We start from the raw sequence: 72089 nt of genomic DNA, 5'->3' as shown, positions 1-72089 counted from the left end.
CACACAAGGCTCATCGTCGCCATTTAGTGTAAGGTGCACTCACAAAGAACCCGGACGGGAAGTAGTAAGAGCAGGGAAACGGTGCAATTAAGTTGCAGCAAACATCGGCACCATTTTTTAAAATGCTGACAAACACTTTACGGTAGGCCTATGCATAAATACGGAGTGTAAGAAAGAGAAGGAAATAGTGCAATGACAAAACAAAAAATCCCTATAGTTTAGGAATAAATATGGGGATGGTTACTGAAAGTAATACGCTGCACATATTAAAACGTTCTGTTTCTTTTTGTTTTGAGTCATGTTGCTGAGCTTCGCCATGATGTCCATCTCGGTATAATTACATCTTAAATCACAAATACTTTCTTGTGGGTGTTTACAAAAAAATACCTCAACTTAAAATAAACTTTGCAGTAATTATGTTGAGATTATGCTGTGTACTTGTCCAAGTCTTCCTAGAGGCGACCTTTTGTAAATTGGGCCATTTTTGCCAGAATACACCTTCTGTGAAAAACTCCAATTTCAATTTAGTAATACTTATAGGCCCGATCACACACACCACTAAGACCTTACTAATAATTAAAATGTACCACTTTTTTGCCCACGCCCCAGTACGTCTTAATATGAAAATAAAATACAGATGAAAATGAATTTATTTATGTGAGCTGCTCATCGATCCGGTAAGGTTCAGTACCGAGTTGAAAAAAAACATGCTTTTACAGTCTGCTGTTGTGTTTGTGTAGTGTACGATATAAAAATAATCATTCGTTCTTTTAATATGAAGTCCCGTCACATTAAATAAATTATTTACACGTGTAGTATTGAAATATTTGTTTCTTTCTGTAGCTGTCATAAACATATCTAAATGAGTATTTACGTTGTTCAAAGTGAATAAACGGTTTACGAGTTGACAACATAAAAAAAAAAGTTGCGTAATTAAATAACCTTATTCTCTCCCAAACAAACCAACTCCGAGGCGGTGCATGAACAATTTTACATTCATTATGTGGTTCCTGATCGGAATCTTAATCCAATTCAAGTATTTATTCGATGAGAATTTCTTTAGTAAAGTGTGGTGGCGGCGATGCGATTGTGTTCCGAGTCCAAACAGAGAAGTCCATATTATGGCGCGCAGTGTTGCCCACATGCTGCCTGTTTATTCTGCTGCACATTTGCATTTCAATTCCACAGTCTGCTGCGCGGACTCGTGTTTGTTTTGTCCCGCTTTGGGTATTGAGCCTCATGCAGCTTAACTGTTAAGCTTCTTTTTCCCTCCGTTTTGAATAGTTTATGCTAATTATTTGGTTCCTGATCGGGACACAAGACAGAAACAAGACAGAAACGCGTTCGATCTGTATAGGTGTTAAAAGCCGAGGTTGATTAAGATGTGCTCATTTTAATCTGATGACATTATTAGGCTACGGTGCGTAGTCGACAGCATCTAAAATATCTAAAATTGCATTGCATGCGATACATAGTGTTGCTCAATTCCTCTGCTATCCTCTGTCTTATTATTGTTTTTCTATTATTATTATTGACATTATATCGTCTTTTTAAAAATAGTTGTATGTGATTTGATTTCTAGGACTTGGTGAGTCATGGGGCCATGTGAGCCGGAGCTCTCTGGATGGGGTCAGCCAGGAATTAGGCTCCCACCTCTTACAGGTCATCGTCGTCATTATTATTATTATTGTCTATTTTTTCAAGCAGTGGGTGGTGTCTTACCTACCACCATTTGCCACCCAGTGCTCTCCTTACAGTGCTTGAGGATTTAAATGAGCTGAGCGCATTCATGGTCATGCGCAGGCCTCAATCTGTTTTTGAGCCTTCACACTGCGCTCATCATTTCTCACATTAGCAGCAACACAAAGGAGCAGGCTCGCCAGTGGCAAGGCCACGTATCGCAGTTTTTAAACGCCAATGTGTGGCATGCAATCGCATGAATACTTTACGAAATATATTTTAAGGGCTTACATACATACAAATATTAGCCCTTCTCAGAAAGTGTGGTACGGGAGTGTGACATGAGAAGCCAAAAGTAAACTTGTTCAAAAACTGACAACAAATGTATATGCTTTAAATCAAACCTCCCCGCAGTGTGCGCTAAATAAATAAAGATACTTAATTCACCCCTTTGTTCGCAAGAGTTTGACGAATGCCGTAGTTTACTCTATTGTTTCAAACAAGAGCAAATTACCAATTTATTTTGAAAAGCAACACTCAACGATGAACAATTGCCATCATTTATACGCAGCATTATTTTAGAGACACGGTAGACGCTGACAAATGATCGTGAAATGCGCTCGATTCGCAAAATGCGTAATGCCCACAGTTGAATTGTGCGCGGTTCACATTCTGTCGCCTCACAAGCAAAGAATACACGAACGACATCGTGCGTGCAGCAAGTGTAAAATAATCCTCACCATTTTTTTTTCTGACGACGTATTGTCATATTATGGTCTGCGTGGACCGCGATGAAATAATTAAATGATGTTGCATTGACATTCCCGACAATTTATTGTTAATAAGAGAGCCGATGCATTTCTGCGTATAAAGAGCCTCAATTACATGGGTGTGTTCTCATTTCACCAAGAGGAAGTTGTCGCGACAGCTTTTTTTCAAGACTCAAATTACATGCACACACAAACGACAGCACAAGTCCTCATTAAGTTGTTTATTTTAGCTCTGCAGAGTTTGCAATATTGTAAGCGGCAAAATTTGATGATTAAATGCAAAGGGGAAGAAAATAATGACTTTCAAAGGGAGTCAGTGTTTGACCATCCGGTTGGACCACACTTTCTGAGAACCACCCGTTCCATGTTGCACCTCTTTGGCTGTCTGCGGGATGAAACAGCCGTGCTCTGATGCACCTGATAATTTGGTGACAGAAATTAGCTTGCACTAGGCGTAGAAACGGGCGAATGATAATTTTCACACACACGGATGCTCGATCGGGAGGTGCAAGGCTCCAATTGCCCACATCACACACACGGCCGAGTACTTCATTCGAAAGGGGAGATGTTGCTGTTTATGTGCCAATGTCATGCACAGACTCGAGCGAGTCACATGTCTGGTTCTGCAATATAAGCACTATGCAAATGAGTGGTGCCATAGGATTCGCTGGGAAAACTCTGTGTTCCATTCCACATTGGTGCACAAGGAGCAAACACCATATTATAGCCAGTTCTACTGGCACAAGGTCCAGCATAATACCATCCATCCATTTTCAGAACCGCTTTATCCACACAAGGGTCGGGGGGGGGGGGGGGTGCTGGAGCCTACCCCAGCTGTCTTCAGACTGGAGGCGGGGGACACCCTGAACCGGTTGCCAGCCAATCACAGGGCACACAGAGACGAACAACCATCCGCGCTAACACTCACACCTGGAGACAATTTGGAGTGGTCAATCAGTCTGCCATGCATGTTTTTGGAATGTGGGAGGAAACCTGGTTATTCGTGATGGTAACATCTCTGTTGTTTCTTTCAGACATTGGATGGCTTTATTTTTGTGGTTGCTCCAGATGGGAAAATAATGTACATATCGGAAACGGCCTCGGTGCATTTGGGTCTGTCTCAGGTTGGTTTAACAAAGGTAATGTTAACTCCTTTGCTATGTCGCATCTGAGGTGTCACAGTCCTGACATGGTTGTGCATTTCAGGTGGAGTTGACAGGAAACAGCATCTTTGAATACATTCATCCGGCAGACCATGATGAAATGACAGCTGTCCTCACAGCACACCAGCCTTACCATTCACACTTTGTCCAAGGTAAAAAGTGAGCCAAACTCTGTGCGCGATATGAACTCATCGCGTCATGATATTGTGACTGCTGAGAGAAGAACATTCATGATGATTCTCTCAATGAGAAACCATCATTCACACCAGTGCAGAATCATTCTTTGTCCATGTCTGTATGATTATTATTCATTTTCTTTGCTCTTTTGATATCATGCTGAATATCTGCACCATATCTCAGTGGATTTAAACTTTACCAAAGAGCAAAATGTGAGGCTCTTCAACACCGGTGCTGTTACTTTTTCAGAGTTCAAGCTAGTTACCTGTAAGACGATCAAAATCAATCCAACCTCATTACCTCTCAGCATGCATGCAGCCTCTGTGAGACGTTGAATCTACTATTTATTCTTTTTTTTTCCCCCTCCATGCAGAATATGAGATGGAGCGGTCATTCTTTCTGAGAATGAAATGCGTCCTCGCAAAGCGGAATGCTGGGCTTACGTGTGGCGGTTACAAGGTCAGAAAAGAAACGGTTGTTTTGATGTGATTACCTCATCGGTTTCTTCTTGCAACATTGAATAGAGATCCACTCATTACCCAGGTCATTCACTGCAGTGGCTACTTGAAAATCCGCCAGTACAGTCTGGACATGTCTCCATTTGACGGCTGCTATCAGAACGTTGGGCTGGTGGCCGTCGGTCACTCATTGCCACCCAGTGCGGTGACAGAGATCAAACTGCATAGCAACATGTTCATGTTTAGAGCCAGCCTGGACATGAAGCTCATCTTCCTGGACTCGCGGTATTTATTTATTGACTTCCTTCCACGTTCACACCACCGATGCACTGTGAAGTTGGCATCAATGTGTGTCATTTCCACATGAGTATCTCCATGCTTTGTCAGTTGATGTGTTTCCAACCCAGCACTTTGGATTGCGTGTCAACATGAGAACACTCAATGGCAGCTGAAAATGCCGGTGTGCATGTGTGCGTTGTTTAGGGTTGCAGAGCTTACAGGCTATGAGCCACAAGATCTAATAGAGAAGACCCTCTATCATCATGTCCACAGCTGTGACTCCTTCCATCTGCGCTGTGCACATCACTTATGTGAGTAGTTGATCATGCAGCATACCTGCAATATTATCATACTTTACTGAGAGGAAGTAGCTATAATAGATATTTAATAATAATAATAATAATAAAAACTGGCGACCTGGTAGTCCAATGGTTAGCATGTCGGCTTCACAGTGCAGAGGTACCGGGTTCGATTCCAGCTCCGGCCTCCCTGTGTGGAGTTTGCATGTTCTGCCCGGGCCTGTGTGCGTTTTCTCCGGGTGCTCCGGTTTCCTCCCACATTCCAAAAAACATGCGTGGCAGGCTGATTGAACACTCTAAATTGTCCCTAAGTGTGAGTGTGAGCGTGGATGGTTGTTCGTCTCTGTGAGCCCTGTGATTGGCTGGCAACCAATTCCGGGTGTCCCCCGCCTATTGCCCGAAGACAGCTGGGATAGGCTCCAGCACACCCCGCGACCCTAAGTGAGGATCAAGCGGTTCGGAAGACAATAAAAACTTGTGAACCATTTTTGGTCACTTGAATTGAAGAACATGGTGTGAATTTGGACAATTCAGATGCCAGTTCTTCAATTCGGTTTCAGTTCCTATTCTTAACACACGCACACAAGGCAAAGGAGGGAGCTATTTTTGGACAAATTGTATGAACTTCTCTCTTCTTTAATTTTATAAACTTTGTACAGTTTGTGAACTTTCCTATGAGTAACTCATAAGGCTAATTTGGAGCAGTAAATTATTAGCTTTATTTTTGAGAACCTCAAGAAAATACATTAATGCAGTAGGTACTCAAAAGCATGCTACTGACCATTGACTGATGGGCTAGTGTCATTCTTCTTTATGAAGAAAAAAATATACAATATTTATGAAAACCACAAAGCTGCATTTAAAGGGCAAGCAAGGAAAATGCTGATTGTTATATCATGACTATTGATTTGAATTTCAGAAAATGTTTGATCATTTGATTTCATAGATGATATTTTAACCCACCCACCCCATCACCCACACCCCACCCCACTTACTCTTTATTTTGTAGTGCTCGTGAAAGGGCAAGTCACCACTCGGTACTACCGTTTCTTGGCCAAACATGGTGGCTGGGTGTGGGTTCAGAGTTATGCAACCATCGTACACAACAGTCGCTCCTCCAGACCTCACTGCATCGTCAGCGTCAATTACGTTCTCACGTAAGTACCTGCTGTTTGCCAGAATGCTGGCAAATTGCACATTGTGAGCAGATGCATTGTCATTGTTACATTGTTACAGCTGCCGCTGTTGTGAAAGCGCTATATAAATCTGAATGTATTGTATTGTATTGTATTGTATTGTATTGTGAAACAGCCACAAGTTTTCCTGCCTCAAATCTTGTCTCTTCTCTTTCATGAGTGAAGCAAATGCTGCAGGATGCATTTGCTGGCCCTGAGGGGTTTGCTGACACATGACCTCACCTGAAAGCACTGATAATTTTACAGTTTGAGCCCTGCGAGTCCCAGGGACTCCCTGATCAGAAAAATATGAGAGTGCCAAATTTCGAATTCTGAAATGGTCTACTTATTCAATTGCATGTGATAATAACACAAACAACAACAATATACATTGATAATAGGTTTATTTCTTAGAAACAACAAATTACAGGCATACAAGATTTGCTGAGATATAGGTTCTTATTTCATCCCATGGTTCAGTCTTTTGAGTTCATAAATTCTCATCTCTTTACTCTGCTTCCAATGATGCAAGGCTTTCTCAAAGTCAACTTATTATCGCAAAAAACTATCCAACTCTAGCTGCTTCCTCTGTGATATCTCTTCAATAAACTTAAACTTTCGCAACACTAGTTCGCAACACTTGTTTTAATGTTACACAACTTGGCAATCGTCTGCTTCCCGCGAGGTGAAGGCCGATCTCGCCAATCTCGTCTCGGGAACGGAAATCTCGTCACGCTAGATTACTTTAAGTGAGATCAAAACAACAACGGTGGCCATTGTCAAACTGCGATCGTTGCTGGAAAAAAAGATTTACCGTAGTTTTTTTTTTTTTTGACTGAGAAATTTCCTTGCGTCCCAAAAATGCACATTATTTGGACCTGTGCCTCTGGCGGGAAAATTATGTGTCTAGGACGCGGGACGCAGAGGTAACGAGGTGGCTGGAAAGGAGACATTTTAGACAGATACAATATATATATCTTGTGCATCTTTGCGAACTTCTCACGCAGCACACTCCACAACCATGGTGGCCATGCCTTGGACCACTAGCACGATCTTCAAAGAGTGAACAGAGTCGGGGCACTACAGTCTGCGTGTTTCAAATTGGCTTGAATAAATTTGAAAGTTAGCAGTCAAGTACTGTTGGGTTGGCCTTGAAATGCACATCACATGCTGTTGTTTCTCACTTCTTTCGGTACAAGTCCAAATGCTTTGAGCCACACTTTTCTGAGCTCCGGAATTCAGAATCCAGAATTCCGTTTGTCGTCTTTAGATTGAGGCCATCTGCTTCTTATATAACGACGGTATGTCTCGATTGGGACATGTGACTAAAATGTTTAAAACGAGACATAAAATAAACTTTGGTAGGTGAGGAGTGGTCTTTGGTTCGGAATGTTATCAGGGGCAATTGTGTTCGTTCAGTAGCCTTTGTGTACATTTTAACCACGGGGAAGAAGAATAAAGACAGTTCACCTGAATGTGAACTCTCACTGTGTGTTCAAGGTCTGGTGAGTTATGGTCTGGAGACCTGCCAATGCATAGCTTTAGTCAAGACAGTTCATCAGTGAAAGCTTATAACCACAAAGGTTTGGAAGGGGGGAAAACTACAGTTGAGTTATATGAGCACCAGAAATCATTTACAGTACCCTTATCCCCAATTACATTGCAGTTTTTGGCTCATTTTAAAGTTACAGAGCAAAAATATCATGTCCTTTTCATTATCGGTATGTCTTCTTTGGATTGGGTTAGTCAGTTGATGGTCATTCAAGAAAGCATTGATTCCCCACTTTTTAATGTGTAATATCATTGAACAAACATTAATATCAAGTCAAGTCAAGTCAAGTCAACAGTATTTATAGAGCACTTTCGAACAGCCATCGCTGCATACAAAGTGCTGTACATGGAGCGATTTAACATATACAGTACATAACATTTAATATATATCAAATAAAGATAACCCAAATAAACATAAATGCCATTGTTAAATGGTGGATTTATTTACTAAGGTAAAAAAAAGCACAGACAATGGTGGCATGAGGCAGCAGAGAGTCCATAAGGTGCTGAAAAGTCCCCGCCACTCCCTTGAGGTCAAAATGCATCTGCAGTAATTCAACGAGGTCAAATGGATGGGACAACAGTGGTCTTCGGCACATCTAGCCGGTGTACTGGTACATGATGGTAACATCGCATCAGGTCCACCTTGGAAAACATGGATATGGGTCAGGGATCGTGGCTTTGGTGACACGGTTGCCAACCATTGTCAGTAGGGGGCGACCCGCGGGCTGTTAAAGTGAGGCCTGATTCCAAGGCATTCCATGGTGATAAACCGGTGAGAGAAGTGCGCAGTCGCTCAAGCACGCACCTCAGAGGGAATATTGCTTGTCCTGGTGATGTGGTGCTCCATACCGTGCTTAGATTGAAGACTTCTTGAAGTGGCAATTTAGATTCTTGTAAATCTCAGCTTCATACGCATTGCTTTCAATTTGTCTTGTCATACAGGAGAGCAGATACCTTTGATTTTTACAATTGCCAGTGGGTTGATGAATATTACAAATAGCAAGGGGCATAGTGGACGTCCTTGTGGTGTCCTCTTTGTAAAGTAAAGCTTTGTGATCCTGGTATTGGTGACCGTAGAGATAAAACCGATGTGTATTGATGATCATGGCAATATTTTAAAAGTGCTTTTTTAAATTTAATTTTAGGGGCAGAATCAAAAAAGGGTGTTCAGTCCTATGAATTAAATCCATATGGAGGCGTAACTAAACATTGAGAGCAAGGAAGAATGGATCACTGTTTGTCTCAAATAAATCTCTGCCAAGGTGTTCTGTTGTCCCAGCCTGATTTGCCATGGCAACATCCAAGGCGCACTTCAGAGAGAAATCAATTCCTTTTTCACAGTACTAAGACGTCCGTCCACACTCAGGCCTGATTTATCCAGACATAGCCTTTAATCTCCTAATTTATTTGATTGGTCTGCTTTCCCTCTGTGTAGTGTTTGTTAAAGACCTTGCTCCAATCCCTCTGGTAAAAAAATAAAAATAAAAGCCATTCCAGCTGTCTCAGAACATCCCAACACTTTCAAGTATGAATGCTGTCACACATGGACACGCAGCGCTCGGTGTGTGTTGGTCCTTCACGAGGAGGCTCAGAATGCTAAATGAAATGCTAATGAGCTTCCCCTGGAAGAAAAAAACAAGAACTATCTGGACTGTATGTGTTTTCCAAAAAGACAGGAGACAAGAGACCTCTCTGCTCAAGTTATTATTGTGCTCAGTAATATTGTACATCTTTGAAATGCAAAATGTAGACTATCCAAAGAAGATCACAGAAAGTACACGGCATTTAATTAATACTTGTGTCTTTAGGAATACGGAGTGTAAAGGATTCCAGCTCTCTCTGGATCAGGTCATGTCCAAGGCCTCTTTCCCGTTCAGCAGCAATACAGCAAGCTGTCTTACCGATTCAGGGAGAGCCAATAAAAGCAGAGTGTCCCGACCCAAAACCAAAGCTAGACTTTCACCATATAGCCAGGTGAGTGTATTATCTTGCTATGTATTTTTCAAGTTGCAAATATGTTTTAAAAGTGTTCAAGGAAAAAAATTGGGCGCTCTATGACAGTTCAATGTTCAATATCTCAGTTGATTTTGCATAACTTGCTCTTGGACTGAAACAACCAAATTCACAACAGGTGTTTGATCCACTGACAAATACATTTCCTGGTTTTCTTTGAATTGGGGCGGCATGGTGACATAAAGTCCAGTCCCCCAGAGCCCCTATCCAGGATTGTTATCAAACTTTTGCAAAGCTTGCTGATCAGCTGATCATTTGAATCAGGTGTGTTAGGGGAGGGAGACATGTAAAACAGGCTGGAGAGGGGCTCTTGAGGAACGGACTTTGGCACCGCTGGGTAAGCACATCCGCCTCACAGTTCAGGAGGTTGTGGGTTCTTATCTCTTTGTGGAGTTAACATGGTCTCCCCATGCTTGCATTGCATTCTTTTGCATTCCACATCACTCAAAAACAGAAACACACACACACACACACACACACACATATATGAGAGAGTGAGAGAGGATACAGGATTATAATAGTTTTGGATTTTCCATTCTTGTTAGTGTTGATTTCATCCATCCATCCATTTTCAACACGGCTTATCCTGAAGAGGGTAGCGGGAGTTGCTGGAGCCTATCACAGCTGACTTCGATCGAAGGGCTGGTCCCGAGTCAGTCACAGGGCACATATAGAGACCAACAATCACACACACCTGCATTCACACCGCCACTCAGTGGGAATCAAACCCACGCGGCCCGCACACAAGTCAGGCGAGTGTATCACAACACCATCAGCGATTAGTTTTTATTTAGTTTTTACTTTTGTTTTTTAGTGGTGGGGGTTTCGTTAATGTAAATTCATTTTTAGTTTTGTATTACCGGTAGTTTTTAATTTTCAAAAATGCTTTATTTATTTTTAATATTGTTTTATTCTTAGTTATGGACTATTTGTTGAGTGGAAGATCAAAAAAAAGAAATGGGTCACTCAATATCACGTAATTAAGCTCAGATTCTCAAATAACTGACCTTCCTTCTTACTGTATGTAGCTACAGATCGACAGCAATACCAAAATTTGTGAGTTTAAAATGAACCTCAAAAGCTTATCTGTGATCTCAATCGACAAAGATGAAAAAAGCATTTTTGCTTACATTATAGTTAGTTTTAGAAAAATAGCATGTCCACTCCGTTTTCATTTTTGAAAAAGCACTTTTGTTTTTATTTTATTTAATTCAGGATAATATTTGTTTTTCAAATTTAGTTTATTTTGTCAGTTTTTGGGAACTTTAATAACCTTGCTAGGCTCCCAGATGTCTTGTTTGGTGCTTGAAATTCTTCTTCCAACATCACACAACTTTAATCAGTTTTTTTAATTTTCCATTGTAACTCTTTGACCACTATTATTGTTTTTGTTTGTTTGTTTCTCAACCCAGTATCCAAGTTTTCAGGCAGAGCGATCGGATTCAGATCAGGATAGTCCCTGGAGGGGAAGCCCTCTGAATGACACAACCTCCCCACAGTTGCAGGAGACGAATGAAGGCACGGACGCCTCCTGCGTTTACAAACGCTTTACTGATCCTGGTCCGCTGTGCTACAGTGTGTCCGAAGGGCAGCACCATAGCGGCGATGGTCACAAACACGTCCATGTGCATGCTCAAGGTCAAAGTTGTGAGCGGGGTCGATGTGAGGCAGGGCGATATTTTCTTGGAGCGCCTCCTCCCAGCAGGGACACATGGTGGAGCACAACAAGGGCAATTTTGCCCTTAAGCAAAGTCTCATTGGAAAACCGTGAAGGATGTGATGGCAGCATGCCACATATTACGGCAGTCCACAGTTATGACGGTAAGAGCTACACTCTAACTTGTATTACAGTTTAAATACAGTGAAACCTCAACAGTTGACTGTAATCTATTCCGTGATGCTGGTGGATATCAGATTTGTTCCCATTAAAAATAAATCAATAAAATAGAACCAACAGTTTAAGTAATTCACATTATAACATCCGTTATTGCCATGCAAGTTACATTGACAGCAATTCTTTGCATGGAATGAAATTTGTCTCTCCATTTGTTTAAAAAAAAAAAAAAAAGCAAATGAGATGGCATGAGTGGAAAATTAAATAAAACTCGACTGCCTAATTAGGGCGGCGCATCTCTCCAATTAAAGATGATTAGATATGCATCTTGATACATGGAGTATGATGCAATTCAAGAACGATACATTTTCAAATGGAGCGATTCCATTTGGTTCAAATCGGTGAGATTACCTTCCAATTTGATATGCGTCGACTGTAGCTTTTGTGTGGTGTACTTCTTGAGATTGGTCTTGGTCATTTTTTAAGGGTTTCAGTCTCTTCTTGGAATCAAAGGCATTTTTACTCTGTCTTGTTTCGGTCTCGGACAAGGTGGACTCATGATTTTTGAACAAGACGGGAGGGAGGGAGAGGGATAGAGATAGAGAGAGACTGTGTGTTTCACTGTCTTACTTTAAAACTAATGTCATTCTACATGCTACATAAATGTTAGCCACTACATAGCTATATACGCCTTTTTTTAAATGTATATTTAAGATTGAAATCAACATAGTAACAGCCCAGTGTATGAAAAGCTCCTCTGTACGACGCCGTATGCTGCATTTCTTGAACTTTACACTGTCCAAAAACATGTTTGTTTAAGGTCGGAATCAATGGGATGAGGACAGTGTGGTGAGCTCTCCAGATCGAGGTTCCACCAGTGACTCAGGAGATCGCCAGCGAACTGACCAGTTCAGGTTCAGCCCGCAGGAAAGCAGCAAAATGGAAACACTTATACGGGCAACACAGCATATGATTAAGGAGGAAGAAAGTCGACTTCAGCTACGAAAGGTTCATCCAGACACTCCACTGGGGCAGGCCAATGGACTATTGAACAGCACCAGTCTTTGCTGTACCTCAGAGTACACCCAAAGGCCAATACAGGCTGTGGTGTGTCGCGGTTTGAGTCACGTGATTAGCCCGGTGCACAGCCCCGCCCACTTGTCAAGGCGAAGTCCAGGGTCGGAAAGCCTGAAAAAGTCCAAAGACTATCTCCAGACAGACATGGGCCCGCGTTCTTTACAATTACATTACCCGTTTGTTCGACCAGGCCCATGTTCAGATTCTCCCACCCCGGCCCCAGCTCTGTACCCACCTCACACCCATTTTCGGCCATACTTGGAGAAGAATACGCCGTACCCCCGAACAGGCTATGCTCTTGAGCACCTCTACGACCAGGAGAGCCTCCGAGGCTACTGCACGTCTGCGAGCACGGATATGACCCCTCACCTCCGCATGCCGGCAGAACAGACACCCGGACACAAAGGCACCTCTGTCATTATCACCAATGGCAGCTAACAATCATTTTACACATGCACTGGGACTGATGTCAACAAGCCCCCGTGGCTGGCCTGTTAGCCCCCATTAAACATCACTATTTTGATTCAGGCCCCACTAAATGACTTTTGAGTCCAGTATTTGTCACATTTCAGAGTTAAGGTTTAGAACACTTAACCCGTTATTACCTAATCAAAGAGTAACTGTCATAATAATATTCAATATGCCAATAACAAGAACTCGCACGCGACTGTTAGACCACACTTTTGAATCCCGCTGCACATCGAGTGACACGACCCAATGCGAATGAGCTGTAGCACAGTGTGAGAATCTGAAAGTAATTTTCATCATTGGCAGAACATTGGCAACGAGTTTTGCCACGATTCGAAATTTAAATTGCTGATGAACAGTGTTGCAATGTCACAGATTTAATGGTCAGAAATTCCACATTGTATCACATGATCTATCACACAGCTGTATACCATTACAGTAAATGCAATATATATGTCTGAAAAGCAAAGCGTGGAGAGTATCTGTCACTTAAAATGCACAAGTGCAGCCAATACCCTCTCAAAAATCCACACCCTGTCTTCTGTTGTTTGCATTTCCTCTCTTTGTCTTATGTTCTATATGGTAGCTGGAGCGTTCAGGCAATCAGTTTCTTCCTTGACAATCGCATCATGTTGTTTGGGGTTCAGAAGAAATAATACAGTACTGTATTTTATTGTGGAGCTTCAAAAACGTTGTTTCCTGATCACACCACTAAATCGCACCGTTTTCCGTTCCAACGTGTCAGCAGATAATTAGGAAGGGCGTAAGTAGTTTGCAAATTTTCAGTTCAGTTGTGCTCGGTCACATCACTCAGTGTGCGACCCTAATAAAGATTTAATGGCCATTTTTTGCACCGAGCTTCAAACTGTCCTTCAAGTACAGTACAGCACTGACCCATAAATAGTCATACATATTATCTTTTTTTTTCTCAGATACTCTACTGCTAAATCAAAGATGTAAAACTATTTGGTTTCTCGTCGACTGGACTCGAAAGTTCACATATCTAAGTGAATTTTGCCCTTTTTTGGTTGGGGGATGAAGGCATTGGGTTGTGCAAACCATGCGAGTGAATTTACAAGTTTGCTTATGATCAACCAGCAGCTAAAATGCCGAAGTATGGAACTGAACTAACATTTTTAAACATAAAACATCCATCCATCCATTTTCTGATCCTCTTCTCCTCACAAGGGTCGTAGCCATGCTGGAGCCTATCGCAGCTTTCTATGGGCAGTAGGCAAGGGACCCCCTGAATTGGTTGCCAGCCAGTGCGCTGAAAATGCACCCGGTTCATTGGTCAGCTGTCAATCACTTGCCACTACATCGAAAATCTTTCTTTGGCCTGCACATCTCTACATGTTAACCACAAAAAAAAAACATCTGCTGGAAGCTTCTGGTACCTGGAATATATCCCACTAAGTTGTTTCATTGCTTTACTGCTCTCTGACGAGAAGCTTGCGAATGAACACGGCCCACGGAGCCGCCGCCACGGACAAGAAGCGGGCGAGTCCGCTGCGTCACCTCGCTTGGCGTTGTATTCGTGTGGAGGTGCACATAATGAAGATGCTTCAGGAAAAGTCAAACTGTCATGAACACAGGGGCACTCGTCATTCAACCTGTGGCTCACGCGATATGATATGATATGATATGATAAATTTGAGCACATAGAGTACTTCTTTACATAGAGTATCGCTTTGCATAACACAAATTATGCAAAACATTAACTTTTTAGAGAACAACACCAAACTATTTGGTCAATTGTGGTTTCCAAGGAATTTGCATTTACAAGGTGTTGACATTGTTAGCTTGCTAACTGTGCACTGTAGTGGTAGAAATTAGCCTCTAGAGTGTAACGGGGGACTCATGACGGTTTCGTAACTACGTGACTGGCCAGTTCAAATTCTTACACAGTGAGGGAGGGGTGACTCATGCCAGATTGCCAAGTGTGACATTGGGTACCATTTGAGCCATGCCACAAAATGCCAAAAACTGAAATGATGAAAAAAAATTTTAATGCTCCATTTTCCACAATTCACTCCCGGTCCTACGGCGTTCTCAGCGTTTGGACATATTTTCAGCAATTATCCTCGAACATGTTTAATGTATTTTTTTGGGGGGGGAGGGGGGAAGACTTCACATTACTGTGACGTTCAACATGTCTGAACACATATTTCCAATCGCTCTCATAGATGCACAATCAATTGTTAGAGTAAATACAGTCTAATGACAAAGATGGGACTGGGTCAATGCTTCATCCTCTTTTCCATGTGTGCAACTCTTCACTTCGGCTTTGCAAAACTGTTGAGCTGTTCTTGTATATCAAAGCTTTTGGTTGAGGTGAAATAAAACAGTTGGATGTGGTGCACTTTGGAGTGATGCACATGAAACGTCTCATGCTATATCTGTCACGGACTAATAATGAAAATCCAATATGTTTTTCGAGCAGTTTTTGCTTCTTGCAAACAGGTATTATTTAATGACCTTTAATCCCCTACATCATATGTGTCAATATCAGGTCCTGGAGGGCTGCTGTCCTGCATGTTTTCCAAGTCTCCCTGTTGCAACACACCTGATTCAAATGAACAGGTTCAATGTCAGGCTTCCGCAGAGCTTGCTGATGATCTGATCATTTGAATCAGGTGTGTTGCAACAGGGAGACTTTGGAAAACATGCAGGACAGTGGCCCTCCAGGACCCGAGTTTGACACCCCTGCACTCATGGATGACTCAAATGGATGCCAAGTAATAACCACTCGAACTCATCATTCTAATCAGACCATAAAACGTTTGTAGCTTCATAAATGTGGATGAAATTCGGAACTGACGTGACAAAAAAACTACCAAAAATGTACACAAGAAAAATAATGAATTGCTTCCATACTAGCCCTTCATTAATTCCTCTGGGGAACTCATATTGCTGGTGTCGCGCGCAGTCTTTGTACATCCAAAATCATCACTTTTCAGAAGATCCCTAAATCGGCATATTTGATTAAATATCAAATGTAGCTTCACAATAGAACACCCAGGCAGCAACCACATTGGTTTGGCATAGTCTTGTTTATATCCACACCTTTTTTTCTAAGCTAACACTATTATGAGCAAAATTATGTGATTTATATATATATATATATATATATATATATATATATATATATATATATATATATATATATATATATATATATATATATATATATATATGTGTGTGTGTGAAACTGGGTGCGTTTCTTGAAATATATATATGAAAAAAAAATTGCAGAGATTAATTATGCTTTGTTTTTGGAGAGATTCACATGCACCCCATATCAATTAATCACACATTGCAAGCCCAGTACACTGTAAATTTCATAGAGTAGATTTTATTCTAAAAAGTCTATATTTTGGTCCCTGACTAAACAGAGTAAAATTTGAGAAATATAAATGTTCACACTCTCATCTAAGCCATGCCGTTCCTCCGGAAACACCAGCAACATACTAAGTCACACTCGGAGTGGTTTTGCTCAGGTGGTAGTGGCCATCCCCCAACCTGACGGACGTTGGTCCATACCTCAGTCCCAAAGTCACTTTTTATAAGAAATTAATAGTATGCAAGTAAAATGCACTTAAAACCTCTCCTTTGAAAATATGAATAGAATATCAGATATTTTTTTTTAAAGTTGCTGTTTCCAGGTAAGTATCACTCCATTTTTTTCCTGTGTAAAATGTTACTTTGTTTACACTTGGACCAAATATATATATCTTTTTTGAGTAAAACGTACTCTATGAAACTGTTGATACATAAATATAGTAATCAGTATACATTAGTCAACCTGCTATCATACAACAAAATTAAACATTTATTATATAGGGTACATATTTTATAATCATCTAGTCAAGATAATTTTAAAGGAGATTCATGATCACATGCATCGCTCCAAATACCAGTCATATTTTAAGCAGCGCAGTATGCTCGCAACTGAATTTGATGATTTTCTTTTTTCAGACCGAAAGTGTCACTAAAATGTGCAGGGATCGCGTGAAGCAGCACTGGCAACTAAAAAGCTGATGAAAATCAATGCAGCAGAATTCTCCATTAAGCCTGATGATGTGTGCCTATGTGGAGGCAAGAGATGGAGCCTCCTCATCAGCCTGATGGATGTTTGCTGTTTGCCTTCTTCATCCCAAGCTGATCTGCTGCTCCACTTTCCCTTGGGTGCTTCCCCCTTTACTTCCACATTTAAAGCTTTACACCCAGATAGTGTCCCCTCTTCTCCGATCCAAACAAGCTTTTCACTGACTAACCCTTGAGGCTGACGCAACTGCTTCACTATTTCAAGCGTGTAACCAAGAGACCAGCAAAGTGCAGCGGATACAATTCGAACTACTAGCCGCTTATGTAAATTTAATTTACACTTGGATACACTCAAAATAAAAACATCACTAATGCTAATTTGATGGAAATACAACCTCAGTTGTGCAAAAATACGCATTTTGCAAAGATTTTCACAGTAAGGGAGAATGGGTCTGATTCTACTTGAGTGGCGGTCAGGTTCCTGCGGCAGATGGAAATCATTTGTGTTTGCTGCAACGTTTTGAATAAATCAATTCCATCTAACGGGTAAGAGTCCAGCATTTCAGCGCAGACATTCAACAACAATTTTATTCTGTTGCATTCATGGCAACAGGCGGATATAGTGGTTTATTGTAACTTTTGCCATAATGGAAGAAAATGTTTTTCCATTATGGTAAAAGTTCTACCTATTACAATACTGGCCCTGATAAATCAATAATAATAAAAAGTACTTTATGGACAAATGAAATGAAATTGTATAATTGCCTGTGGCACCCCTGATTATCTCTGTACAATGGCAATGAGTTTGGCAATCACTGTGAAGAATAATAATAAAAAGAAAAAACCTCACCATGCAACCGAAAATGTAATTAACTTTTTAAATACAATTTGATCATCATAAATAATACTGAGACACTCTTGTTAATAGGACTACAGGGAGAACAAGCAAAACAAGTAGAACAACTACATCTAATTGTGACTTGCTTTGTTGCGGTTGAATTTTTTTTTAAATGGTCCGAGTCGTTCCTGAATGTGCCCTAAGGACCATTCTCTTGGTCCTCAGCTCTTAACACATCCCCGCCCGCTTGTCAGCATCTCCCCCACAGTGCAGCACCTATCTGCAGCTATACCAGTTCTGGCCCATGTCTAATTGGGGTTCCATGAGGGTAGCGTCAGCTATCATTTGTTTTGTAAGGAATTCCACTCACTCTGGCATCAATTTCATTGACAAATAACACAAGGGTGCTTTTCTGACCTCTAAGAACAACTGAATTGCATACTCAGTTTAAACTCATCACTTTTTTATTATTTATAATTTTATCAGTGGTTTTATTCCTCTTTTTTGATTGTAAACTGTCCTTAGGTGTTTTGAAAGGCACTTATAAATAAAATGTATTACAGTATTATTAACAGGCATGCGGGTCCCAAATGGAATAAAGAAATCCTCGGATTACCGGTTCAATGGTCAATAGAACTTGAATACGTTATATGATTGGAAACGATCTGCCGTCTTGACAACTGCAACTCTCTTCTGTTTGGTGTCCACCATAAATTACAGCGTCTTCAGAAGCCCACAGCTCCCTTCCATCCACCACATCACTCTGGTCCAGCAGCAACACCACTGGCTCCCAGTCCAACACCACATCCAATGACACTAAAAAAAATATTACCGCAATTATTAGTAATGCCCTTAATAGTTTAGATATGAGAAAATAATTATTATTATCATGTACTGTACTATACAAAAGAGATAACGCTCATGAAATAGAATCAAATAAGAATATCGTGGTTCTTTTTGTCTTTGTGTAGATGAGGCTCGGCTGTGAAAGAGGAGGATGTCTTTTTGTATTGATCCCTGATAAGAAGACAACAGACTTCAATGTTAGTTTTTCGGATTATCTGCGTTCTCATTCCTTGCTCAGTATTCCTAGCCCATTTTGAGATGTTTGTCCATATGCTCAAATGTCAGAAAATGTCACCCCCGTCAGCATAGTTAGCTTGACATGCCGGCTGTGGAAAAGATCATTTTAAGCATACAGATTGCCTTCAGCACTTCACTTCAGCCGACTAGTAATGCTTTCCTCCAGTTAGATTGGGGCATGTCATACATTTTATCATCCAGAATAAATTCTCAGTGTTCAAACAACAAGGTCATATACAAGAAGCCTGTAAGTCAAAACAACATCCAACATGGTATACAGCACCGTTTTCCACTCTGGTCATGCTATTGTGTTGTTTTGATACTGGTTGGGCCAAAGATGACACAAGTATTAGTGTAATAATAAATAATATCAGATTTTTTTTTCTTGTTAACTTAATTCTATTCATCCATCTACACTATGCATTCGTTTTCAAGACCATTTGTCTTCTCCAGCTCACTCATGAGGAAGAGTAAACAAGAGAAAAGCCGCGCAAGCCCGGGGAGTACATGCAAACTCTAGCTCGGGACCTTTTGACTGTGAAGCAGATGGCCTAACCACTGACACACCGTGCTGTCTGCCTGTAGAAACACAAAATTTAAAAGATGTTACTGAAGTCCCTCAGTTCCATTTTAAAACGTGTCCTGATTACATCAGGAAAAGTTTTGATTTGATAAAAAGAGCAATCAATTGGAACCCAAATCTGTGTCAATTCAGGATTAGATTAAGAATCATACTTGAAGTAAAAACCCAAGTATTGGATTCCTTGCCGCTCTAGTGTCTGTGAGTTCTCTTCAAGTCGTAATGTGGCAAAGGACTGGACTAGCACAGAACACAAATACAAAAGTGAGATGACAACACAAACCAAGAGGAGGCCAAAAATACAAATACAGGTCATCACAGAAAAATGGACACGATAAGAAACAGAAAAACAGTTATGTCATTATTACGTATGGTATTTATGTGGATTGAAAACAGAATGGTTTTATTCATGGTATGAAGTGTATGTTGCTTAAATATTGATCAGGATTATGCTTGTTTACGATTGTCGGATCCCAGTCATTTTCCAATAAGATAGGGGAGGAAGTATCACTCTTAGTCGCCACACACCCCACACAACAGGATAATCCGTCAGGATAATATTTAAGCGATACATAACAGATTATCAAGGGTTTCCTGAATTTGATCCGAAGAGAGGAAAAGAGAGTACCGCTAATTTGTCCGCCTGTTCTCTGAAGTGAACATGAGCCATGGGAGCCATGGAAGTCATGACCATCCGTTTTTCTCTTGCCTGTTTGGAAATTAATACAAGTTGAAAAATAAGACTGCTTAATTTGTCACCATTGTGCTTCACGCTGTACAGGATCAGTTACAAATAAGACAGGGGTGGGAGTTGAGCGCTGATGCCAGAAAATACTGGTGAGTGTGATTCATCAATTGGATACATTCAATGGCATATGACAATGCTAAAAAAATAAATAAATGAAAAAATAACATTTAGAATAACCACACAGTGTGGGGGAAGGGGGGCTGGCAAATGCAAATATTAGCATAGAATCAAAGGAAGAGAAAACAAGATATTTCAATGCAACACAATGTAAAGATCTGGTGGTCCAGTGGTTAGCATGTCGGCTTCACGGTGCAGAGTTGCCGGGTTGTATTCCAGCTCCGGCCTCCCTGTGTGGGTTTTCTCCGGGTACTCCGGTTTCCTCCCACATTCTAAAAACATGCATGGCAGGCTGATTGAACACTCAAAATTGTCCCTGGATGGAGTGTGGGCGTGGATGGTTGTTCGTCTCTCTTCGCCCTGCAATTGGCTGGCAACCGATTCGGGGTGTCCCCCCGCCTACTGCCCGTAGACAGCTGGGATGGGTTCCCGCACCTCCCGCGACCCTAGTGAGGATAGAGCGGTTTGGAAAATCAATGAATGAATTTTATTTGTAAATTTTTAAAATGTTGATTCTTCAACTTTGCGCTGAGCCAAATGCAGAAAAATGTCATTCTGTACATACACCTGAGCATACCTGGATAACGATTATTTACTCTCTTAAAGATCACTCTGATGCAAAAGTCAAAATTCTTGAGCCATTCTTAATCCTTACTTCTCTAACAAATGCAAAAGACTCACGTAGACCTACAATGTCTCACATTCAGACACATCTCTGTGAAGTTCAAGAATTGTCGAGTGAGATCTAACGCTCTTTTTATGAACCCATTTATCCCTTTGTTCACAATTTCATGCGCAGCTTGGTCCTTGGTGTTATTTTCACAAGCCTCTACTGCTAATGCCAGTGAATCCTGAAACAGAACACCCTCCCCTCGTTTCCGTTGCTTGTGCAAGTCCGTTTTATCAAAAGAGATGAGAAAACAATTGCATCTTACAGACTTGAACGCCTGTGCTCCTCACTGAAGTGTTTTTACATGGGAGATCATGAATCCAGGTGGTGAACATGCAGTTACTCTATTTCATTTGTAATTCACATGTAAGTTCCATCATTTTAAGTATTTTTGTTTGGATTTATAAACGTGTTTGGTTTTTTTTCAATTCTAGCTTTGGTTAATTTTCATTAACTATAAAAATCTTGGCTGGATAGTGGCCTTCTCTGGCATTTTATATGATCGCCTGCTTGACTGTATGAGGTGTGGCTGCTTCCTGGTCTTTCTGCAGTTTCTCCGTTCTGGGACTAGTTGAGAAATGTGTTGCACTGGTGAGATGTTGGCTGCATGATCTTAGCCTTGTACATCAGCAACCACTGCGACCCAGTCTGCCGTCCCAGAAATGGTATTGCATCGGGGTTTGTGGCCACAACAGCTCTCGGATTTGAGGACTCACGGCTTTTGACGTAGCAAGGGACGAATGAAGTACAAATGAGTCTAATTTAGTCAAGTCTTTTCTACTGCTCATATTCTTGCCTTTTTTTCCCTGCCTGTCTTATTTTGCGGCATGTATTATGATTCTGTTTGTGACCAACAGGTGGCACTGTAGGGCTCTCCCTGCAGCTGCACACCTGTTGGTTGTTATGCAATTATTGCTATAAATGGACTCCCTCCCGACCACTCACGGTCGGGTAATTGTTGCTGTTTGTGTGTTGCTTGTTCTGTCATGGTTCTATTCTAGTTTTTTGAGCTTCAGTCATGGTTTTGTTTGATACTTTGGATTCATTTTGTTGTTAGGACTTTGTTTGTTTCGGATTTAAGTTTTCTGGTGTCTTATCAATACACTTCTTCAAGTACACCCTGCCCCTCCCTCCTGCCTGCCTTTTTGGGGGTCCACCACCACCTTGCAAACATGACACATGTTGTGTCACGGTTCATGATATGCATCATGCGTAAGTTCTAGATTTTGTTTTGATTGTGTTCTGTCATCGAGTGAGGCTGAAAATTGAGCCAATTTTTTTTTTTTATTGGTGTCAAGTGTTTCTTGTCACAGCCTTCTTTCCCTAGATTCTTCATTGTTGCCCATTTTCCAACATCTTTCATGCTGATCTATCGGTCGAACAACTTCTGTCCTATATATATATATATATATATATATATATATATATATATATTGACTGTCAACAGAAATAAACTGCTCAGCTGTTTCATTTTACTTCCGTCATTTGTCCATGGATCGTGCTTCTGCACTGTAAACAAAAAAGTGGCTTCGTGCCAGATGTCCTCAAGGTGTTAAGGAGGTCAACATGGAGAGGGGTCAATATGGTGAGAAGGCCAATGACATAGGGACAGAAGTCTGCCACGAGACTGCCTGTCTGCATTAGTGGGGGCTCAAGGTTAAAAGCTTGCCAATGTGCTGCATGTAATTACTATTGCATGATTTTTTTTGTGAGTGTTAGAAAGTTCAAGAATCCAGTCAAATAAATAAATACATAAATAAATAAAATAAATGACTATCCAGTCATCTTTGACTGTTGTGTGCATGTGTGTGTGTATATTTACAGTATGCATGCAGACTGTTTGGCAGACCACGCTAGCACCCAACCCTTTTTTTCCAGGTGACAAATTATCAGTACAGTTGTAATTGGAAAGGGCAGACAAACTTGAAATGGTATTTCACAAAAGAAAATAAATAATTCAATGTCACGGCAAACGGTTGGTTATACAATTTGGCATCTTGAGGTTCTGACATATGTGATGATTGTAACAGATATATTTTCCTCATTAACACAGTATATCATTATTTAAAAAAAAAAAATAAAATTGTCTCGGTGCGACTGCGAGTCTGAATGGTTGGTCGTCTATGTGTGCCCTTGCAGTATCGCCGTAGGTGAAAACTGTAAAACTATGATGGCTACTTGTCAATGAGCAGGCCAGAATGACTTCGATGTTGTCACAGATATGACAGCTCCACATAGTCTGCACCCATTTTGGGTGGGCGCGGCCAGCCACGGTTTTATAGGATAATCTCCATGACGGTTCAGCTCTTTGTTCCTCTTCAAAGGATCTTTCAAAAGGAAATATCACCCTGATCTCTTACTACCACGACTACCATCCGAGACATTACAGTATTCTTTATCCAGACACCAGCATCCACATTCTTGAATAGATGACCAACAGCTGGGTGGTCTATGCGTAGAGATAAAAAAATAATAATAATAACTTGAACACATGATTTTGGGTTGATGAGACAACAGTGTTCCAGAGAATGAGATGCACTGACATACCTTAGCATGAAGAAATAAACTCACTGTTTAAGATCCTTGTCAAATCAGACTCCACAATGCATTTTTTTTATTTTCAGAATGTTGGATACCACTTATGAAGACTGGGGCAGTTCGGACGACTCAGATCCCGCCTTTCCGTGTGATGATTGCGTTGCCTCCAGGTACTCCTCCCACATTACATAAATTGCATTTTTTAATGAATTGAAAACTCAAAATTCTCCATAGGCATGAATATGATTTTGAATGGTTGTTTGCCTTTATGCACCATGGGTGCATTGCATCACTCGCCTAAAATGAGCTGGGATAGGTACCAGCAAGGACGCTTCCCCAATGACAAATTATAGAGAAAATGGATGGATTGATGGATTCTTTGATCATTTGTCATCAACTCCCGATCCTTACTATTCAAGAAACTATCACAAGAATGTCAAATTATGAAATAATGTGGTGTTCTTTATTCAGAACCAGGCGATGAATAATAATTTTTAAAAAGAACACTACAATTCTATCCGCATTCCATGTCAGTAAACATGGTCAAGTTAAAGATTAACTCTGGGATTGGTAAATGTGTAACACTTTGCTTCACATTGTTATTCAGAAATTTTTAAAAGAAATTTAGCGTTGAGCATTAATGCATAGTGCATAAACTCTCTAACAAGAAAATACAATTAATGTATTTGTTTCTGTGAGTATGAAAAACAGGTTTGCGTCAATGTTAAATCCCCCAAATATTGGGTCATCAATGTTGTTCAACCACAATGCCCATAAACCCCAACGAAACGTAACCGATACACACTGGCCTTTGGCCTTTGCATCCTCACGCCTTGACCTGTATTGTCAGCTCTCCCTTGTTCAGTTGTTCATTTCTACATGTGGATGCATGTCGGAATGACCAACATGTGTTATATACATTGCCACACACACACTGGGTGAACACAATCCTCCTGGACAGCCTGGCAGGAGCAGGCTACATGACACTGTGACAAGCAGACTAATGCAGGAACAAGCAGAAAGTGGATTAAGCAAAAATCCTACATCTGATTCCATTGCCTTGCTGGAATCATGATGGAGATGAGGCAGGTGTACTTCAACACTGAGCTCTTTCAAACATTAAACGACTGTTTACTTGCGCAAAAGTGTATATGTTGTCTCACATGTTTATTTCGTTGTTATTTCACCTTTATTTATGCAGGTGATGCAATTGAGAAGAGTTTGTCACTTTCAATGCTGATCTGGCTACTGATAGCAAAGTAAAACATTGCGAAATGAAACAAACCGTACAATGTGATAGTTACATTTTTACATAATATATTACATTACATCAGAGCAAATGAAACATTTGAAGGGCTCTTGAAATATATATTTAAGATATATTAAAGTAAATACATGGTTGATATAAGTGTGAAATACTGTATAGTACCAATACGAATGACAATATACCACTGCAATGTGCAGGTAGCCGCTGAAACGAAACGAAAAAAAAAAAAAAGATGAACTGGACTAAATCTGAACTGCAGCATACTGTATTTGTAAATTATATTTCAAGCAGGTCAGACAACACAATTGTTGACTTCTTTGTTTCAGGGGACGTAAAGGATTCTAAATGTTTTGACCTCTTGCTCTGAAACATCTTTATTTCATGGCTGACAAAAAGTGAATCCTGTCTGATTTATAGACCTCAGCTGCCAGAAACCACCAGCTGGTCCCCAGATGGGGCTCACAGGCAACAAAAAAAGAGAAAAACAGTGCAAGAGGTACACAATATAGACCCCCCCCCCACCCCCCAATTTTTAAAACACCCCTTAATAATAATAATGGAATGGGTATTATTATTATTTTAATTGTTAATCAATCAATCCATAATTTGTATGTTTTTTTAGGCTTAGCCGTTGGAGTCTCGCCCAGCTGATTTCAGGCGAGAGGCAGGCTGCACTCATTGCCAGCCAATCGCAGGTCAGATATTGACAAGAAACCATTCACATTCATGTTCACACCAATCTGCAATTTACCTAAGAAGCGTGTTTGTGAAATATGGGAGGAAGCAGAAGACCTCCAAACCTCCAAACTCAACAACTCCACTTCATTCATGAGCACTTTAAAAACAACCGTCACTCCATACATTGGGCTGTACTCTGAGTAAAAATCAGACAAACAAAGTTAAATGATAAATGAAAGATCATAAAAACAGTAAACACAAAAACACAAAAACAATGTTGCGCTCATGCTGAGTCAAAAACCATAAAATAAAAATGTGATTTGACATTTAACAATGGACAGAGAGAAGACTTGCCAGTGTTTAGCGAAGGTCATTCCAAAGAGCGGGCCTGGCAACAGACACAGCTTGGTCCCCTTTGAGGCTCCGCTTAGTCCTCAGTACTTCCAGTAGCATCTGGACCTGAGGCACCGGGCAGGTGCATAATTGTACGCCAGTGAAGGGAAGCCACGATTGGAGTTTCGTGCTCCCTTTTACGAGCTCCAGTTTATAGTCGAGCAGCAGCATTTTGGACCAACTGGAGACACTTGAGGGAGGACTGTCTGCCTTCAATATAAATTGCTTTTCAGTAATGCAGCGGAGATGTAACAAAGGCATGGATTACTGTTTCTCAATGCTGTTGAAAATAGAGTCTTACCTTAGCCATCTGTTGAAGATGGAAAAAAAGATGGATGCAACAACAGCAACATTTTTCCGGTCCAATTTAAAACCATTGTCTGATATAAAACTCAAGTTCGAGACTATTGGTTTGAGACAACATTGGACCCAAGTCAACAGTGGGTGATGTACAAGAGCCACCAGGAGGCGGATGTCCTCATAACTCATTCAATGTACAGTTTATATATTATATACAAATATATTGTATAACATGTTACTGAAACCAGTGTTTTTATCTCATCACTCAGTAATTCTGTTTGTTTAGTGAATTGGAATGAAGCTAGCTGTATACCTTGCGTTTGTGGCCAAGGCGCTCATGACAAGCTAAACTTTATTGGATGCTCATGAGCAAAATGTGTTATGCTTCTTCTCTTTCATAAATGTGGGAATAAAATTGGATTAAAATGTACAAAACCATTAAAATGGTCTTGCCTCATTGATAGCTAAGCACTGCTAAAACTCTGACACTGGAATCCTACCTGCTCTCAAATAATCATTGGCTTCCAAAAACATGAAAGAAACTGCAATCTCTGGTGGGATCAAAGTGTATCGGAGAGCTCTTTGTAGCACTCCACTTGACATTACCATAAAATGAATTGTATCAAACTCAATCATGATTAAGGAGGGAGTCTAAAGGTTTGAAAGGGGGAAAGGTTGTCGAGGGAGGTGGTAGTTTGGAGAGCTAAAGAAAATAACACTGAGCTGAGCTTGTTAAGAAAGTACTCAAAATTCAGTCCTCATTTCCTCCATTGATCTCACGTTGGGAGTGAAACCGAAATGTTTGGCTTGTTTCAGCCAATTAAGCTGTGTGAGAGCCAATTGTGAAAGAGTTATTGAGCGTCTCTTTGCTTAAAGTGCTTATTGTGTCGCTGCTTGCTGAGGGATCAATCGCAGCCTCTGTGATCGGATTAACCAAGTAATCAATTCTGAACACTAATATATTAACAAGGTAATGCGCTTAGGAAGAGATGGCCCTGTCAAACAAATGCAAAACCCTACCATTCCCCAATATAGTTGACACATAGTGTACATTATGCAGATGTGGCATACAGTTTTTTTTTCTTTAATCATTGTCACACACACAAAAACTCACGCAAAGCACTGCCCCCTACCCGCGGTAATGAAAGTTTTTATCACATTAGTCATGATAACACCTCAGATTCACACCATGAAGATGTGCAGCTGTAGCTCTCAGACATTTAAAAATGGCGACAAACAGATGCAGAAGCTGATGTATTTAGCAAATTTCTGTACAGTTTACACCTTGTGGGGGGAGGAGTTCATTGTGAGCCTCGGGCGGAACCCTCATCCTTTCAAAATCGTCACTTTTCAGGAGACCCACAAAACAGCATGATTGTTCAAACATGAACATTGCATCATCAAAGACAGTAAGCCAATACAGAGTGGGCACTCATTTGTAAAATACATGTATATATATATGTAGCGGCTGGATAGCTCAGTTGGTAAGGCATCGGTTTGGCATACGGGAGACGGTGGTTCGAATCCCGCTTGGGGCAAAAATGAGGACATAACACCATCCAATGTGTGGGTCCTTGGGCAAGATCCTTCACGCTAATGCCTACCTCATACAATGATGAGAGACAATAAAACGAATGACATGCCGGCTCAGACGTCGCCCGGCCAAACAAGGTCTGCGTCAGGTGCTGGGGAACCAGAGCACCTTGATGAAAAATGGGCTACTGGAACAAAGCGGAGATGGGCGAGATGCGATAACATGGCTCTGTTGGAATGCTACTACTCAAGCAACCCTAGTCAGAGGGGTTACATGCAGAGAATGTGGGCTAAATGGATACTTCGAAACCCACAGTCACGGTTGACAGCGAAACAACTAGTAGCTCAGTGTTCCAACATCCACAAACGGCAACTGCTGTCACAACTTGAGATTGATGAGGTACAACACAGGTTCCATGGTGAAGGGCCCCAGGCTGCCAGATCAGAGGAGGAGGTCTTACAAGAGATTGGGAGGCAAGCCCCAATGAATGCAGATGATGAGATTGGGTGGCCAGCCCCAATGAATGAAATGCTGAGCGAGGCAGCAACTGACCTGAAAGCTAAGATCATGGTGAGAATGAAAGCTGGGCAACCTAGAAACCGATTACAACGGCTATGTGAAGTACCATCTGAAAGTCTCATAGAAAGTGTGAATGCAGCACTGAGGGCGATCCCTACCGTAACGATCACAGAAACCAATGAGCTGATATACGCTTCAGCATCAGTGATCCTGGAGACTCTGGGCTATAAGAGCAACCATGGAAGCCATGAGATACGTTACCCACCATGGAAAAGACTGTTGGAGGCTAATATCAAGATCAGGGTCCTAACAACAGAGCTGACCCACCAAGACTGGAAACTGAAAGGTACTGGAAAGGCATATGGGAGAAGGATGTTGCACATAACAGCAGTGCACATTGACTGGTGACCCTGAGAGGGGAGCACAGCAACCTCCCTGAACAGAACCCGGTTACCATAACAGTGGCAGACATACAGGAAAGAGTCTCAGATATGAAGAACTGGACAGCACCAGGCCCGGACATGGTCCACACCTACTGGCTAAAGAAACTCACAGCACTCCATGAGCGCCTAGCAGTACAAATGAACCAGCTGCTGAAGGATGGGACTCACCCAGAATGGCTAACCGAAGGGCGAACGATCCTGATCATGAAGGATCCCTCGAAGGGTGCAGCCCCATCCAACTATCGGCCAATAACCTGTCTCTCCACAACATGGAAGCTCATGTCAGGAATCATTGCGGCTAAGATAAGTGGACACATGGATCAATACATGAGCGAAGCACAGAAGGGCATTGGTAGAGATACCAGAGGAGTCAAACATCAGCTCCTGGTTGACAGAACAGTCGCACAAGACTGCAGGTCCCGACGTACCAACCTGTGCACAGCCTGGATTGATTACAAGAAAGCCTATGACTCGATGCCACATACATGGATCACTGAATGCTTGGAGTTGTATAAGGTGAACAGGACCCTAAGAACCTTCGTTGCGAACTCGATGAGAATGTGGAAAACCACACTTGAAGCCAATGGCAAGCCACTTACCCAAGTGTCCATCAAATGTGGCATATACCAAGGTGATGCACTCTCCCCACTGCTGTTCTGCATAGGAGTGAACCCCCTAAGCCAAGTAATCACCAAGACAGGCTATGGATACCGCCTCAGAAATGGAGCTACAATCAGTCACCTCCTCTACATGGATGACATAAAGCTGTATGCTAAGAGCGAAAGGGACATAGATTCCCTGATCCACACAACCAGGATCTACAGCAGCGACATCGGGATGTCATTCGGGCTTGAGAAATGCAGTCGGATGGTGACTAAGAGAGGAAAGGTAGTCCGCACTGAAGGGGTCTCACTCCCTGAAGGAACAATAGCAGACATTGAGGACAGCTACAAGTACCTTGGTATACCACAAGCCAATGGCAACCTCGAACTGGCAACAAGGAAAGCGGCTACGGCCAAATACCTCCAGCGAGTGAGGCAAGTCCTAAGAAGCCAGCTCAATGGCAAGAATAAGACCCGGGCAATAAACAGCTATGCCCTGCCAGTGATCAGATACCCTGCAGGAATAATAAGGTGGCCAAAGGAAGAGATTCAGACCACGGACGTTAAGACCCGAAAGCTCCTAACCATGCATGGAGGGTTCCATCCCAAATCCAGCACCCTGAGACTGTACGCAAGCCGAAAGGAAGGAGGCCGGGGACTAGTGAGTATGAGAGCCACTGTCCAGGATGAAACATCCAAGCTCCATGAATACATCAAGGAGAAGGCTCCAACGGATGACGTACTCAGAGAATGTCTCAGACAATGGGGAACAGAAGATGAGGCGCTGGAAGAGGGACCATCATGGGAGGACAAGCCCCTACACGGGATGTACCACCGGACCATAACTGAAGTGGCTGATCTCAAGAAGTCCTATCAGTGGCTAGAGAGGGCTGGCCTGAAGGACAGCACAGAGGCACTCATCCTGGCTGCTCAGGAACAGGCCTTGAGCACCAGAGCCATCGAGGCCCAGATATACCACACCAGACAAGACCCAAGGTGTAGGTTGTGCAAAGAGGCACCTGAGACGATCCAACACATAACTGCAGGGTGTAAGATGCTGGCAGGGAAAGCCTACATGGAACGCCATAACCAGGTGGCTGGCATAGTCTACCGAAACATCTGTGCGGAGTATGGACTGGAAACCCCAAGGTCAAAATGGGAAACACCTCCGAAGGTGGTGGAGAATGACAGAGCGAAGATCCTGTGGGACTTCCAGATCCAGACTGACAAGATGGTAATGGCGAACCAACCAGATATCGTGATCATAGATAAAGGGCAGAGGAAAGCCGTTGTAGTGGATGTAGCGGTCCCTAGTGATGGAAACATCAGGAAGAAGGAACATGAGAAACTCGAGAAATACCAAGGGCTCAGAGAAGAGCTGGAGAGAGCCTGGAAGGTAAAAGTGACAGTCTTGCCTGTGGTGGTCGGAGCACTCGGTGCAGTGACCCCCAAACTAGATGAGTGGTTGCAACAGATCCCGGGAACAACATCGGACATCTCAGTCCAGAAATGTGCAGTGCTGGGAACAGCAAGGGTACTGCGCAGAACCCTCAAGCTTCCTGGCCTCTGGTAGAGGACCCGAGCTGAATGAGGGACGGACACCACCCGAGGGGTGAGATGAGGATTTTTTTTTTTAATATATATATATATAAACACCCAGACGCGTGGACCAACCAAAAATATAGATTTGTCCCAAATGTTTACATTTTCCAAAATGTGAGATCGCAGGTTCCAAGCCGACACCAGCAAAACATATGAATTTAGCATGCACAATTTGATTTCTCAAACTAAGATTGAGAAATCACATCTAACACAGAGTGGTGTCAGTGTAGCACAGGTAAAATGAGAGGACACAGGAAGACTTATTCCGCTCATGTAAACATTTTTGAAATGGCAACAAAAGTGATCACAACATATCATCCATTATATCCATATCCATTATATATCCATTATATCCATATCACCATCCGCTGCAATGTTGGAGCTTCTGAATGATCCAAGGCCTGACTTAAAGCCAGTCAGTGTCAAGATTTGTGCCATATCAGCCATGACAAAACTTCAATTTTCATGCATCCATGTCATTAAGCGCATTGACAATTCGTGATGGCCTTTCCCAGAACAGTTTCAGCTATAAGCTACTTCCCCAAGTTTTAAACACACTGTTGTTATGCACGATTTGCAATACATCATGTTGCCAGACACTCAGGGCAAGCTTGCCTCAAAAGCGCGAAACACACTTTTAAAAGTGTGGTATGAGCTGCTGGGATATTTCGCGTGAAAAAAACATCACCGCAGAGACATCCTGCTGAGCTGCAGTTCTCCTCGCATACAATTGTCTGATAAAGTGAAATGTCTGAAAGCGTGACTTGAACTCACGTGACTTGAACTCACTACGAAACAAGGAATAAGAATGGAGAATGTTGTACTGATGTTTGCTTGGAAGATTTCAGTTATTTAACTCTCAATGCTGAAATACACAGTTTAGTTTTGCAGCACTTTTGGTACCTGTTGCCAACATCAGAGGTGGGCGCCTCTGTGAATTTTACCCGTCTGTCATTATTTCAAGCTGAACCTAAACTGTAATCGTTAGTCGCTACTCCGTCATTGTTATTTTAACCGCATTTCTGTCATCACAAAATAACAGTTCGCCACTGCCCTTTTTTGGACCGTCAGCCAGTCCATCCGTCGTTGGTCATTGCTCCGCCCACTTTAAACTGCACAACACAATTATGTTTCACGACGTTCGCTCTATCGGATTGCCAAATAAAATTTCTACCAGGCACCAAAACTGTGCTTATTAAATGTGTAGCTTCTACCGAATAACTGGTTTTAATTGACATTTTATTGATGTACAGCAGTGTCAAACCCATTTTCGTCACGGGCCACATTTCAGTTACCATTTCCCTTGGAGGGCCATTATGACTGAAATCAAATAAAGAAGTCAAGAATAACAGTTTATTCAACTGTTGTCTAAGGTTACTGTAATGATGTGTTTGGCAACGACAACATGCTTACGAATCTTTCTTATTTATTACATATGAAGATTTTCAATTTTGATACATATTTTAGCAAGCATTATGGAAGTTGCCATGTTTGATTTGCTTTCGCAGACCACATAAAATTATGTGGCGGGCCAGATCTGGCCTTCGGGCCTTGAATTTGACATACCGTATTTGACGTCCAGTGTCTTTGAGAGTTTCCAAAGGTGCTTAGAGATAAAAGGTATGTGCAGTAATTCTTAGTCCACAACAGTTGCAGCAAAGGAGACACAATCAGACTGTGAAGTAGAGTTCGGACTATGTCATAATCATTGGTACACATCCTGCCGCTTGAGGACTCACGTGCTTCCAGAACTCTGGAAAAAACAATTGCCATTCCAACATCTTTGCCTTCTAATTCACCTTTTCAACAGATGACTTGTAAAAGCATTTTCTGCTTTTCTCTTGTAACATGATTAGTGTATTCAAATGACACTTCACTTACAGGAAGTGTTTATCTACAAGTGCAGCAAACTTCAAAGTGAGTGTGTAATTATTTCTCGTGATGAATAAATTATCCAAGGGGTTCAGGTGGGCCTGCCATTGTAATATTGACAATGGCAATTAACAATCGCCCAACTACGCCAGATTATTCATGAGTCTTGACTATTACAGTGAACAGTAATTGCATTGACAAATCATTTTTGTCAATGCTGGAAATATTTTGCAGACTATGTCAGATAGCACACACGGAGAAAAATAATTCAGCATCACTTTTTATGTGTGAACGGGTTGCAACATAGCTGAACATATGAAAGCTGTTTTCCAAATGATTCCGATAAACCCAGCCCATCTGGATAATTGAACATTAGTCCATTGCAAGCCGGTGGAAAAAAAAAGCCTGCCAAGCCAAGCTCGGTAATTACCAAGAAGGCTGTTGTCAACACTTCTCTGTTACTGTTAATCTCAGATAGAGCTGCACAAATGCATGTGTGCTTGTTTTGCGTGCTTACACCGTGCAAAATAAATATCTTACTTGTTTCAGCTAGTTCTGTATAAAGTGATAGCGGTAAATATTGATTGGGCCCCCTTTTTATAAACCGTAAAATCAAGTTATTGTTTAGTTTTTTATGATTTTGCCTTCATAAGCCACCCCAATAATTTCAAATAGGATAAGCTTTATATCTAGCTATCTATGCTGCATGTCATACATAAAGCATATTTGACAATAAAGATGACCTTGACCTTGACCTGTATGGTGATTGAAGGGACTTTGACCTTCCAGTCATTTGTGTCCACTAAAGTTTGGCAATTACAATTGAACAATTGAAGCCCTTTTTACTGGTACAATACAGTAAATAACCGTATATACGGTAATGATTAACATTAATGACCGGGTATTGTCAAGTGTGCTGTTCCCTCATGCCCATTCATTGTAAATACTAACCCATCTTTTCTTTCCATCTTTTTTTGATTTTTTTTCCTTAACCCCCAAAATTTATCCTGCCAATAAGTCTTTTCCGATTCATGGTGTTATGCACTTGCGTTGGCTCTTTTGTAGTCAAGCAGGAGCAAAATACAGTACCTGGATCAATTCCTTACTTTTTCTGCTCCGTTTAAACTTCAGGTAACATGGAAATTAACTTCACCTGGTCAACAACCAATTGTGGGTCATCTAAAACGTTTTTAGCCTCGGAAGATGGATGTGCTTTGTATTCTGCATAAAATAAATATTCCTAAATGTTGAAAACATAATTGAGAAGCTTCATAAATTAAAGCCGAAAGTATACAATCACATTTTGAGTCATTGTCTTTGTGTTCTGTAGTTAACTTTAAGAAGACGATTAAAAAAAATTGTGAAATGTAATAGCTCACTTGAAAACGCTGAGCAAAAAAACGTCACCTTCCCTCTGCATGCGAACACTGAATTTGTTAGCGTCATCAAAGATGGAGGGGAATACGGTATATTATTGTTTCATTCTCTTCATTATGAATAGTGGTTAACTTACTGTACACTTTGACTTGTATGACAGTTGACGCAAAACTATTAGTTAAAACGTTTTTTTTTCAGAGAATGGATTGAGGTAGACTTCCAAACTGCAGTCATGATTTCAGGAAGCTAAAATTTCAATCAGAACCTGAGAAATATCACGACAGTACATCCCATGACACTGGAAATCACTTGTGCTACCCAAATTAAAGCCTTCGAAAACCCTCAAATGTGTTTCACCGCGCAGAAAATAAAATACTGTCGTGCTGAAATTTCTGAATAAGAAAAAAGAGATTGCTTGTTCTCGCTGAAACTCTGATGTTCATCGTGCGAGCACAAAGGTTGTACCGTGAGCTATAAATATAATTTACAAGGTGATCTATTCCCTCAAAGAATACCTTCATCAAACTATCACTTGTTTCCTTTGTTAGTTTAAATTATTAGGGTCAGCGATGTGTTCCAAACTTCAGAGAAACCTTTTCGTGTGCATGCCATCTGTCTGGCACATCAACAGACAAAACAAGCGAAGAGAAAGTAAACAGAGAGAAGCAACAGAGAAGCGCAAGGGTACACATGCAAAGAAAGAGAAAAGACCACGAGGGATGTAGGGTGGGGTCTGGCGTCGGGGGGTATCCAGACGCGGACTCACTCTCTATTCATGGATCATAAGCAGCCATGAGATTGGCTTGGAATACCAAACCCATAAATCTCCCTCTTGCTTCTCCCCACCCTTCTTTCTATTTCGACAGAAGAGGTTTCCAAGGCAATGGAGAATGAGGTCAGAGGTCAGGTGTGGTGACAGGTGGGTGGTGGACCATAGTCTGATCTGAACGAGTGATTCGACATAATAAGCCATTAATCGTACTCTACAAGTGGGTGTGAGTGCAAAGATCATTAGGACAGGTTCGGGGATGTCGAAAAATCACGTGTCAATCTTCCTTGATGTTGAAATTTACAGCATTGGACAATGGAGCTGCTGGGGTTTAAGGAGGGTGGGGTGGTAATGTGATGACAAGAATCAACTCTGTGTTAAATTTGCCACATGATATCAACCGAGTCTGATTCCTGACAAAATCTAGGAGGATTGTCAAGTCAAGTTGTTTGTAGAGCCCTGAATCATAAAAAGGGTCTCAAAAGGGCTTCACAGGCCCAGACTCAGGGGCAGGGATATGTGGTGTCCAGTGTTGGCCAATGCTCTCTGAGCACCTTCACGGGCCACCTGCGAGTGGAGGGGAAGATTTTGATAAATGTGGTGCAGATAATTTTCACACGGTCATTACAACGAGGGACTTGGTTGGACTGTGCGCTTGAGTATAAAAAAAATGGCACTTCTTGATTTTCGTGATGGAGCAAGCCTCGTTTATGTGTTTGGACATTTGGCAAACAGCTTTGTGCCATGCTGGGGTTGTTGGACCGGCGCCACTTTCGTTGACACATCGCCAGCACACCTGATAATTTTGTGTGTTAAAGTAAACTAAACATGATCCTAATGGAACCCCAAGTACTGGTGCAGTAGAGGAAGCGGTAGAAATATTCTTCGGCTCAGGTGACGTTAAAGCCTACGTACAAAACTAAATCAAGATCAAATGGCAGAAGCTTCAGAGTGGAGGTCAGACGGGGTGGCATCTTTATCAAATATAGCAGTGGGAGGGATGAAAGCAGTGGGTGGAAAGGGAAGGCAACAAACAATTATAACAAGATTAAGATTAGGACACACAAGGTTAAACGGAAAAACACATTTAATTTGGAAAAAAAAACATGGCTCAGGTTAGTGTGGATGTGGAGAAGAGGATGAATGCCAAATATGTTGAATCAAGTCAAATATATTTATATAGCCCCAATCATAAAATGGTCTCAAAGGGCTTCACAAGTTGACAAATATTAAGGGCATCCCCTGATATTAGCCCCAGAAGGCAAGGAAAATGTAAACAAAATCCATCTGGAAAAAAAAGAAACCTTGAGACGGTGTTGCAGAAGTGAGTATCCCTCATTCCAGAGATGAACAGGCTGGAATGGGGGGTAACCCCATCTGCGGCCCCTTCTCAAGGTTTCTTCTTCTTATCTTGTGGAATCCTGAGTGGGCAACATTGTACATAAAATGGTGCTATATAATGTTTGTTGGAATAATGTAAGAGTCAATTTAGTAAGATGAAGAGCTGTGATGCATTTGGAGAGGTGGGTCCTCCTCTAAACCTGGCCCAGTTGGTCAATGTAGACATCACCACAGCAGTGTTTGTGGTCCACCTCTGCTCTACCTTTACTTGAGTGGTAAAATATGTCGTCAGAGCCGTAAAACTGCATAGAAAAACTGAAAAATTGAGGAAAAGTGGAATTGCAGTGTTTAATCTTTAAAATGCTTTTCAGAAATAAAATTGAAAGCCAATCTTCAGTTTTTAGGAGAAACAAGACAGAGGAATAAGAGTATTGTTTTGCTCCCTTGTACCCTGTAACAGCCTTTTTCTCCAGCTTCAGTCCAGAGAGGGGACAGGCAGGGATGCTGTCCCGAAACACCTAAAAAAAATGCCCCGCAGGTCAGCTCTGACGATGTGTCAGAAATGCTTGTCGAAATCTGAAGACAATCCTTGATGGGCATCCCATGCCATCTGCTGGTCTGCTGCATTTAATTCATCCAGAGTCAACATTTTCGGGCTGCTGCTTCAGCTGAGGAAGGCCACCTGGTGTTCTGCACTCCTTTCTCACAGTCTACTGCATGATTCCTCCTCATTCCTGATCTCTCTGCCTCCTGGTAACTCCATACAGCTAATCTGTTTACCTTGAGCTATCGTCTTCTCCAGGTTGACGAAGAAGGCACTTGGAGCATTCATGTTGTTAAGATGAAGTAAACATGATCACACAACTGCTTTTTTCACCTTTTCCTGCAAGCGGGAGTTTAGTTTGAGCTGCTTAGAAGCTAACCTAGAAGCTGGTTGGTGCCTCGGTTTGAAATTTTTTTTTGTGAGCCTTTCTTCAAAGTTCTTATGCTTGATCCAGAGGTTGAACATCTGTTTTTATTTGACCAGTGGAGTGAGATGGACACTGCTGACAGAACACACACATCTGGGGGTTTCCCATCTCCCACCACTGTTTCAAGGAGCAAAACACTTATTTCCCCATTATTCCCCTAAAAGAGTGAAATAATGTCTTGATAAACTGCCAGTAGTACTTGATTGTTTGGCTTGGGGAGCTGAATAATTTTACACTCAGTGCTCAGTGAAGGCAGCAGGACAAATGTCAACCTGCATGAGTTTGGAGTAGAGCTGGAGCGGATTTGCTAACACGGTAAAAGGTTGTTTAAAACTATGCTAAAATAACACCCCAGATGTAGTTGACTGTAAAATTAAACAGACGGCAAAAATAATTACGCACTGTAAAATAAGACATACTTTATTTTAGAAACATTGACACGGATTGCATTGAATAGGAACTTTTGTTGACGGGCTAAAATTTACATCGAGGTCTGGGAGTGATAATCCTTCAAATATTCCCAAAATAATCTTGATTATTTATTTTGTTTTTTCCATCATCGCCAGGCATGATGTAAGAAGATGTTTAGAATAGCTAGAATAGCAACTTACTTTCCTTAAAACATTGATTGGGGAGAGGAAATGTAGAAAATGACGGGGTGTGTGGCTACAATCATCTCTCATGCTTTAAAAATGGAAAGCAAAACAGAGGCTTGGAGAAAGTGTGAGCCCACCCTTCGAAGGGATCGCAGAATAGTCAGCATGGCCAAAATGAGCCAATGATTATTTTCAGCAGATGAAAAGACCATGTGAAGTTATCTGCAAGTCTGACATCTGTGTGAAGCCACTCAGAAAGAAGCTCTCACAAAGTCCCTCTAATTTAAAAAGGACACGAGTTGAAGAGGTCACAGTTTGCCAAAGAGCACATTGATTGACTTAAACAGAAATGGATAAGTATTTTGTCCACCGATGAAAGGAAAATTAATCTATCCATCCCACATTGAAAACAATTTTTGTTAAATTTACTCAAATGTACATTTATTTTAAGTACACTGTGCATATTATGCATATTATAATATTGCAAAACGTATGATGTTGTTTGAGACTCAATAAAAGTAGACAGTTCCAAGTGTGTTTCCATATTAGCACTTTTCCACAATGGCATAAAGATGTTCAGTTCAAATAGAAATACTGTAAACAAACCATCCACAGATCAGAGCACAAAAATACACACGGCAGATAGACGCACTGCCTAATTTGAAGTGCAGCGCTGAGCCCCTCTGCTGGGCGATTTAAACAGTACATCAAAAAAAACAATTACCGGTACTTTCACCGCGAATATAATTTAAAAAGGAACCCATGAGCCACGATCGAGTGACAAAATGTCTCACTAAATAAAGTAGAATAACGAAGAATCCTGTTACCTGCAACCCTGTTACTGTGATTAAGGTGACAGGTCTTGCAAACACCAAATTAATCATGCATTGAAATATTTACCTTTGATCGAAACTGAGTTAATCGGGCTTGAATAGTTTATTAATCATACAGTATTATGAATGAATGAATATGTACCAGAAAACATGAAACGTTATCTATCTATCTATCTATCTATCTATCTATCTATCTATCTATCTATCTATCTATCTATCTATCTATCTATCTATCTATCTATCAATGAATATTAAATATCTGGTAATAAGGCTGACAATACAATCAAGTACGGAATTTAAAATGATTAGACGAAAGTTGGGAACTGATTATTGGCCCAAAACCCCCAATCAAGTGTGGAGTCTTTAATTTTGAAATTGCCGTAATCCATTTAACAGATTAGTTTTTCAGTGAGAGACTTCGGTTCGTTTATTGGCGTCAAAGGGTTGATGTGTTGCAAATTAAAAAAGGCAGCTCTGAGACGGCCACCAGGCGTGTACAATGTCTGTTGAAAAATCCAAGGATTCAGATGATGATGACGATTCTGACTGCGACAGCGAGTCGGATGACCAAGGTTCATTTTTCAGCATATTTCTGACCACTTTCTTTTACGGTAAGTTATGTACTTTTATTAACGTTTAATAATGTAGGCAATCGCGATATTGTGTGGAAAATACAGAAATACAGTACAATGATTGTGTTAATTATGGCTCTGGCAATGCCCTGACGTCATCTTTAATGGCCGTCAACGCGTGGTCCAAACATTGGACCGTTCTTCGCTCATTTATTGTACTTTTCCTCCCTTGACAACATAGTTTGGGGACAAATGCAAGCCCATACTAGGGGGGAGTCGCGTGGATGTAGGACCTAGGAGGTACACATCAAGAAATGAGATGGGACAAGAAACCCCACATGTTTATACTGTATTCGAAGGTGGGAAGCCGGATTTATCCCACGCGTATCTTCCCAGTTCCGACCTCAAGCGTTCGAGGCAAATGTTAAAAAGAAAGATGACTCAGTCCGATAAATCGTTTACATTTTGTCCTCCACAAAACCTTCTTCATAATAACCTTCTTCATAATTTCCGTAATTTATATGAATAAAATAATATTCAAATCATTTTAGCCAAAAACTTCATGCAGAGATAACAGCACGTCATCACGTAGTCGGTACAAATCACGTTGTGTTTACATAAGTTATTTCAACCAGCTACATTAATAATAAATATATGTAAATGTTTATAATCTTGTCAATTATATTTCGTCATTCGTGGCCTGTGCCTCCATGGCGTTCCCGTTGTCCAGTGACGTCACATTGAAGTCTGTCAGTGAACTCGGGGTACTTTTTTTCCCCCAAAAGACGTGGCAAGTAAGACCTCCCAGTTCATAAAGCACAGTCCAAGTTCCGTCGCAGTTTGATGACGTTCAAGGATGTAAAATGCGTCGAACAATGTCGAAGTAAATTTGCTCATTGACTATGTCATTGTGTTTAGTAAGCGGATGTTTCATGTCGCGCATTACGTAGTAGATAGCTGAGAAGTTATATTATAAAGACGCTTCATATCTTGCTTATCTGAGCACATGACCTACCTTCGCATAGCATTGTAGCCCAGTTGCATTGCGCAACAGTGTTGACAGATGTGTTAGAAGGGAGGCAGTTTTGCGAGTCACATTTGTCTCGCATCAAGGTTGAACGCGTTTTAGTTTTTTTCTTAATGCTGTGTGAGGTAACGTTGGTTTCTTCAAGTAGATTTTCTTCGAAAGTCGTGGTGCCTGCGAAGCATTCGCAACATGTTGAATATTCCAACTCAGTCGTTCCCTGCACCCAGTTCCCAACAGCGGGTCGGCCAGTCGGGGAGGACCAAGGTAAGAAAAACACAACTAATACAATTCTTTGGGATCGTACCCATTTATTGGAAAGAGTGAATAATGATCATGTGTCCTCACATGTATGGTTGTCCTTTAAATTGTAGGTTGCTTTGAAGCCAGGCCACAGTCTTATGGACTGGATTCGGTACTCCAAAAGTGGAAAAGATCTAACCGGGTTGAGGGGGCGTCTTATTGAGGTTACCCATGAAGAATTGCAGAAACACAACACAAGGAATGACTGCTGGACTTGTATACGAGGTAAGCATGACCCAGCTGTCACATGAGACAACTTGCATGCAGATTGACTCTTGTCAGACTGACAGGCGTTCACAACCAAGGGTTGACATGAACCTTTTTGTTTACCAGCCCCTGTGGCTAGTGGTAACCCAACTTCTCTGTGTGCTATAAAGCTGGCTACTGCTGTAGCATATCATACATAGTAACATGTAGTGTTTGCTCAGAAATGTATTGACATATTCGTTAGTATTTGTTACAATTGCCTTTAGATATCTATCTATCTATCTATCTATCTATCTATCTATCTATCTATCTATCTATCTATCTATCTATCTATCTATCTATCTATCTATCTATCTATCTATCTATCTATCTATCTATCTATCTATCTATCTATCTATCTATCTATCTATCTATCTATCTATCTATCTATCTATCTATCTATCTATCTATTAGTATATTTTGCTTGTTGTTCCCACTCATTTAGTGTTTTCTTTTCAATTACTGCTTCCCCACATACAATTAGTTGTTTTGTGATTTTATTTCAAATAACGCCAAACTCAATATTCAAGTTACAGCACAACTAATGCATCTAAAAGTCATAGTTACACAATTGATCAAAGTATTTGAAAACATTTGCGTGAAAAAAATAATCAGAAAACCGGCACACAGACTACTTGTACTGCTTTGTAGAATAGTTTAACATTGACACTTAACAAGCTGCCCGTTGGCTGATATTTTTGACTTTCAACTGAGGGCACTGATACCTGAGTGAACAAATGATGTTTGTAGGTATGGTGTATAATGTCACTCCCTACATGGATTACCACCCTGGTGGAGAAGATGAGCTGATGAAGGCAGCAGGCATCGATGGCACTGACCTCTTTGACCAGGTGTGGACTGAGTCCTAATGTTTCTATTCAAATTGGCACTGTATAAACTGCATACGCCTTCATGTATTTACTATCTGCCTATTTCTAAAACATATATCTAAAACATTTTCAAAGATCCTAGTTGGTACTTTGGTCACTTTTACTTCAAATCTAAACTGTTGCCGATTAGACTCTACATTACTGTGTTCTACTTGTCCACAGGTCCATCGGTGGGTCAACTATGAGTCCATGTTGAAAGAGTGTCTAGTGGGCAGGATGGCTACAAAGCCCAACACAGCAATTAAAGGTATTTTCAATACAGTTGGGGGATTTATTGAGAAAAAAATACACATTTACAATGATAATGCGTGTCCTTTTTGTTCTATGTACCCCCACTAGTCTGAACACAGTATTATGATTGCAAATGTGTTGGTAGAATAGGAATTAAGCAGATCAATCCTCCAGTTGTAAGCCATCAATGGTGCAGCCAATTTGACATTTGACTGCGCTGTCGTCGACAGGAAGTGACTTCAAAGTGCCTTTGGCTCACATGGCATACATCACGGCTCTGGCTGGGCTAGTTCATTATCAATTTGTATCGCGATAGACGCATGGTCACTATCAATTGAAAACACCCTCGATAAATTGTTTGATAGAAAAAAAAAATCTGGAAGCATAATGACAACCCCGACATTGTGCATATTGTAGGCAGAGACTGCAGGGTGGCGTTTGATATGTGCCACTATTACAAGCACATATGCGGTGATTTTGAGCACAAAAGTGTGGTTTTGTTGGCGCTTCTGGATATGAACAAAAAACAGCGAAACAAATGAAGAAGAATTGTGCATGCGCTTGTGTGTAGCGTACTCATGTGGAACGAGAGTGTGGCGTAACTTGGTTCAAATAAATTACCAGGCCTTCATTTAATCTTTATATTGACTTGTTCATAGTTGTTTCGACCTCTTATTAAAGGTTAAATATTATACGTTAAAATAAAACTACCTGAATTCAGCCTTTTTTTTAAATCTCGTATGTGTTTTGAGTAGTTTAAAAAAAAGTCAATAATTATCTAGATTGATCAATATGAAATACTTATATCACGATACACTTTTCAGCTGTATCATCCAGCCACGGTCAAGGCTGGGTTTGGTCATGACATTTTCAACTTGAGTTCTGCTTTAGTACACGCAAGACACTTTTTTTTTTGTTAAGGGAGTGAAGAGTCGAGGAAACTATAATATGCAACTTCCCCCTGAGGTGAAGCAACCTCGCTGTAATTTTGGTTTCATCCTTTTGGGTTGTTGACGGCATGACAAAACCAATGAAAATGTTTTTTTTTCTAACCAAGAAGGTGACGAACTAATTCAATGAGTCACTTGTCTGACAAAACAGAGTGAAAAAGGACACAATACTGGTAACCAAGATCATTGCCCATCGGAAATGAAAAGCATAAAAACTCATGTGATAGGCAAAGACCAATGTGTGTGTGTGTGACCAAACTTCAAATTATAACACTAAACATGTCAGTCTGAACTATTATTTGAAGTGTTGGCAACTTCCTCACTATATTGCCCAACATTATGTATACACATGGCTAAGTGAAATGGAACTGTAATTTAAAGAGATTCTTCTAGCTAGGAAAAGGCACAACAAATGTAGAAAGAAATTATTATGAACAATAGTCATCCAAATACTTACTGTTTTGACAGATTGAAAATGATTCATATCTCTGAAGTACAATTTTAAGGAAACAATCTTTTGCTGAAATCAAATGGATTGGTTACTTCGAGCATAATCTAGCTCATTTCAATCTTTTCATACGTCCTTTTTCTACACTGCATATTATGAGTAAGGTTGCGCGTGGTGAACCAATCCCAGCTGACTTTGGCCGAGAGGCGGGCTACACTGTGCACTGGTTGCTAGCTAAAATCAGGATGATCCACAATCACTTTGAAAATTGTGTGCAATTCAGTCTTCAGTTAACCTAACGTACAGTACATTTTTGGGCAAATGTTGGAGGAAACTGGAGCAGTGGGAGTAAACCCACCTGTATTATTATTATTATTATTATTATTATAAGCACGGCGAAGCTCATACACAAACTCCACACAGGAAGGCCTCGGTAGAAATTCCAACCTTCAACGTTTGAACTGTGGGGCAGACTTGCTCACAACTGTGCAAATCAACTATAAAGTGTACATCTATTTTAATCTAAAAGAGCACAAGTGTTGAGAGTCTTCACGTCTTACAATTTTTACCATTTTCCTATTTCATTTCCTTGCTTAAAAGATGGCCATGCAGGCCAGCGTATGAATAATTTTGGGCCCAACAGCTTCTGCCAGAAATGTTAGGCGTTATTAACTTAATTAATAAACGAATGTTCATGTCTGTCTGTTACCAACATATTTTTTGGATCTCCCATGGATGATTTGTAGCTGTTGTGTTCCAATACAGAATTGCAATACATTAAATGTGCAACATAGCACAAGCAGTTACCGTAACAGTAATCAGCAGGCACCTTACTTATGCAAATGTTGTCATTGAAAACAATTGTATCAGTGTGATTTTTTTCATACTGTCCTCTTCACCACCATTTTTTTAATTATAATTTTTTTTCTCCTCAGCAATGATACCACCACCTCAACCAGTCTTCGCCCCGTCTAACCAAGTGTCTCCTCTGGCCGTCAAAGACTCTCGACCTCGGTATAAAGAAGACATTTACAACAGGGAAAAAAAATGACCACATCAACTCATATTTTTGTTTATGCTGTACCAATTATGTGTTGTTTATACAGGTACGACTGGTTCCAGACTGCAACAACGGTTCATCTGGTTATATATACACAAAGGAAGGTAACGGCTCATCTGCTCCATTACACCTGAGTCATAATGTTAAATGATCAAAAGCAGAAATGTGCCTTACTTGGGATGCACTGAACTCATTTTGTAAGTTTGGAGTCATTCCAGGGCTATGAGTTACCTTTAAAAAATACATTTTGTATTTTTATTTTTTTATTTAACAATGCAATATTGTGATACCACTCTTAGATACCCAACTCTGGCTGTACCGTAGTTGATCTTGAGGCTGGTGTACTACGAGTAGAAGTGCTGCTTGGGAAAATGTCCTTCATGGTACATTTACGTGAGTAGAAATGGCGGTTTGAAAATGGGTGTTTGTTTAGTTATTTCTATCTATGCAAAGACACGTTTTGTCATTTCTTTAAGTGTGTTGTCGAGGATGTTTTGTCAGTCTTACAAATGAGTATGGTTAAAATATGTGGTTCTAAGTCAAGTAAATTAAATCTGCTTATTGGTATATGTTGTGAAATCTTGTTTATTCTGTTGTTTTAGGTCTTTCAGAAAATGTTGATGGAGACATTGGAGGTAAGATATTGCATGACGGGAAAAGAGTGGGGGAAAAAAATTCTGCCAAATAGCAGGATTGCGAATGATATACTGCAATGTCACAGAGGGCAAGCTGTAAATGATTTAAGCTTAGCTTGCCTTGTTTTTAGTCTTACACTGTACCGCCATTTTGTCAACAGTTAACACCGCCTACTCCGTGGGAAAGATTCAGGTGACCATTCGCAAGCAGGCAGAAGGAAAATGGTCAAGTTTCGGTGAACCACTGGAATTCCACAATACATTTTTAAGCAAAAAAGACAGAGGTGAGCTTCAAATTTATAGAAACATGCATACATTTTCCATTGCTCTTTCATCCTCATTAGGTTTGTGGGTGAGCTGATGTTAGGCAAGAAGAGGTGGGGGGGTACACACTGGACTGGTCACGAGTCAATCATAGAGGCAATCATTCTCACTCACATTCACATCTATGAGCATTTTACAATGAATAAACGTGCACAGCAGATGTTAAAAAGTCTACACACCCATGTTAAAATGACCATGATGGTCATCGTCTTCGAACTTTTTCAACCATTAATGTAACCTACAAGTATAACCTTTATAAGTCATCAAAAAATTAAATTGTGCCATTTCTCAAAATAAAGTTCAGACGTTCTGGTCTGCATTTCCATTCTACATTGTTCATCCTGAAAAAAAAAAAAAAGTAATATCCTTTCCAACTCGTACTGTGAAATAAGTCTAGCGAGTGAGGTTTTGGTTTTGATGCAAAAGATGCAATGCCGGAAAGCTCTTTTGATGGCACAAAATATATTTTAGATAAACAGGAAGTGCAGCAGACGTGGTGCTCAGTTATTCAAATCTCATCAGCTAACGCTGGATATGAAACACCTTTTTTTGCAGCTCTTTTCTTTCGGGATTGTGTGTTGGTGTCGAAGACTGAGGTGAACCATAACACGCGTGTGTTTCAGTTGCAACTTCCACGTGGGACTGTCATGCATGTGCCTGTTGGGAAACACGTCTACCTCAAATCCCTCATTCAAGGTACCCCCCCAGAGGGGGCAGCATTGTGAGAGTTTTTAGGATTTTTTTTTCTCCTTCAAAATACGACATGGGACATTATTTTAAGACAGTGACTTTATTCAACACTGGCAGATCATAAAAAAAAAGAATATTTAACATGTTGCTGATCTATTGCACTCCTGATCAGTGTGACTCAGTCACCAGAACTCAATGTAATCCAAATTTCTTTTTATGTTTATAACTCATGCAACAGCGCAATTGGATCTTACGCCCCTCATTTTCCGGAGAAAGTAAACTTGTAAAACATTTGCGGACTCTCCTTTTATTTTTGATACCCGTTAGTTGACATCACACTGAACAAATCAAGTTTCAATTGCCATGTCTAATTAATGATCCATATCCTTCATCTTCAAGCGATACTCTCGATTAAAATGACATTCATATGTGCTTTCGCAGAGATGGATGAACAGATAAACACGCACTTCAAGCATTCCATCCCATTTGAAGATGCAACTTATGCTTTTTACAGGCACAGAGGTGGTGCGACCATACACCCCAGTCGACCAGAGTCTTTCAGTTGGCCCCGATAGCTCCTCAGAAAAAACGGGCCTATACCTCATGGTTAAGGTTTATCCCGATGGACTGCTGACTCAACATCTCAACAGCCTACACATCGGTCAGTCTTTTGCCATTTCAGTAATGGGAGAGTGAGTGATGAATTTACTCTTAAAACCGAAATGTTTTGCATGATTTCACATTGTTCTCATTCAACAAGCAAATCCATCTTGAAATCAGTGTCGATGAAAGCGTCTGCGGTCGTTGCACTAACGCTGGTCTTAACCAGTCAAGCAAGCCAGAGCCCTACTATTAGTTTGAGAATTAAATATTAGCAAATTTACGTGTCCTTCTGTGAAAGCAAGCTGATTGTATTTAGGTTTAATCCAAAAAAGACATTTGCAAAATCTGCTTTTACTTACTGACAATAATCAAATTTTTGGTCTATTTTCTGACATGTTATGAATCAAACCAGTAACCAAAATCAGAATCAATGTTTTACATTTTCTGAATTGACAATTCGAATCTCTTTTTTTTTCATGAAATAATTGAAATTCTTGTGTCTTCATGTGTTGTTGTGTATTATTTTTGTCATTTTTTTGTTAATGTTTGTTTTGATAGCGGCGCGGACACCCGCAGCCGCTTCTCTTGTTTTATGTTGAGAGGATTCATTCAGGAATGGAAAAAATAAGAGATCAATCCATGATTAAAATAATCGTATATTGCTGCCCCAATTTACATTATTTAGTTTTCGTCTATTGTGGTTTTGGTATGAACGGTAAATGGAGGGTTACTATAACTCTATAAAAAAACAAAAAGTCCAGAGTTCGGGTGTATTTTATTTAGCCATCGTACAATGTTCTCACATTTTTCGATCAATCATCACCCAGAAATCCATCAAAGTCCTCATCCTCTGTATCAGAAGCAGAGGACTGCACATCCCAGTTGTCATTGAACGCATCACATGCTAGTGTGAGTTGCTACGCATTGCCGAGCGGAAAGAAGGAGCAGCAACAGCAAAGTCAACATTTCTCTCGTGCGAAGCTTTCCCACATTTGAAAGTAAAGAACAGAGCGAATCATGGTGGCAGCGTGTGTGTGTGTAGAAAGAATTGAACAATTGTAAGTACCGTAATCCATCAAAAACGCTGCGTTCCCTCTCGCTGTTGCGTATTGTGGCGTAACTCGCCAAGCGCTGCCTCTCACTCTTTGTAAAGTTGTTTGCCATCGATCATCCATTGTTCCCATGCCGTTCGCAACTTTACTTTGAATGCCCGTTTGATGCCGATGTCCAGCGGTTGGAGTTCTTTAGTCAAGCCTTCGGGAATAACGGCAAGCTCAGAGTTCATTTGCTTGACTTGGTTTTTCACCGCTGCTGTGAGATGGGCACGCATGCCAAAAGCATAACCGGTGGCTTTAAGTTTGAACTGTGCTTCGTAGGCGTGTCTCTTTGTCGAATTTATTTTCAGGGGTTCTTAGAAACCAAAACCGGAGTTGCCACACTCTATACACAATGCACATTGCCACACTATACAGGTGTTGGTACCTGCTTGCAGCGTCCCTTTGGCGTCCACTTACTCGCCCACCCTTCACCGTGGACTGCTCCCCAGCTTGCCTGTCCTCTCTCTCTCTCTCTCTCTCTCTCTCACTCTCTCTCTCTCTCTCTCTCTCTCTCTCTCTCTCTCTCTCTCTCTCTCCATATATGTATATATACACGCCCACCCTTCCCTGATTGGCCGACTTCTTTCCCGCATGCCTGGCCACAGTCACTTCCGCCTTTTCTCTATATAAACAGCGTGTCGGCTGTCAGTCAGATTTTGGAACTCAGCGCATACAAAGGACGCTCCGCACCATAAGGCGTCCTGTCCATTTTGGAGAAAATTTAAGACTTTTAATGGCGCCTTATAGCCGTGAAAATACAGTAATGCTCAGTGAATTTGCTATATATGCTCCCAACAATTTTAGTGATGTTCACTCGAACTTTGTTTGCTGTCACTCTGTAGGTGACCATGTATCCGTTAGTGGTCCGGAGGGTACCTTCAGTCTCCGCCCACTTCGTGATACCACAGTCCTCTACCTTTTAGCAGCAGGAACAGGCTTCACTCCAATGTCTCGTCTCATCCGAGTGGCCTTACATGAGAGCTTTGCTATCAGGTCTGTAAAAAACAAACAAACAAACAAATAAAAAAAAGGACACCCAAGCATGTATATGTTAATCCTGAGTTTGATTTCTAAATCCTTCAGTTAGGAAAATGATTCAATCAGTAATGTTGCACTGCTTCTCAAGAGGTTGTGCTGAAAACTCTAAAAATCTGCCACATTTTGAGGAAGCGCTTGACTCATTTCTCTTGAAACATACTGTATATAATGTTTAAACTGCAAGTATTCGGTTTGATTGTAATTAGTGTTTCCAGTTCAAACAGTTGATAGATTTGCCCGTTGTATTTCGCAAGTCTGCTCGATAATGCGGTTGTGGTCCAAAGTTTTCATAGACCCCATCATATGAATAAATAACATTCATTTGGGGGTTTTATTGATGTATTTGAGTCATTTATTTTCTTGTGTGGCAATCATAATAGTAACAACACAGCGCCTTTTAAATGCACACTTCTACAATGCACATTGTCAATGATGACGTGGTCGCTTTAAATCATCGGGATTTACGACAGCTCGTAGTTTCTTTACACGCGTGAAAAAGCTTTCTGTCAAAGCGGTCACTTCGACAAGCAAGACTCAGAACTGAAACAGAAACGTAAAGAATTTAATCATGAAGGAGTATGGGTCATTTATTATAAATATATATGTAAATACATTCTTATTTTTAATCATCATTGACCGTATAATTATGGCGCCATGTAGAAAAAAAACGTTCAATGAACAAGCCCAAAAGGAATCTCATTCATCTTCACGGTGAAGATGTTGTGACCACAACTTTGTGTGCATCTGCAGGAAAATCCACTTGCTATTTTTTAACCGGTGCAAAGAGGACATCCTGTGGCAAAGGGAACTGGATGAACTAACTGCTCAGGATGAAAGGTGATCCCTCCCATTGATGAAAACTTCACTAGAAGTGTTTCATAATTTTTGATTTGAAGTGACAGAAAGTTGGTTTAAGTGATAAGACAGAGAGAAAGAGTTGAACCCTTGGGGTTTTTTTAGGGGGGGGGGCACACAAATTAATAATAACCGGTAGAAACATTTTCATGTTAAAGTAAGAAAGAGCTATGAAAGACATTGAATATATGATGAATCATTGTTTTCATTTTACTTAATGTCGCACTTAAATACATGGGCTGATACTGGCCTGCTAACATCAGGGATACCTAAAGAAAGCTATCAGTGTCGTGGGTTGCTTAAAGGGCCACTTTCTCCAAGTTTTGAACAATGTCATTATTTGCTCTTGCTTTCTACTGAAAGTGGAAGAAAAAACATCTAAATTGGATATAAACTTTTTTCGGGGATGAGGGGTCTGGGATCTCATTTTTAGAGCCAAATTACCGGTACCCAACTCAAGCAGTCACTACTACAATTCCGCTCTGATAAGAAGGGAGCATGCTCAGAATATTTGTGTTCATGTGACTCCCGTCAGGTTCCAGGTGGAGCACATCCTTTCTGAGCCATGTGAAAGCTGGACTGGCAGGAAGGGCCGCGTGGACGATACAATCATCAAGGATTTTCTAAGTAGGCCGCAGGGCGCAAAGTGCTATGTTTGTGTATGTGGACCCACGCTCTTTACTGAACAAACAATCAGGTATGTAAAACTGGGGCAGGTGGGTAGACAATTTATTTGGATGGCATCCTGGGTTATTTTGTGATTATCTGGCCGAGTCGCCGTTGCATTCTTGAATGTATTTTTGGCCGACCTCCCCTGGGAAGGACAATAGCTTTGTAAGATTTTCATGGCAGATAGATTCCTACCACTTTGTTGATTTGTTCTTCAATGTCTTTGAATCTCGGCCCGATGTGCGGAGACCAAAGTGCTGCTTTTCTTAATTCCCATTGATGTCCTTCAAACTTGTGGGGATTGTTGGTAAAAGAACAACTGTAGTTTATGAGAGCTTTTACTAACACAAGACGCAGCACAGGACAGGGCAAATTGCTAGCTACATGTTCTTTGTTAGCTAGTTGTAGCTCGCTGATGGAAAACTGAACAGAATGTCATTGATATTGTTTGGGGAAAGATGAAATATGTGATGTTCAATCCGACATACAAGAGATGAACCTGATTTTACTTTTCATCTATCAGGTTGGTCAAGCAGCAAGGTTTTAGTGAAGAGGAGATACACGCCTTCCAGGGCTGACGTGCTCTGCTCTGCTGCAAACCATGCAAAGACTGAGCATGCCTTCAAGTGGCAAACAGACTTCACTTTAATTTATACCCTGCATTTACAGTGTGTGTGAGAAGAGGACATTATGCACCAAAGTTGTGATGATATACACTCTTTCACTGCCAGCTGCTTTCAGAGCAGCCAACCCCACGTTGCCCAGCCGTTTTAGAGCATTTAGCCTTTTTTTTCCTCCCCAAGACCTACAGAGTATTGTTTTCTAATGAGTAAAAATATTTTGGATGGCAAATATGTTCATTTGTACTTGTGAGTACGTTTGGACATACTTTCTAAATTCTAGTACGTCCCAGTATACTGACACGTATGTTCAAATGTACCTTACTCGCAAATCTGCTTACTCGCAAATCTGTTTGAACGGACTTATAAATACGTTCGAACCTACTTGCAAGCACGTTTGGACCTACTTGCAAGTACGTTCATACATACTTGTAGGCTAAATGCTGCAATTATAGCATTTCCCATAATGCCACAGAGGATTGACTTGCGCATGTATTATGGGGAAAAAAACCCCCATAAAAATAAGAATACCTTACTAAATGTTTGCTTTTCAAACGTATTGATATAAATAGAAAAGATTGAAGTTCGTTTTTTTTCCCCTTCATGCCATGGGCTTTGCCATTATGGCGGAAAATGCCAAACGTAAATCATGCACTGCAGACATAAGACCATTAAAAATGACAAATGAATAATGTTTATTTAATTTTGAACATAGCAATATAAAGTAGTCCAAATGCAAAAAAAAGAAAAGAAAAAATATATTCTTTCTTACTTATTTTATTTATTTTTGCTCTTGCATACGCAAATCTCTTGCCATCCTCCAGTTTGACCCAAAGGTCGCAGTCTGGGGACGATCACAAGGAAAGCCTCGCAGCCGATGGCTCGACATCATTGAGGGCGACCTCCAAAAACAGAGTTGCCGTGGAGGATGCAGAGCAGCTAGCACAAGATCGCCAGCTTTGGAAAAATCTGGTGCATATGGTCAGCTCATCGCACAGGGACGGGATGCCCCGAACCTCGCTGGAGCATTTGTAGTAGTATGTGCAGATCTATCCTCAGTGACTTTATGGTCAAATGCTACTTTTGTAGCATTTAGCCTACAAGTATGTTTGAATATGCTTGCGAGTATAGGGGTGTTCACACGGCAATTTTTACTCCGGTGTAGCACGGGGGCTGCCCCCCATAGAGCATTCATACGTACAAAGTTATACCGATGTAGCCCCTGAAAACGGCTTAAACTGGAGCAAATTTAATCCTACTCGGGAGGTGGTTTAAAAATTTTCTCCGGAGTAAATGCTAGTTTGCGGGGCACCACTCATATAAAATGGGACGTGTGAATTCTACAGGGGGAGACTCGCTATGCGTCAGAAGAGTTGATTACATACGGGTATTGCACAACTTGCAATACCCGTATTTTGCACTTCTTTCCTTTCTCTCTCATCTTTTTACGGTGTCTGATAGACCACAGCGTTGGATTTGTCTGGAGAAGTATAAGCCATGGTTTTTCGATTTATCACAAACAAGGCGGGGTACTGTATCGTATTGCACGTCCGCAGAAACTGCCATGTGAATGCAAGTGGGGCTGCAGCAGGGTTAACACGCTTCTCTTTTGTAAGCAGCATACGTGTGAACGCTCCACAAAATTTACACCGGTGTAAGATATATCGTAACAAAATACATCGGTGCAGCACCGATGCAAATGTGTGCCGTGTGAACACTCCTTATGCTTGGATGCATTTGCCAGTCTGAATATTTTACTCCACAATGGCAGCTCTAACACTTCGGTAGTTTTTGATGAGATGTGAAATTTACCTAATCAGCAGCAGACAACCGGTTGGTTTTACTAAACACACCTCAAGGACATTGTGAGTTTGATTTTTTTTTTCTTTCGTGACACATCTTAACAGCTGAAAACAGTGGTTTCCTTCTATAAACCTCTCAGGACATTGAATCGATTGAAACAGAACTGCTCTCTTTGTCTTAGATGTTTCGCCTCTCATCCGAGTACACTTCATCAGTTCGTGCATCAAGTCTCGGTTCGGACTGCACCAGCTTAAATTGGTGTGGCAAACCCAACAATTAATGGGCTCAACGTACATCAACAGTTGGGTTTGTCGAAGTCCAATTGCGCTACTATTCTCTGCTGCCCCCCGCCCCCCCCCAAAAAAAAGAAAAGTAATCGTTGGCTAGTAAAAGTTTTACTCTGACGAACTGATCAAGATGGAAAAATTCTCAGCTCATTCACTGGCCCTGTAAGAACAAATTTGTAATGAATAAGTTTCTAATATAGTTCAAGGCATATACGCCCACGTGACTGATTCTGAAGGCCGCGGATAGATTTGATTGACAGACATGTCAGCACATAGAAGCCATTTGATTGGCCAGAACATCTGAAATCCATACAACAGTACATTCGTGGAAAGAGTGGAGCCTGGAGAAACGTTTTGAAATGAATAGAACAGACCATTATAATCAAATATATTAGAATTTACATTGTTTAGGTACGTTCTTCTGATGGCAATTAAGCAATCAAAGAAGACATTGCTGCCCTCGACGGCTCACCACTGTACTATTTTATATCTACGACTTATAATTGCAATAAAATTGTTTAGCCGTGTAATGTGACAAAGTGTGAAAAGGTTCGACTATGAATTCTTGTGGAAGCCACTGTAAATCTGACATCAGGAAGCAAATGGTGGCATTCAAGTTTATGAAAAAGTTGTAAATGGTGTTGAAGATCCAAATGAATGCAATTATGTTAAATAAGCAAGTACTGAATATTGTATGCAAGCGTAGCACTGGATCTGTTGCAGTCCACCGAGTGTCTTTAAGTGCTAGTTGATTTGATCCGGAGGCAGATGGACTTGCAACTGCTGTGGAAAAATGCCATCCTAGAACATGCTGTCCTGTCCACCTATGTAATTTAATTTTATATGGTAGAGAATTTCAACATGATAGTATCAACTGTGTCAGTTGGTGCCCAATAAAAACATGAATGACCTCAAACGGGTGGAGTGGAACTGTTTTGTCCCGTGCATCATTGGAGTTGTGCGCTGACTGTTCTCCTTCAAAGCTTTCAATACGCTAATTCGCACTTATGCATGAGATGGTTTTGCTTCTTGAAATGGGGACAAAAAAAGCAGATTTTAAGTACAAGGCACTTCACTACAATACGGACTTCAGCCCAGACCACGAGCGAGGATCACTGTACTCGTTTGCAGAGATTATGTCTGAAAAAAAAACTTGCCTTGTGTAGCAAATGTGTCATCATCCACTCCAAGGTCATGTGTAGTTAATAAAAGCAAACAAGATAAAAATTGAATAAAGATTTTATTAAAATGTATAAATATGCAAATCTGTGATATTATATAAAAGCAAACAAAAGCAACTGCAGTCATTGCGGTGACAAAAAAAAGGCTTCTTTACAAAGTTTTTTTTTTTTAAACAGTACTTGCGCTATAAAACAAGAATTCTTGAAATTGAGTAAGTGTTGTCAAGCTGCTGTACGACCTCTGTTGGGGCTCATGAATCGGTAGTGGGGAGGTTCATACTCTGTCTTTGCATATGTCTGACGATATCCAAAATGGAGTCCAACTCCAAGCGGAAAGCTTCCAGCTCTCTGACCTTATCCACTGCTAGGCACCTCCAATGATTGACTTGTGACTGCTGATCATACTCGGGCCACGAACCTCCAATGATCTGTAGGAAGAATTTGGAGACGGCATTTTGTCTTAATTTGAACAACATCGAACCTTTCTTTTTCTTGTGAATCTATTAAATAAGATTTAGAGAACAACAGCTTGACTCATCCGATCACAAAGGCCATGTTCCAACACCAATTTGGACCATGATGATGTGCTTCATTTCATGTCTCAACCCAATATACCTTGTTCAACTCTTTCTCTCTGTCTTGCTGTCTCATCTCCATAGTGAGGAGCTTTGCCTCCAGGCTACAAAGGAGTTTCACTTCTGGACTCTGTGCTTCTTTGGCTTCCTTCAGTTCCTTTAAAAGCCTGCTTAACTGGAAAAAATAAATAAAACCGAAGAAATTCAATAAAATACCTGAGCTCTTTCGAGGTTTTCCATGACATGGGTGACTAAATTTGGACAGAGGAAATACAATCTCATCATAAGAAGCCATGTTTCCTCCAAAAGCAATAAGGCAACCCCTCATTTATGTTGAATTCATGACAAAGTGCCCAAATGTTTTGCAATGCAACCATGTGCTTGCATGAATGAAGTGGTCGACAAAGTTAAATCAATCAAGCATATTGTGTACAGATGTGAAAAGTAAGCAAGTTCTTGCAAAAAATACTGGCTCCAGGATGTGAAAAAAAAGCAGAGTGAAAATAAAATAAATAATCTGATACTAGGCGGCCCGGTATCTAGTGGTTAGCACTTCGGCTTCACGGTGCAGAGGTACAGGGTTCGATTCCAGCTCTGGCCTCCCTGTGTGGAGTTTGCATGTTCTCCCCGGGCCTGCATGGGTTTTCTCCGGGTGCTCCGGTTTCCTCCCACATTCCAAAAACATGCGTGGCAGGTTGATTGAACACTCTAAATTGTCCCTAGGTGTGAGTGTGAGTGCGAATGGTTGTTCGTTTCTGTGTGCCCTGCGATTGGCTGGCAACTGATTCAGGGTGTCCCCCGCCTACTGCCCGAAGACAGCTGGGATAGGCTCCAGCACCCCCCGCGACCCTAGTGAGGATCAAGCGGCTCGGAAGATGAATGAATGAATGAATAATCTGATACTGTAAGAACTATCAGAATGTAACCTGAGCCTCCAAAGCCGCCTCTCGAGTTTTGGATAGGGCAAGTGCTTCTTTGGCCCCATGCAGCTCTTTCAGCTGATCTTGCAAAAGCTTCACCATGATCTGCAGGAGGACGAAAGTGCAAAGAAGCATTTTTGATTCTTCTGAAAACGCAGGCGATTTGGTGTTCCCTTATTATTACCTCCCGAGCGCTCAGTTCATTGCTGAGTTGGGCAACCTTTGAAGAAGAGTGCTCCATGGCGTGAGTGGCACGCATGTGCTCCAATGCCTTGAACTTTTCTACCTTCAAAGAAGAAATCTGCTCCAAAAAGTGATCCCTTTGCCTGAACATGTAAATTCACATTCAGTCAGCCCCATTGCAGACAATATTGCGGAGCTTGAAGGTTTTACACACACCTGCAGAGCTCCTCCTTAGCTTGTACCACATCACATGTCAGTACCTCCTTTTGCTGCTCATTGTGCAGCTCGAGCTGCTTTAGACGCTCCCGAAGAGCGTCATTCTCCTTCAGCACCTCTGTGATGTGACTCCCTGGGCAGTGCAAGTACAGTATAGATAGAACAAAAGATGGGTTAAATAGTACAGCTCACATTGAAAACCCTTTGCACATGATAACACATGACATTACCCATTGTGCAACTACAAGAACTACTTACTACTACGGTACATACTATTTTGCATTTAGTCATAGTTGTACCATGTATTGATAAGTTAGATTCAATTCAGTTGTACATACCTGTGAAGACTGTGGGCTGGTGGGTTTTCTCACACTGAGAAGCGGGGAACATTTCGTCTTGTGTGGATAAGGCTGATTTGACCGCGTTTAGTTGTCGTTTGGGCTCTTTGGTTTGAGAATCTTGTTGTAAGTTCGGGCCGGAGAGCATGTTCCTCCTCTCTTTCTGCAGTCTCTCCACAGTGCGGGTCAACTCCTGAACTGTTTGTGTTTTAAGAGCCAACTCTTGGTTGAGTCGGGCTATGCGGGCACCGTGTGCTTCCTCAGCTTGTCGCTGGTGTCGGGTTGGGCTGTGCAGGGCCTGCAAATACATGTACATGGATAACATCTCACTTATCAGGCTGTGCCGATCAACCCAACTGTGATAATACAAGTATTTTAAGAATATATTGCAAAAAGAGTACAAAACCATGTTGCGTGAACCAATGCGTTTGTCTTCATTAGGGTCATGGCTGAGTTGAATATTATGCCATCTGACTTTGTGCATGAGGTGGGGAAACGCTGAACTGGTCGGCAGCGGATTTCAGGGCACATTACCTTTTCAAATACAACCGTGCACACTCACATTCAGACCTGTGGACAATTTAGTCTTGAGTTTACTGAACACGCATGTTTTCCGAATAATGGAGGAAGGCCATGCAAGGAGGAGGGCCTGAGCTGAGAATCACAACCGGAAACTCTCAGCTATGAAGTGAAGCAGATGCAATAACTCCTAATTAACAACATTGCCCTTCATATAATCCCTCTCTCGGGAATGTTAAATCCCACTTTTCTGTGTTGTCACCTTATAATAATGGCCGAAGAGATATCCTGAAGGCAAAAATAGCCAGAAACACCTCCTAATGATGCTGCACACCTTGAGAATTATAAATGACACAATTATCCGTAACTATTCATGATGAATCTGTCACATTATTTTCTACGAGGCTCGTAACCTTGACTTGTTATATAATATGTAGCACTTACCTTGCGTTTGAGTTGCTTCTTGAGATTTTCGATCTGATTCTGAAGAATGGTTTCCTTCTTCTCGTAGGCTTCTTGAACCTGCTGTAGCTCAACCTTCATTCTTTCAACCTGCGACATCCATGATTCAGTACCCGACGCTGAAATTGCAGCCCCCTCCTTTTTGTACTTCAGCTGCTGCTCCAACTCAGAGATCTGATGTTCGTACCGCAGCTACATGGTGAGACACACACATACGTATCTTGATATATTATATGCTTTGGGAGAATAGGTAGCATTGATGTAAGCATCGCCTCAACTCAGCCCATTATGTTCAAAGCACGTTCAAAGCAGGAACATGCTATTTTTCCTGAGATTGTACGAATAATTAATAGCAACTATAATGTGTGTGTGTTTGTATGTGTCTCTATATATATGCACTTGGTAGCTCCTTCAGCCAGAGACTGTTACACCCGCGCTGCAAGGAGAGATACCAACGCTTGTTCCTACCGACTGCTGTCAGGCTGCTGAATAAAAATAACAACAATAATAATAATAAAATGATGTTAAAGAAAATTGTAAATAGCACACACACACACACACACACACACACACAGTATTTTGCACTTTCTCTGCTTGTTCCGAGGATGAGTGGTACTATACAGGGTCGTTTTTTTTTTTTTTGCTAAAATGCCTTTCTTTGGGGCTCAAAATTTCGCTAATAATGCCATGGTTGTTTATTTCGTTGAAAAATTTCAGCTAAAAACGCCTTCCTATACATGGTCATTTTTTTCGTGGAATAATTTCAGCTAAAAACGCCTGACGATACATGATCATTTTTTCGGGCTAAAAACGCCTTACTATACATGGTTGGTTTTTTGGGGCTAAAAACGCCTTACTATACATGGTGGATTTTTTTGGGCTAAAAACTCCTTACTCTACATGGTCGTTTTTTGTGGCTAAAAATGCCTTGCAATACATGGTCGTTTTTGGGGGGTTAAAAACGCCTTACTATACATGGTTGTTTTTTGGGGGGCTAAAAATGCCTTTCCATACATGGTCATTTTTTTCGGGTAAAAAAACGGCTTATTATACATGGTCGTTTTTTTGGGCTAAAAACGCCTTACTATACATGGGGTTTTTTGGGCTAAAAACACCTTACTATATACATGGTCGTTTTTTGGGTAAAAAAAACGCCTTACTATACTTGGTCGTTTTTTGGGGGCTAAAACACCTTACTATATATATGGTCGTTTTTTTCGGGCTAAAAACGCCTTATATACTTTGGTGTTCTGGAACTGTTTCTCCATAGATTGTAGGTTGTGTTTGGCCTCTTCATCATGTCTCTCCATTTCTGCCTCAACATGTTGTATCCTACGCTCAAGCAGGGTGTTGATGTCATGAGAGGCCAACTTAATTCCAATGGCCACATCCCCTTTCGTATCCGTTGTGGCTGCAGCCGCAATGACAGCTGACAATGAGTTTGGGTTCCTTAGTTTCTGCTCCAGCTGCTTTACCTGGTCAAATCAAAAAGACATTGAAGCAATAACAATGACTAAATCAGATTAAAAAGAGACAGTAACGACTGCAACATGCTGGCTTCATATTGTTTGAAAGACAAACCTGCAGCTCCAACTCCTTCATCCTTTTCAAGTCCACCCTTTTCTCTTTTGAGTGTAGAATGCTATTTCCTTTACCCACCTGGGTTTTCATGTTCTCTACCTGAAAATTAGATTGAAATCAGGAAATAGACAAAAGCTTTAATATCACTTCCATAGCAATGTAATATTCGGATGAGCATTGCTATCCCAGACTGCCTGAGCAACTTAATGGCCCATCCTCTGCCTTGTGCTTAGCGTGCATTGCATAGTGGGACTGTATGACATGTGAAATCATAATTAGGCTTGTCCAATTCAAGATCTTGAAACGGGTATGTTGGACCCCCTCTCAGATACACAGAGTCAAATAAAAAGGCACCCCAGACTATTGGAGTTGCCAAAATGGGGAGCGCACCTGACTCATATTTTGTGGAGCAGTCCAAAAAAATACAAGATTTCTGGCCTGAGATTAAGAGTAATGTCACCAAGATTATAGGCTGTGATATGCCTTTCTCCGAGAGGCTGTATTTGTCAGAGCACACAACCTCAATTGACAAAACCTCGTTTGGTTTTATTTGGTGTTGATTGCTTTGATGTGGTTGTTGTCTAAGTTGTTGGAGTTTAGGCACAGTACAATGCACAGTTCATGCTTATTTGAAACACACAACTTCACATTGTGATATGACCGATGCTCGCCACGTGTGCTCATCTTATCCTGCGTTGTGCAATTTTCTAAATCTTAATGTCAATTTAAAAACATATACAGTATGTTTTGAAGATATCCCTGGCCGCTAAATATTCTACATTATTGCATGAATATGTTTATCTGCAGTAAGTGCACATGAGAGGCCTAAAGCTTTACAGAATAAAATGAGTTTAAATAGGGCACAGATGAGTTATTGGCGACTTTATTAATCTCTTGTACTTTGGGGTACAGTTGCTTGGGCAGCGACTGACCTGCTCTTTCAGTCGATCAATCTCTGCTGTAGCAGCCTTGAGTCGCGCTGCATCTCTTCTAGACAAAACTTCCTGGTTGTCTGTAAACCACTGGATCTGCTTCTTTAGTGCAGCGACTTCTTCTCTGTATGTATCATCTGGTACAGTGACTGGCACATTAAAAAAAGCGTACCAATTCACAATAGCCATTGATGGACGTTTCAAATGAGTTTAAAATAAAAAAAGAAATACTGTATTTTCTGCACTGTAAGGCGCTTCAGATTATAAGGTGCATCTTGGCCTATTTTAAAATGTTTTTCATCTATATTTTGCGTGCTACATTATAAGGCGCACAGAATATAAATTACAATAATGCCTGCAGTTGTGCTTTACATCCACTAGATGAAGCTACACTCAAGGGAATATATTATGATACATATATTATTATTTATAGAGCCTTCACAATCGCAGTGGCTGTAAAAAAGCCATGAGAACTGGTCACAAAAACGCACATGAAACATAGAAATACAAATACAAAACAATAAATGAAAGACAACAATTATGAAGACGATTAATTCAACAAAAAGGCACACAAACCTCACATCCACAAGGGCCTAAATGTCCTTAGAAGTCTTGCTTCTCTCCTTCAGTTGTTAACGATGCTTTTGGTATTATGTTTCATTATGACTGTGCAGAGCTCCCAAAGCAGTTGTCTGTTGGAGTGTGCGTTGGCGAATGCACATGTCAATTAGTGTCGAGCAGAATCTTTTTAGGTTGCAATTGCTTCCTGCTAATAATCACCACGAGATGGCCGAGGAACACCAACAGGGAAACAATTCAATGGGGAATTATAAAGAGTCTGTAACATCATATACATAAAGTGCATCGGATTAGAGGGAGCACTGTCGGCTTTTGGGAAAATTGAAATCTATTAGGTGCACCTTCTAGCGCAGAAAATACAGTACATGACGTACTATATCTGATCGTTTCGGCTGTAGCACTGTTGTTGTCAGTCTTACCAGAGGTGGAAATAGTCTGTGCTTTAGCCATATCTCTCTCCTTCCTGATTAGTTCTATGTCCAGGTGCAGGGCCTGGTTCTCCTGTCTTAGTCTGTGAACGTCCTCCGACAGTTTGGCCTCATTCATCTACTGACAAGAAACATATTAATGATTTGTCAGGAAGCTCGAAATAAAGTTAAGATTCAAGATAAGTGTGTTATAGAGATACTTGCCTGAGATGTATTAAGGTCAGCTAATAAGTCTTTAATACGATGATCTAATGAGCATGATGATTTACTGAGCTGGTCTCTGAATGAGATGATAAACACTGATTTTTAATATGCAACAGACAACGGTTGAAGAGAAAAATATCATTTGCAGTGTTTGAACAAACAAAAAATGCTTTCAAATGTTCACCTATCAACAACTGTCACTGCTGCATTGCCAATGCCACACACATTTACTGAACCTACCTTGTGAAAAGCAGCTCGCTTTCAAGTCTTTGGTTTTCATGAAACATGGCTTGCTCATCGGCTGTACTCTTGGAACGCTGAGCTTTCAACTGCAAGTACAGCTTCTCATTCTCCTGTGAAATGTCACTCGACAGGTTAAGATTTCTGTGCATATCAAACAATTCTATATATAAATGAATTTCAAAAGAGGAGGTTTGAAGACCGCTTACCTGTTGGTAACCTTGAATGATCATCTCCTGATCCCTTATTTCTTTCTTAATTTGTTGGAGGGTTTTCTCAGTCATAGGATCCCCTTTCTCAGTCAGTATCAACCTTTTACTGGCTTCTTCTGCACTATGCAACTACAATGTGGGGGAAAAAAAACACCACTGATTTAAAAAAAAGACCCGAGACATGTATACAACATTAATTGTTGGGCAACACTGGAGAACAAAACAGGAGCCTGCTCTTTTCTCTCTCTGCCCAACACAGAAATGAATGCTTTTATCACCAATCAAATTGATTACTGTAATGCCTTGCTTTCTGTTCTTCCTAAAAAGAGCATTTCATGTCTGTGTCCTGACTAAGAGTGGAATTGAAGAAGCAGCCATTAATCAGTGTTTAACAAAACCCAAACCCTGATTTATATCCAATGTCTGATGCCTCAAAAGGTTTTAATACACATGCATTGGTTATTTTTGTGCATGTTTATCAACCTTGCTCTGAAGAACATAGTTGTGCTGTTGGAGCTCCTCTTTTTGTTGCTTCATTAGTTGCAGTTCCTTATCCTTCTTGTTGAGCTGACCTCTTAGCTCCTCCAGCAGAGAATTGCCCTTCTGGACATTAAAAAAAATGTTGAAAAATGGCAGAATGCAAAGACGGTTAGACTGACTGTTAACTTGTCCTATCCTACCTGGAAAAACACATTTAAATCCAGATTTTGTAATAATTCTATGGAAAGCATCTACTGATGAAGAGGCACATTATGAAGCATGTAGAACAAGCATGTTGAGACATCAAGAATTAAATTCAGGAGCATGCCTTTGAATAGACTTTTTTCATCCAAGACATCCCATTTTGAGGGCATTAAAATGACTGAACTGGTGTGATTATGTTCGAAGACATTTCGCCTCGCATGCAAGTGGACATCACAGCACTAGCCTGAGTGTTAGTGTGGAAACCCATCTTTTCATCACGGAAATTAGAGGCCCGTGAGAATAAGTAGATTGTAACATTTACTGAATATGACAAAGATACGGCGGCAAAAGTCATACATCTGTTACTTCCTGGCAACTCCTTGCGGCCATGTGCTTTTGAAGGACATCCGCTAATGACTGTACAGAGACCACAAGATTACTGCTCATTTTCAGACCTGGGTCTGCAAAAAAATAAAATAAAAGAGAGAAATAAAGTCAGGCATCAATGTTAACATGAAAGAGTTCAATTGTTAACTGGGAGCATGGCAAGACCACTAAAAATACATGAATTAAAATTGATTGCATTTACGTACAGCATCTACGGGTTCATCAGCATGAGAGTTAGTTTAGCGTTGAATAGACCACTGGTGTCAAACTCAAGGCCCGAGGGCCCAGATCTGGCTCACCACGTCATTGTATGTGGCCCGCAAAAGCAGAACATGTGTGTCAACTTCCATGATCCTTTTGAAAATCTGTACCGAAATGTCAAATTGTCATGTGTGATAAATGATGTTGAGATTTTGCAATAATTTTCTGACCGTTTACACTCACTTGAAGAATAAGTGAACAAACAACAAATAAAGAGTTGACTTGATTTCAAAACTAGTAATCCATCAATTTATGTGTACAAGTAGTAATACTATGTGATGATTAAACATTCATTCGGCCCTCCGAGGGAAGGTGTAACTCCAAAGTGGCCTGCGACAAAAATGTGTTTGCCACAGCTGGAATAAGCTATTTAAGTCTTTTGTGTGGAAACATCAGTATTAACCTGTGTCGTTGCCATCTTTTTCTTTGTTTTTCGCAGTTTTGAAGCTGGGCTTTATTGCTTGGGGAACAGAAGATTTGGTTGCAGCAGCAGTTTTATTCGCTCTTGTCAGTCTTTTAGCCTCAACTTTCTGGACTGTTGACGTTGCCACAAAAGGCTTCCTTGTTGACGATGTTGAAGGAGCATTACTGGTACAGCGACGGGGGTGCTATGAGAAAACAGAGAGAATGTGTGTTTAGATATTGGTTTTAACTGCAGTGAATGTGATGAGCAAATCTAACGTGGTAGAGTTTATGCATTTATACAAAAGATATGCATTAAGCTTTAGAATAAATTTACAGTGGACCCCTTGAATCTGAATTATATTTTACCATTCAACAATCAGTTCTGTGATCTCCACAAGCAGAGCTGTCAACCTATTGACATTTGCCGCAAGATCTATCTATCGATATACATTTTTCTTCACCCCCCAAAAATTCTTGAATAAGCGTAAGCGCCAATAAGCATTTTCCACCAAAACAGGCATTGTCCTCCCAAATTGTTAAGAATTTTTTAAAATCTTTTTTGTCATACAGTCCCACTATCCACGCACGCTTAAAAAAATTGTTAAATATAGTTAAATATATAATTCTGAATAGGTGAATCCGTGCATGCTGAATCATGTGAGGTTCACTGTATATAATTCTAAATACGAACCACTGTCGGTCAACAGTTTCCAAATAACACATTTTGCAATACTATCAAGAGTTTAAAATTCATCTCACAGGTTCTTTCTTTTCTTTGCCAAGCTGAGAAGCTGGGGAAGGAGCACAAATGTTCTGTTCCTGCATCAGTCTCTCGACTTCTTCTCTGATGCGTCGGGTCAGGCCTAAGTGAGAATGTTCTGGGTGGATGGATGGAGAGCCGCTTTCCGATCTCTTCAGTCCTTTCAACTTGATGGACTCTACCTTCTCTGGTTGTTCATGGTGTTCTTCATTTTTGGTCAAAACTGGAAAGGTTCTGTCTAATGGATGGAAAAGCTCCTCCTTGTCATGTTCACTATGGTCAAGCAATATGACAAACAGAAGATTACGTAAACCAAGTCAAAACATATTATTCATATATAAAGTACATAGTAATGCCACAATTAAGCATAACCACAAAGTATGCTGCGGTAAGCACATGCAGGCAGAGCACAAATTATGGTCGAGGTGTAGCAGGCAGCTTCTAACAACTAGTAAAACATGTCATTCTCATTGAACCAGCTGTCGAAAAAGTGGAAATAAACTGAATTAAATAATCACATTTCATTCATAGTCTTCTTCTACGTAACCATGTGAAAAAAAATTCAAGTCAGTATTCTTTTGTCTTTGTTCATGACTATAAACATTACTGAGAACATTTTGAATCACTAACCTAACTGGTCGGATGGGTCGCATCAATTCTTCAGCAGTGGGTAATTCTAGATAAAGAATAAATATAGCTCATGTTACTTTAGTTTAAACCAGGCTGAATTATTCATGTTGAACTTTAAGATTATTCCAAATTCATATAAAGGTTTCCATGATTACATTCTATGGCAATTGAAAACATGACATAGCTAATTCAAAATGCATTCGTTTGCTCAGGTATAGAACACAGTGGTGCCTTAATTTACGAGTTTGACATAGTGTCTGAAAAAGCTTATAACTCTGTTAACTAGTAAGTCAAACCAATTTTCCCCGTTGAAATGAACTGCAATGCCATTAACTAGTTCCACGCCCTTGAAAAAAAAGACTTGCACGTATTACTAAAGAAAAATAGCACTAACAGCACTTGGACAGTGAACTACAGCTACAACTACCCTCCCAATCCATTTTCTAATCCGCTTATCCTCACGAGGACCGCGGGCGTGCCGGAGCCGATCCCGGCTATCTTCGGGCAGTAGGCAGGGGACACCCTCAGCTGGTTGCCAGCCAATTGCAGGCGTTATATGCTATTAAGGATTACCGGTGCACTCATTTTTCATTTATCTGGAATGCAACTGTTGCATCATAATTCTTCTGTCAGGCCAAGTACGGTTCATAATACGATACCAGACTCATTGGTAGAGGCACATTCAGGTGACTTTGCGGCTTGCTGACGTTTGGAGGTCAGAGCAATTGGGTTATTGTTGCTCTCGTTCCATTCCAGGGACAGACGATGCAGTTTAAGGTCATCGGAATCCTCTCCAGTATTAATCTGTCGGTAGGCATTGTGAAGAGCGTCCATTTCTGACCCTGCACTCTGTACATACAACAGGTCTGCCAAAAAAGCAAACGTGTGTTTAAGCTCTTACCAGAGTCAAGATATTTATTACAAGACGTTTAATAAGATCTTTTTTTTTCATTACATATAGTTGTTTTTATCTTGTATAAACACGTTGTCCAAAAAGAGAATCTCACAGTGGTGAACTGAAACAACTGGAAATTACTCAATGAAAATCAGATGTTGCTTTTGAATTGTGGTCCAATAGGAAAGATAATGCTGAAACTGGACAAAAACGGTGGTATCCTTGAACTAAGAGGACGCAAATTACCGATGTTGCGTGTTACCTATGTCCTGAGATCCTGGTACCTCTGGTACTTTCATTCTGCCTTCCATTTGTCCTTGAGAATCTTTATATGAATTATCAAGAGAGAATGACAAACAGATGAAGACATTGATACATCATTAATAACATAAACCATAACCGTTATATTTACCACATAAATAATATTGACACCTCTGTTAAAAAGCTTGAATGAAGTGTAAAATATTTGGAAAAAAATCATATAGGGACCTGGGTATTCGGATTAACAAATGTTTTTTTTGTTTGTTTGGGGTTTTTTTGCTGAGTTAAAAATACAGGAGACAGGAAACATGTTTCTTTCCACTTAATAATGAACAAACAATTGGTTTCCATTTTTAGATCATGACAATTATATACTTAGACTTAAACTGTGCTAAGCAGCATACTATTTTCATCTCAAGAAACATGAATAAGATTTTAGAAAAATCCGTCCCCATTTTTTAAAACAAATGTTATTGAGTCAATCAACAAACATTGAATATGCAACATGTTTTGACATTAAATCCAGTATATTCATATGAGTTCAGTCAATCAATTATCTTTTACAGATGTGACTTCCATACCGAAACAAATCTCGTATTTGGTTTCTGAGACGAAGTGACGACAGATTCACAGTCACACTGTTGCCGGCTAAAACAACACACTTGAGTCAGCCTGGTTTGTGCAAAAGTGTCAAGTGGGAACCGTTCCCATGCTGACTGGCTGACACATTTGCCTTTCCGAATGGCAAATGTGTCAGCCTGTCAGCATCAAAGTGTGCAGTCAATTGCGTCTATAAAACTGCCTTTCTAAAGTAATTCGACAGCTCTCACTGACTGCTAGCTGCTAACGCTGGACCTGCCGCTAAGAGTTGGCAACAGAATATAATGGAAATATGGTATCAAACCTCCGGGAATAATATACATGGCTGAAAGTTGAAAGCAACATTGAAAATCTGTTAAATGAACAATACCGAGTGAAAGCGTCGTTGGTCATGAAGGCAACACAATGGACGAGTTTGCATCCTTTTCAGTGTGCAAACCAACCACAGGAATTAGTTTTCATTTTGTCATGCTTGATAAAAGTTTTCTATTTCGTTGTATAGAGTAGTTGTATTTTTTTTACACTTCTGTACATGATGCAAAAAAAAATGCATTTTACAAGAAGCTCTTCAAGTAGCGTTAAATCCATTGTCTATCTTTCCTTTGCCTTACCTTTTGTAATAACTGGTGACATTGTAAATTTCTGGAAAATAAAAGAAAAAAGGCCAAAGAATTAAACATGTTTGCCCCTTACAATTTAATGAAAAACAAGCAATATGCTTGACAGTGGAAGCAAGACAAGCAATCCTCCAAAAGGCCACCTGGACCTAAGAGGGTTCTCGTTGGGTTAATCATGGGCAGCAGAGCTAAGATGCTACTAAGCGGTCCAACATTAACCCAACTGGGCTGCCTCTGAGGTCAGATTGCATCAGAGAAAAACAACAAACCTCGATTACAACATCCTCATCTTCAAAATCCTTATTGCGCTGTGTCAAACCTGTGAACGTGGAGAAAGGAAATATTAGATGCAAGCACGAGAACAGGGAAAAAACAAGCAACCAAATAATTACACCCCGCTTACACGGAGAACCTCCAATCTTGTTTTGGTCATTATCATTCAGATCAGATGCCTCCTCAGAGATCCTGGCAAGACGATACCAATTCTCATTACGATGCAAAGTAATATCCCCTATTATTCATTCTGCGGAATATGAACAGCTATTTACCTACCTGCGGTGAATACCAGTCGTATAACTTGTGTCAATCTCTTTGTTCAACTGACAATAATCTATATTAGATGAAGCACGTGCTTCAAGTTCTCCAAAGAACTTGGCCATTTCCTCTTCTTCCATCAAAGTGTCCAATCCCTCACTCGAGGTTACACCTGGCATAGGAAGAAGACGATATACGGTATGATGATAAGTTTCACAGATGATTCTGTTGAAATGGTTCTAAGTATTGATGGATATATGACGGATATTTGAGCAACGACACAGGTTATGTTGGATCGGACGATGGTGCCCTATGCACTTTGTGTACTCTGCTTATAGGGAGCAGCGACCCTGCGCACACATACACACACACACACGCACATGCACACGCTCAAACACACACACACACACACACACACACACACACACACACAGTGATAAGAGCTACTCAAAATAATTGTAAGTCTAAATCGGTATAGGATGGTACCTGTGTATAGATCCGGGAGTGAGCATTTGGCTATAAAGAGGCTCTTGGGACCGTGAGGAAGAGTAAGGGATGAATCGATGCATTAATAATGACAGTATACCATACAAATCCCTTTATAGGTAACAATTATGAACATTAGCGACTATGTCAGCTTAGGGGGACAATTGCAGACCATTATTAAGGACTCCGGGAGCTAAAATGATGTGTAAGAAACATCTCAAATGAGGCACACATTGATCCAGTGAGAATCCAATGAGCAATTGTGATGCTTGAGCTCACTTACAATGAATGATAAGAAATGGGAAACCTGAAGCTGCATCATGTTGAGCAGGCTTGTTGTGAAATGTGAGCATTTTCGAATGAGTGGGACATTTGATTGCCTGATGATGTCATGGCAATCATCAGCGCTGCATCTCTGCTTACATGTTAACTGAATTGATTGGTAGCCAAAGTGAAGTTGTTTGCAGCACTTCAAATCTCTTGAGTCTTATTCTCTATGAAAAAAATAATATCCGTCATATCTTGATGTTGGAATGGTTACAATATGTACATTTATGGCCCTGCTGGATGGCAACTTTACGGTAAGAAGAGAAAGAACCATGAACAAAATCGATACTTATTTACATAAACACAGTAGCATCAGTTAATTGTTTGTGCTAAATTGCTTTAACAGTTCCTATTTCACTACTGTATTTATTCCCTTTCCATGGTGGCACAGTACCTTTCTGGGATTGATGACTACTTTTTGAAGCTGACAGCTTGTCATGTAAGTCCCCCGAGTCATCTGAAACAGACTGAAAAGTAATCATGGTCAAATCAGTGTGAGGGATATCTTTGTATTTATACTTTAAGAAAGAAAAAAAACTGATTTGTGTATTTACATTTGGTATGCTTGACAGGCTACTGCGCTATTTTGTCCCCGTTAATTTAAAAAAAAGGCATGCCATTTAATCAACAAAATAAATCCTCAGTAATTGATCTAATCCGTCCTTGGGAGAATTGGATCGATGTCACACTTGCCTTTGTGCATAGAAAGTAACAGTGGGGCTGTACAGCATATCACTCCACAGTTCACATGTTTTAATGTATAATTAACTGCAATACAAATATTCACAATAGCAGGGTCATACCTCAGACATTTAAATAATGATGGATTTACACTGCACGGTTCCAGTGACACAATGCAGATTTTCTTGCTCTCAAAAAGCACAATTCTGGATGTGTTCCCCAGCGTAAAAAGAACCAAACGCATGCAATCAGGCATCTTCCAAATGTGAATTTAAATGAGATACAAGTGCAAATTCCCTCACAACTTTGTTGCAACAATATGAGAGTGGCACTTGCCAAGGGGAAAGGGAACAGCAAGTCACATTCATTTGCAGTAAATTTACAGAGCAATGTTTAAGGGGGCTCTTTTGTGTGAAATTCATTTTTGTTGGTTTTGTTCTTTGAACACAGTGATTCTGTGAGCAATTTAAGTGTGGATTATTTTGTGCACTGATATAATGTATACAACTAACAGTACCCATTTTGAATTTGAAAACTTGTCGACTTCAGTGCCTGCAACGAGTTTAAGATTTAAATGAAGTCAGTGTACATCTAAAATATATCATCACTGGCAAACTGTGGCAGACTGTGCTTAGAGTAAAAAAATTGAGTGTAGAGCCCTGTTTGAACACAATCACACCATAACGAAATGCACAGCGATTTGACAACAATGTCAATTTTTTTGTATAGCACATTTTCACATGACAAAAACATTGACAAATTTGACAAATTATGAAAACATATGATTTCAGTTTCAGGATCTCCTCACCTCATTCAAGAACAGCTCATCTAGCTTTTCTTTGGTCTGATTTTGATACATTATGATGCTCTGAGCTCCTCTGAAGTCCTGCCAATGAGAAGAATTAAAGTATGTACTGTATGTAAACCAAGCAGTTTGCATTTTCTCTCCATACTTGTGTGATTTTTCTCTGCGGGACCGCAGTACAAACACGTGCAAGGTAGATTAACTGTAAACTGATTCTGCCAGTGTTTCCCCAAACTTCATAGAACCAATGCACAATGACACCAATGCATAATGACAAAATAATCTTACAGCACTGCGCCGAACAAAAGAAGCTTTTTTTTTTTGGAATAATCAAGAAGCACTGGTCTAAGGGCAATGTTTTTACTTCCTCAGAGACAGGCACAAAAATATCAACATAACCGTTTCTGACTTTCTTGAAAAAGAATGCAATAAATAAACAGACATACCTTTAAAAGTACGTATTTTGAAAAAATATATATTTATTTTAAAATAATCATATAAATCATATTCTCTATAAGCGACATGGTGGTCGACTGGTTCATGTTCTCCCCGTGTGGGTTTTCTCTGGGTACTCCACTTTCCTCCCATGCTCACAAAACATGCATGGCAGGTTGATTGATTTCTCTAATTTCAAGAGTGTGATTGTGAGTGTGAATGGTTGTTTGTCTGTGCCCTGAGATTCTCTGGGAACCAGTTCAGGCTGTAGACAGCTTTGATAGCCTCCATCACCCTCGTGAAGATAAGCAGATCTGATAATGGGTGGATATTCTCTATAAAAGCAGATATTTATATTTTAAATATACAACTATCTATGTACGTCGTAAATACATTTATTTGTACAATAGCTAAAAGTAAAAGATTCCTGGCCTCTGGACTAGAACAGTACAAGAATGAAAACAGTTAGCAACGTTAAAAAGCTTGTTTCAAATCAACGCAAATAGCTTCGAAAAAGGACTTCCTGCTAAACCCATATTACCTCGCAAACCTAATAAAATTATATCAAAGATTATGTTTTTTAAATGATAGTTGGGGTCCTTTTGAATCGCATCCTGTTCCGGACGCTAATTTGTAAATCAACCCTTATAGAGTCAAGCATTTGCTCAAGTATATTAGATGACAACAGAGTAAAACATTCTAAAACGGTACAGTCCAAAAAAATAACAACTCGACCATCAATATTAATATGAGTTTAGAATAGCATAGAAAGCTCCACATCCCGGCTCCAATTTGATTGCGAGCAGGATAAGATGTTGTAGATTCCGTCCGCCAGTGTGACTCTTTTCCAGGGGCAAAAAATTAACAACACGTTCCCAATTATCATTTGTCAAGATCGACATCCATCCTAATGTCCATTTGCTGTTTGAACTGCAAAGATCAATATACGAACCTACAATAGTAGTGATATCGTACTGTATCAGATGATGAAAAATTTTAGGATAATGATTTTTTTTGGTCACGCAAGACAGTTGCATTTACACTGTAGATAAGAACCGGTAATGTATTTACTATGTTAAACTTCTGTTTCACTAAGCACGTTCATGTTTGTAATTAAACTCACATAAAACGTCCAACAGCCCCGCCAGATACAAAAACATGTATTTCCTGTTTACTTTGAGTCTTTGATAGTTCTCGCCATAGACATATAACATATAAACACCGATTTTAGAGGAAGGTTCCTTTCTGCCAGCGTCAGCGCATCCGCCATATTTTGTGTGGCATATCTGCACCAAAACGAATGCAAATAAATAGACTGTTCTTCATTCAGCGCCTTTCTACGAAGTGCTCGAAGTTTAAACCACTAACTAACCCATTCGTTCACGCACGCACGCACGCACTCGCTAATATATTTTGGTGACAGACCTTCGCCCAAAACTTCATAATGTGAATTAGAATCCGATTAATTGAAAGGTTTACTGATATTTGCAGTATTTGATTATTTAATATGATTGCAAGAAGTAGCTTCCAGTTTCAAAAGTTCATGACCCTTAGACGAAACAGATATTTAAAAATCGACCCGACAATAACAACCGCAGTCGGAACAGCAATGCGGCATTGTTGTTTTAAATAATTTGCGTAAAATGACGACAGGTTGACGTGTATTTGTCAATGGTCGAGGCAACTCGATTATAGATCTATAAATTCCGTGGCACCACTCGCGCGAAACGTTTCTCAGATT

General features: G+C 40.6%; 3 protein-coding genes across 8 annotated transcripts in view; 2 read left to right on the top strand and 1 right to left on the bottom strand.

The window, feature by feature from the left end:
- The window catches only part of sim1a (SIM bHLH transcription factor 1a), a 16920-nt gene extending 1858 nt beyond the window's left edge, over positions 1 to 15062 (top strand). Inside the window, exons 3-12 of one of the 2 annotated variants that reach the window (XM_052066435.1) lie at positions 1583 to 1662; positions 3485 to 3574; positions 3657 to 3765; positions 4164 to 4249; positions 4334 to 4533; positions 4732 to 4838; positions 5836 to 5983; positions 9364 to 9529; positions 10981 to 11389; positions 12223 to 15062. In XM_052066435.1, coding sequence (XP_051922395.1) covers positions 1583 to 1662; positions 3485 to 3574; positions 3657 to 3765; positions 4164 to 4249; positions 4334 to 4533; positions 4732 to 4838; positions 5836 to 5983; positions 9364 to 9529; positions 10981 to 11389; positions 12223 to 12917 — 2090 coding nt within the window. In that variant the 3' untranslated portion in view covers positions 12918 to 15062. Of the gene's footprint in view, positions 1 to 1582; positions 1663 to 3484; positions 3590 to 3656; positions 3766 to 4163; positions 4250 to 4333; positions 4534 to 4731; positions 4839 to 5835; positions 5984 to 9363; positions 9530 to 10980; positions 11390 to 12222 lie in introns of both variants that reach the window. The other variant, XM_052066434.1, reaches the window with a different exon arrangement.
- A 24995-nt stretch (positions 15063 to 40057) lies between these two features.
- LOC127601297 (cytochrome b5 reductase 4) lies at positions 40058 to 51240 on the top strand. The gene is made up of 15 exons (XM_052066442.1): positions 40058 to 40528; positions 40636 to 40789; positions 41561 to 41661; positions 41863 to 41947; positions 44265 to 44343; positions 44436 to 44493; positions 44689 to 44782; positions 44992 to 45024; positions 45186 to 45308; positions 45904 to 46044; positions 46553 to 46699; positions 48581 to 48731; positions 49527 to 49613; positions 50167 to 50328; positions 50824 to 51240. Exons 1-15 carry the CDS (start codon positions 40454 to 40456, stop codon positions 50876 to 50878), a joined length of 1545 nt encoding a protein of 514 aa, XP_051922402.1. The 5' UTR covers positions 40058 to 40453; the 3' UTR covers positions 50879 to 51240.
- A 2991-nt stretch (positions 51241 to 54231) lies between these two features.
- Positions 54232 to 71573, bottom strand: cep162 (centrosomal protein 162). 5 transcript variants are annotated; one of them, XM_052066418.1, is made up of 28 exons: positions 71472 to 71573; positions 69917 to 69994; positions 68822 to 68894; positions 67633 to 67786; positions 67484 to 67545; positions 67350 to 67399; positions 67076 to 67105; positions 65865 to 65943; positions 65367 to 65573; positions 64708 to 64753; positions 64077 to 64350; positions 63316 to 63520; positions 62622 to 62725; positions 62064 to 62183; positions 61578 to 61709; positions 61369 to 61481; positions 61129 to 61204; positions 60916 to 61042; positions 59918 to 60066; positions 58986 to 59084; positions 58646 to 58879; positions 57387 to 57596; positions 56424 to 56721; positions 56086 to 56218; positions 55871 to 56012; positions 55693 to 55791; positions 54807 to 54941; positions 54232 to 54619 (listed from the first exon to the last, which is right to left on the bottom strand). In XM_052066418.1, exons 2-28 carry the CDS (start codon positions 69965 to 69967, stop codon positions 54443 to 54445), a joined length of 3579 nt encoding a protein of 1192 aa, XP_051922378.1. In that variant the 5' UTR covers positions 69968 to 69994; positions 71472 to 71573; the 3' UTR covers positions 54232 to 54442. The 5 variants fall into 5 exon arrangements, with proteins under 5 accessions (XP_051922378.1, XP_051922380.1, XP_051922381.1 ...); XM_052066420.1 differs by having other exon boundaries at positions 62064 to 62180; XM_052066421.1 differs by having other exon boundaries at positions 62631 to 62725.
- Between the last annotated feature and the right edge of the window lie 516 nt (positions 71574 to 72089).

Source organism: Hippocampus zosterae, chromosome 5 (assembly GCF_025434085.1).
Source record: "Hippocampus zosterae strain Florida chromosome 5, ASM2543408v3, whole genome shotgun sequence".
NCBI lineage: Eukaryota > Metazoa > Chordata > Actinopteri > Syngnathiformes > Syngnathidae > Hippocampus > Hippocampus zosterae.
This window is presented reverse-complemented; position numbering and strand designations above follow the sequence as displayed.

Excerpts from the sequence above, each read along its gene's own strand:
- cep162 (XM_052066418.1), bottom strand. The coding sequence starts at position 69,967 with ATGTATCAAAATCAGACCAAAGAAAAGCTAGATGAGCTGTTCTTGAAT. Across the intron at positions 62,726-63,315 it reads AAAAGATGGCAACGACACAG|ACCCAGGTCTGAAAATGAGC; the intron begins GTTAATACTGAT and ends ATTTTTTTGCAG. Across the intron at positions 61,710-62,063 it reads ACTATGTTCTTCAGAGCAAG|TTGCATAGTGCAGAAGAAGC; the intron begins GTTGATAAACAT and ends CCCACATTGTAG.
- LOC127601297 (XM_052066442.1), top strand. The coding sequence starts at position 40,454 with ATGTTGAATATTCCAACTCAGTCGTTCCCTGCACCCAGTTCCCAACAG. Across the intron at positions 40,790-41,560 it reads CTGCTGGACTTGTATACGAG|GTATGGTGTATAATGTCACT; the intron begins GTAAGCATGACC and ends TGATGTTTGTAG. Across the intron at positions 44,783-44,991 it reads GTCCTTCATGGTACATTTAC|GTCTTTCAGAAAATGTTGAT; the intron begins GTGAGTAGAAAT and ends CTGTTGTTTTAG.